Here is a 72,089-nt window from a genome sequence, read left to right as displayed (position 1 = left end):
TTTACGCGCAAGAGGAATAGCCCAGGTAGCTTCATCTCCAGACAGATATGATAACAAGAAAGCTACTTTGGACTGGGCATCGGGAAAAATATGTGGTCTACAGGTAAAGTGTAGTTTCACTTGAACCAGGAAAGATTGCGCTTTCAAGGGGTCACCTGAGAAACGTTCTGGGGGAGCCAGAGGAATGGCTGAAGGAAAATTGAGGGAAATGTTTGTCGGATTACCTCCAGAAGTCTGAGAAGAAGTACCTGGCCAAGACACACCTGTGGGGCTTTGTTCCTTCTTCTCTACCTTCTCCTCTAACTGAATCACTCTCTTAGCTAGGCTAGTTGCCAAATCTTTTGATGATACCACCTCTGCCTGGAGTTGAGTGATAGCCTTGACCAGCTCGTTTAGTGTGGCCATGCTGAGAACATACACAAACCAGGAGGATAATAATTCGTGGGCTCACTATTCTGTCAGAGTCACCAGATCCTTGGGGTCTGTGCATGTTCCCAACACTTCCACCACAAGATAGCTCCAATACTCTGATTAGATTTGTCACAGAGTCTAAGAGAGTCCAAGTGGGGAAAAGGGGATTAGGAGGGGAACAGCTGGGAAGGAGACCTGTAGGAAGCAAAAGGTTAAAACACACAACATCAAAATAACCTCTCATGAAATCAGTACTATGCTATGACTCTAAGCATCGTCATTCTGAAAACATGAACAACCTAAGAATAATCTTATAATGACTAGGATTTTAGATGACTGAATACCTGTGGAAGAAAACAAGAGGGGTTAGATAAAACTTTCAGATTCAAGTACTTTCTTTAGCATGAGAATCAGGAAACAATCTGAGTAATTTCTGAACCATCATATGAATCTTATTTTAAGAATACATATCAGGAACACACAGCATTACATCTAGAACTCTGTTCTTTTTGTGTTCTCTCAAAACATTGAAAAGTGGATTGCGCACATTGCAGGTTTTCATATAAGTATTAAACACCATAGAAGGATTGCGCACCATGAATAACACAACGTAGATTCAAGGAATAAATCACGCGACTTGTCAACTCGAATACTATCAAGTAAATGCCTTAGAATGGTAGTGCACAGTAAATAACATTAATTAAGCACGGAGAAAGAATCGCACGTCTTGCCGATTCGAATGCCACCATGTAACTGCCAAAAAATGGTAGTGCACAATGAATAACATGAATTAAACACGAGGAAGGAATCGCGTTTCATGCCGATTTGAATGCCACCATGTAACTGCCAAGGAATGGTAGCGCACAATTAATATCAAAGGTTAAATCACTGGGAAGCGAATTGCGCGTCTTGCCGATTCGATTGCCACCATGAAACTGCCAAGGAATGGTAGCGTACAATGAATTTCATGAATTAATCACAAGGAAAGAATTGCGCGTCTTGCCGATTCGAATGCCACCATGAAACTGCCAAGGAAATGGTTGTGCACAATGAGTATCATGAATTACGCACAAGGAAAGAATCGTGCGTCTTGCCGATTCGAATGCCACCATGAAACTGTCAAGGAAATGGTAGGGGACAATTAATATCATGAACTAAGCACAAGGAAAGAATCACATGCCTTGCCGATTCGAATGCCAGCATGCAAATGTCATGAAAAGTCCAAACGCACATTCACACACGCAAGAGCAAATTATTTAGCACGAAGAATTAGGTCCAATAATTTGAGTGTCATTGATAACGGAGTCTGGGGCCCAGCCCGACGTCCGTCTTACCGCCCTGATCAAGAATCACCCAGGTGAGTGAAAGGGCGAGGCCTGGAAAATCAAAGTAGGCGACTGGAACAGGAACTCAGGAAGTTGCTGCTGCTCTGCACCGGGACCTCTGAATATTGAGCACGTGGAGCTGGGCTGGCTCCCTTTTATAGAGTCTTGGCCCAGCCCACAACCACACCCAGGCATGCTGCAGGAAAAGCTTCTAGAAGGCCCTGTAAAGGGACCACACCCTGACTCACTCTGAAAGCCTACAGCAATACATCGCAAATGAACAGTATTTATAAGCACCTTAAGAATGAGTCTTCAGGATTGAATTCTGCAATGCAAAAGGTTAAACAATAACATATCAGCACAATGCATAAATTACATTATCTTGAGAGTGTTGGGTTTTTGCATTCTAGTTGCCCGTAGAGCGCACACTGTCCAGGTGCTGACACACAACAACCAATGAGAATACCACAAAAAATACACACCAGTTTATACAACAAGAATCCAATCAGTACAATAAGATGTATTCAATTTTCAAGATATCAGTTGCAGTGCTTTTGATGGGACTCATCTTAGAGCCTTCATGGTAATTTGGGTAAAAGCATTAAATATTGCTGTCTTAAAAGTAGGTCAATTATGGCTCCACCAGGGTGGTATAGCAGATATGAATGAAGTACAGTTTTCCTAGGAGAAGTGCCATGTCACAATGTCAGGACCACTCAGTCCAAGTTAAGCAATTAATTGCACTGCCACAGTCACGGTCTGGGACAAATGACATGCCTGCTTAGAAGTATGCATTGCTGCTGAGAACTGAGTCAAAATTGGACTCGTCTCACAGGGTGGATGAGGTGCAGGCACATACAGCGTGTCACAATTGCCTGGGCAACCAGGTGGGGTACCTCCGGCAACAGCACCTAAGGAGATCAGTGAAGGTATGACAGTCGTGTTGGAGTTGCTCTCAGTGACAGATGATCTTGTTGGGTGCAGATTGTAGTGAAGAACTGCACTCACCAGGAGGATTCCTAAAAAATTAATGGTCTGCTTCTGATGAAGAGGGACAGGATGGATAGGTAAGGGCCGTACTCCAGCTGATCAGTCAAGAATGCTCTCAAAGCAGAGAACAGGTACTCAATGAATGGTGCTGCAAGTTCAGGCTACGCATCTCATAAGATTTTTGATGTCTCTGAGACCTTGGAAAAAAGTTCAGGGGCGAGTCAGCAAGCCCTTAGGACTGGAGAAATCCTTAGTTCCTTTTGGCAGGGCAGAGGTCAGCAGGCCTCAGGGCTGCTCGGCAAAGCAGAGCAGCAGTTCCTGGGAACAGTCAGGCACAGAACAGTAGCAATCCTTTCTGCACAGCATCCTTTGCTCCAGAAAGGTTTCCTTCAGGTCCAGAAGTGTGCTCAGAATGCCCTTGGGAGCACCGCCAGCCTGTTGGCGGTGCTCCTGCGGTCGTTGACCCTGGCGGTCAATGACCGCCAGGGTCAGAATGACCCCCTTAGTTCTGATTCCCTTGGCGTAAGTCTAATAATTCACGATCTGCTGACTGTGTTACAGTTCTACGATCGAAAACTCGCTCAAACTCACGAACAAAGTTTCTCCAGTTGCACAACAGGGGGCTATCTTTACGCGCAAGAGGAATAGCCCAGGTAGCTTCATCTCCAGACAGATATGATAACAAGAAAGCTACTTTGGACTGGGCATCGGGAAAAATATGTGGTCTACAGGTAAAGTGTAGTTTCACTTGAACCAGGAAAGATTGCGCTTTCAAGGGGTCACCTGAGAAACGTTCTGGGGGAGCCAGAGGAATGGCTGAAGGAAAATTGAGGGAAATGTTTGTCGGATTACCTCCAGAAGTCTGAGAAGAAGTACCTGGCCAAGACACACCTGTGGGGCTTTGTTCCTTCTTCTCTACCTTCTCCTCTAACTGAATCACTCTCTTAGCTAGGCTAGTTGCCAAATCTTTTGATGATACCACCTCTGCCTGGAGTTGAGTGATAGCCTTGACCAGCTCGTTTAGTGTGGCCATGCTGAGAACATACACAAACCAGGAGGATAATAATTCGTGGGCTCACTATTCTGTCAGAGTCACCAGATCCTTGGGGTCTGTGCATGTTCCCAACACTTCCACCACAAGATAGCTCCAATACTCTGATTAGATTTGTCACAGAGTCTAAGAGAGTCCAAGTGGGGAAAAGGGGATTAGGAGGGGAACAGCTGGGAAGGAGACCTGTAGGAAGCAAAAGGTTAAAACACACAACATCAAAATAACCTCTCATGAAATCAGTACTATGCTATGACTCTAAGCATCGTCATTCTGAAAACATGAACAACCTAAGAATAATCTTATAATGACTAGGATTTTAGATGACTGAATACCTGTGGAAGAAAACAAGAGGGGTTAGATAAAACTTTCAGATTCAAGTACTTTCTTTAGCATGAGAATCAGGAAACAATCTGAGTAATTTCTGAACCATCATATGAATCTTATTTTAAGAATACATATCAGGAACACACAGCATTACATCTAGAACTCTGTTCTTTTTGTGTTCTCTCAAAACATTGAAAAGTGGATTGCGCACATTGCAGGTTTTCATATAAGTATTAAACACCATAGAAGGATTGCGCACCATGAATAACACAACGTAGATTCAAGGAATAAATCACGCGACTTGTCAACTCGAATACTATCAAGTAAATGCCTTAGAATGGTAGTGCACAGTAAATAACATTAATTAAGCACGGAGAAAGAATCGCACGTCTTGCCGATTCGAATGCCACCATGTAACTGCCAAAAAATGGTAGTGCACAATGAATAACATGAATTAAACACGAGGAAGGAATCGCGTTTCATGCCGATTTGAATGCCACCATGTAACTGCCAAGGAATGGTAGCGCACAATGAATATCAAAGGTTAAATCACTGGGAAGCGAATTGCGCGTCTTGCCGATTCGATTGCCACCATGAAACTGCCAAGGAATGGTAGCGTACAATGAATTTCATGAATTAATCACAAGGAAAGAATTGCGCGTCTTGCCGATTCGAATGCCACCATGAAACTGCCAAGGAAATGGTTGTGCACAATGAGTATCATGAATTACGCACAAGGAAAGAATCGTGCGTCTTGCCGATTCGAATGCCACCATGAAACTGTCAAGGAAATGGTAGCGGACAATTAATATCATGAACTAAGCACAAGGAAAGAATCACATGTCTTGCCGATTCGAATGCCAGCATGCAAATGTCATGAAAAGTCCAAACGCACATTCACACACGCAAGAGCAAATTATTTAGCACGAAGAATTAGGTCCAATAATTTGAGTGTCATTGATAACGGAGTCTGGGGCCCAGCCCGACGTCCGTCTTACCGCCCTGATCAAGAATCACCCAGGTGAGTGAAAGGGCGAGGCCTGGAAAATCAAAGTAGGCGACTGGAACAGGAACTCAGGAAGTTGCTGCTGCTCTGCACCGGGACCTCTGAATATTGAGCACGTGGAGCTGGGCTGGCTCCCTTTTATAGAGTCTTGGCCCAGCCCACAACCACACCCAGGCATGCTGCAGGAAAAGCTTCTAGAAGGCCCTGTAAAGGGACCACACCCTGACTCACTCTGAAAGCCTGCAGCAATACATCGCAAATGAACAGTATTTATAAGCACCTTAAGAATGAGTCTTCAGGATTGAATTCTGCAATGCAAAAGGTTAAACAATAACATATCAGCACAATGCATAAATTACATTATCTTGAGAGTGTTGGGTTTTTGCATTCTAGTTGCCCGTAGAGCGCACACTGTCCAGGTGCTGACACACAACAACCAATGAGAATACCACAAAAAATACACACCAGTTTATACAACAAGAATCCAATCAGTACAATAAGATGTATTCAATTTTCAAGATATCAGTTGCAGTGCTTTTGATGGGACTCATCTTAGAGCCTTCATGGTAATTTGGGTAAAAGCATTAAATATTGCTGTCTTAAAAGTAGGTCAATTATGGCTCCACCAGGGTGGTATAGCAGATATGAATGAAGTACAGTTTTCCTAGGAGAAGTGCCATGTCACAATGTCAGGACCACTCAGTCCAAGTTAAGCAATTAATTGCACTGCCACAGTCACGGTCTGGGACAAATGACATGCCTGCTTAGAAGTATGCATTGCTGCTGAGAACTGAGTCAAAATTGGACTCGTCTCACAGGGTGGATGAGGTGCAGGCACATACAGCGTGTCACAATTGCCTGGGCAACCAGGTGGGGTACCTACGGCAACAGCACCTAAGGAGATCAGTGAAGGTATGACAGTCGTGTTGGAGTTGCTCTCAGTGACAGATGATCTTGTTGGGTGCAGATTGTAGTGAAGAACTGCACTCACCAGGAGGATTCCTAAAAAATTAATGGTCTGCTTCTGATGAAGAGGGACAGGATGGATAGGTAAGGGCCGTACTCCAGCTGATCAGTCAAGAATGCTCTCAAAGCAGAGAACAGGTACTCAATGAATGGTGCTGCAAGTTCAGGCTACGCATCTCATAAGATTTTTGATGTCTCTGAGACCTTGGAAAAAAGTTCAGGGGCGAGTCAGCAAGCCCTTAGGACTGGAGAAATCCTTAGTTCCTTTTGGCAGGGCAGAGGTCAGCAGGCCTCAGGGCTGCTCGGCAAAGCAGAGCAGCAGTTCCTGGGAACAGTCAGGCACAGAACAGTAGCAATCCTTTCTGCACAGCATCCTTTGCTCCAGAAAGGTTTCCTTCAGGTCCAGAAGTGTGCTGATTTTAGGGGGTCAGAGCCCCATTACTTATACTAAAACGTACCTTTTATGTGGGGTATGACTTCAAACGATTCTTCTGAAAGGCACAGGCCCCCCCTTTCAACTTAGCCTTGGCTCCAGACTATCAACAAGGGGTAATCACCTATTGAAGTGTAGGTGTGAGCCCCCCTCCACCTTCCCAGCTCAGGAAACCCATCAGTATGCAGTTGAATGCAGATGTAGTTGAGTGTCCTGTGTTGTGGGTGTCTGTAGGGAATGCACAAATGTAGTTGTCACCCAGACAAGACGTATATTGGCAGGCACACAGGGCAGTGAGAGCAGAGAAATGCCCACTTTCAAAATAGTAATAATAAATCCAACATTACCAGTAACAATGGTTTATTATTACTATTCAAATGGCATGAAAACATGATGCAGCTACTCCTTTCTGATCTGAAATTACAGCTTAAAATTATATTAAGAAATTCCCAATACTGGCCAATGAGAGGAGCAGGCCTCACAGTAATGAAAAATGACTTGGGGAGTTTTTCATTACCAGGACATGCACAACTTAAGAGAACATGTCCTGCCATTTATTTACATGGTAACCTGCCCTCTGGACTACATAGGGCCTATCTTAGGGGTAACTTGTATGCAAGAAAAAGGAAGTTTAAGGCAATAGGTTTTAAATGCCAAGTCGATGTGGAATTGAAACAGCACACATAGGCTCTGCAATGGCAGGCCTGAGACATGGTTTAAGAGATACTGAAGTGGGTGAAACAATCAGTGCTGCAGGTCCGCTAGTATAATTTATTTTAAAGGCACTACATGTAATGTATACCACTTTACAAGGGACCTACAATTACACTAAATATGACAATTGTGGGTACACCAATGATACCTTGTTTAAGGGAGAAACATATGCACTTTATCCCTGGTTAGCAGTGATAAAGTGCTCAGAGCCCTAAGGCCAACAAAAAGATAGATATAAAATAGGAGGTGAAAGGCAAAAAGTCTTGGAAAGGTCCACTCTTGGGATGCTAGGTCTAACAGCCAATTCTTGTAAAAAGTATGAAAATTACATATGCACTGCTTGAAATCACAGATTCAGGCATCTTTCTTGGGCTCCAGCTGAAGGATTTCTGTAATGGTTTTAAGCTTTCTATTAAAGGCTTCACCAGGAAGGTAGAGCTGCAAAAGGCACTGATGCCCCGGATAAAAGCTTGGGATGCAGTTCCTGCGACCCCAGAGGAGGGGGATGGGATACAAGATGATGTGGAGGAGCTGGACCAGAATTCACTGGAAAATCTTGTACTGCCTGTGGGATAGTGGGGCAATATCTTGCCAGGAGCAGTTGTTCCCCTAGGGCAGGGAACAGTGTACCATCCAGGGGCCTGGAGGACAAGAGGGAGGAGAGAAAGCTCAAATTGGAGTTGACAAAATCAAAGATGGAAAAAGAGAAAGCTTTGATAAAAAATAAGAAAGCTTTGATGGAGACAGAGAAAGCCATGGAGGAATGAGGCTGACCATGGAAGCAGAGCAAAGGAAGATGAACTATGAACTAAGCCTCAGACAGCTGGACATCAAGACCATGGAAGTGGAGCCCAGCAGTAATGGTGGTGGCATACCTTCAGTGTCCACTGGTGAAGAATGGATCAGTATTCCAAAATATTTTGTGTCCAGTTATGTGTTCAGGGATGACATAGATAAGCTATTCTCAGTCAATTAGGTGGCTTAAAGGGAGCATAATATTCATGAGGAGTTCTGGAGGGGTAGTTTGTGGAGGAATAGGACTACAGTGGGGAGGGGCACAGTCCTGACACTTGAGGTGGGGGACCAGACACAATGCACTCGCGTGAAGGCCAACCATATTACTAGGTGTGGGTTAACCTGTGAGAAGTACTGACAGAGGTTCAGCAATAGCTACAAACTTCCAACACAGACCTGGGTAGATGTACATGCTTATTCCATGCCAGGTACTGAAATGCTGGGTGAAGATCAGCAAGGTAGATGCTTTTGATAGGCTGTACAACATAATTATAAGGGAGCACATGATTGAAATTTGCTTTCCAGAGCTGTGCCAGCACCTAGTGCAGAGCAAGCTCACTGACACCAGGAAGCTTATTGAAGAGGCAGACCTCTGGGTCAGCATCACAATTTCCAAAAAGGCATCTGTGGGAGACTCCCAAAAGGGGGGTCAGAGTTCCCACAAGAAGAAGGAGGGGGAGATAAAAAGAAGGAGGTCTCACAAGGCCCCCAAAACAGTTAACAGGGGAGAGGTTCACATTCTCACTCTGGTGACCAGAAAAAGAGCTTCCTTGAGCTAGTCAGTGCAAGTCCCCTAAGTGCTATGATGAGTGCTGCAAATTAGGGCACTGCAGGGGGTCACTGCGGGTCCCAAGTAGACACAGCCTCCTACTCGACATAAGACACCTAAAGGTGACAAGTTGAATGCTAAGGGAGGAGTCTGTCCCAGTTAGTGGGGGGAGGGATTCAGTGAGGTTTCCCTATTGTCCCTGGGTGATGTGTAGTTAGTCCCAAAAACCCAGGTGCCCTCCAATACTTCAAAATATGGACAGTGAGTTGGCCCATCAATGGGCAAGGAATTCCGACTCTGAGGGACACAGGTGCCAGCATAACTGTGATAAGGAGTCAGCTGGTGACCCCAGAGCAGATTTCACCCAATATATTCCACCAGGTTATGGTAGCAGAAAACTGTGAGTGTTGTTATTCCTTGGGCCTTGTTCTGTTTGAGTGCAGGGGGTCTCAGGAATTCTGAAGGTAGATGTGAGCCCTGCCATGCCTGTGGATTTTTTCCTAGGTAATGACCTAGAGCACGCTAACTGGAAGGAAGTAGACCTCAGATCACAGCTGGAAATGTTAGGGGTACCTGAGTGGACGTGTAAATCCTTCAGGTCCAAGGCTGTCCAGGAAGATTCAGGAAAGTTTGTAGCCTGGAAGAATAGATCAGACAGCTTCCAAAAGGAGAAAGTGCAAGGGGTGTGAGAAACCAGCCCCTAAAAGCCTGCCAGCTGAGTTGGATGGGGCACCAGAGAAGGTGACCCCTAGATCCCAATGGAGAGACCATAGCCTCCCTTGGTGACCTGCCTAAATGTGCTGGGTAGCAAGTGGAAGGAGGACCCACCAGGTAGAAATTCCACAAGGCACAGAGGTAGTGTCCAGCCTTGAAGAATATGAGGCAACAAGCTGAAGCCCAGGCAGAAGGTGATGCATCTGGTAGTCATCGCATTTATAAGGAGGACAACCTCATGTATTATGAGCCTAAGGCACCTGTGCATGAGTTAGCAAGGGCCCTGGTGGTCCCACAATGCTACAGGACCTTCCTACTCGGGCTGGCTCATGAAATGTCCCTGGCAGGAAACCATGAAACAGACCTTTACCCTAAGTGCCCCTCACTTTTACTGGTCGTAGATGAAGATCTCCTCTGATGCTTACTCTGACTTGCATGACCCACCAGGCCAGTGGCGAGACAGGGCAGAAGCTGAAAGCTCTTCTGTCTTCATTACCTGTCACGGGGAATCCTGTTGAGAGTGTGGGCATCGAAACTGTAGGGCCTTTGCATCCCCTAGACAACATCTGATCTTAGTTTTATCCTGGTTCTGGTGTACCATGCCACTAGGTACTCGGAGGCCATACCTTTACCATCTACTATTGCACCCAAGGAGGCTAGGGCCCTAATAGGGATTTTTACCCGAGTGGGTTTCCCAAAGGGAATTTCTGTCTGACAGGAGCACCAAATGTATACATGCTTTTATGCAGTCAATGCGGAAGAAGTGTGGTATTACTTATAAGTTCTCCACCCTTACCATCCACAGACCATTGGGCGTGTTGAGAACTTCAACAAGCCCCTGATCAGCATGATCAGGAACCTGCCTGAGGCTCTTAGAGATAAGTGAGACATCCTTTTGCCATGTCTAATGTTTGCTTAAAGAGAGTTGCCACCCAAAGGAGTTGAGTTTAGCCCCTTTGAGCTTATGTATGGGTACCCTGTAAGGGGGCGTCTCAGCTTGGTGAGAGAAGAGTGGGAGCAATCTCTCAGGAAACATCCCCAGGATGTAGTTAGCTACATGCCGGCCTTCAGAAGCCAGATGGACAATTTGTGACAGCAATCTTCAGACAACTTAGAGGTCAGCCAGGAAATTATGAAACATTTGTATGATCTGATGGCTGCAGTTGTGGAATTACAACCTGGGGAAAAAGTGTACGTGATGAAGCCTGTAGGGCCAGGGGCCCTCAAAGACTGGTGGACCTCAAGACCCCCAGGCACCATCTAAAGATTCTCTACACCAACCCCCTCAACTCCACTTTGATATGTCTGAGGTTCACATCGTAGTTGGTGACAGATGGAGCAGAAGAGGAGGACAGTGAAACTCTCCCTGGTCTCTTAGCCTCCAAAGAGAAGGATGGGTCAGGGCAAGGTGTGAACTGTTCCCCTATCCTGAATTCTGGACGGCAGCAGGACCATCACCAGTTGCTGGGAAAATTCTCTGTGTTTTCTCTCACTCCTAGGATTACACATTTCTGTACCCATGACACTGATACTGAACAGCCTCTCTGTCAAGAATACAAAATATTGGTTGTCTAACAAAGTGAGGGCTGGTATTAAGGAGCAAGTTTCCAAAATGCTGGAATTAGCAGTGATTTAACCTTTCAGTTGCCCCTGGCCCAGCCCTGTGGCACTGGTACCAGATCCTGCCTCACAGAACACTGCACCTGAACTCAGGTTCTGTGTAGATTACAGGGGGCTAAATTCAGTCCCCAAGACCAATGTTCATCCTATCCCCTGGGTGGATGAGCTGATTAACAGATTAAGGGCTGCTCAGTTCCTGCGTATGTTTGACCTTACTTTAAGATACTGCCAGAATGCCTTAACTGAAGGAGCCAAGGAGAGGTCAGGCTTCTCCACTCCAGAGAGCCATTATCAATTTAGAGTAATGCCCTTTGAGCTCAGACATGCCCCTGCCACCTTCCAGAGACTCATGAACCAGGTTTTGACTAGTATAGAGACCTTCAGTGCTGCTTGCTTTGATGAAATAGCTGTCTCCATTAGCAGCTAGAAGGACTACCTCCTTTACCTCCAGGAAGTGCTTCAGACCCTCCATGATGACTGCATGACTATCAAGGCCAGTATGTGCAAGACAAAGCAGAGATCTGCGGTATACTTGGAACACCTGGTGGGTGTGGTGAGGTGCAGCCCCTCTGGGCCAAGATATAAACCATAATGGCCTGCGAACCCCCAACAACTCAGACAGAGTTTAAAGCCTCACATTATATTACAGGAGGATTGTCAAAGGGTATGGCACTATTATTGCCCCTTGACAGAACTGACATCAAAGAAACAACCCAGGAATATGATTTGGGTAAAGGCATGTCAAACAGCATTTGACTCCATGAAGCCGGTCACATGCACAGCGCCTGTGCTCAAGGCCCCTGACTTTTCCAAATAATTCATAGTGCAAACTGATGTCTCAGAGCATGCTATAAGGGCACTAATATCATATGTAAGACCTGGCAGCTTTACGGTGGTCACCCCTAACGTTTTGCCTGCCTCCCTCCACTTTTTGGACACTGTTTTTGCTGGTTTCAGGACTTTGCGCACTTTACCACTGCTAACTAGTGCTAAAGTGCATATGCTCTCTCGCTTAAAACATTGTGACATTGGCTCATACCCAATTGGCTTAATTAATTTATTTATAAGTCCCAGTAAAGTGCACTACATGTGCCCAGGGCATGTCTTAGGACTGCCATTGCAACGCCTGTGTGTGCAGTCTCACTGCCAATTTGACTTGACATTTAAAAGTACTTGCCAAGCCTTAAATTCTCCTTTTTCTACATATGTCACCTCTAAGGTAGGCCCTAGGTAACCCATAGGGCAGGGTGCTATGTAGGAGAAAGGCATGACATGTACCTGTGTAGTTTATATGTTCTGGTAGTGTAAAAACTCCTAAATTCGTTTTACACAGCTGTGAGGCCTGCTCCTTTTATAGGCTATCATTAGGGCTACCCTCATATACTGTTTGAGTAGTAGATTCTGATCTGAAAAGAGTAACAAGGTCATATTTAGTATGGTCAGAATGGTAATACAAAACCCTGCAGACTGGTGAAGATGGATTTAATATTGCTATTTTAGAAATGCCACTTATAGAAAGTGAGCATTTTTCTGCACTTAAATCATTCTGTGCCTTACAATCCACATCTGGCTGGGTTAGTTGACAGCACCCTTATGCATTTCACTCAGACAACCCCAAACACAGGATGTTCAGTCACACCTGCACACTTCTACATACTGAATGGGTCTTCCTGGGCTGGGAGGGTGGAGGGCCTGACACTTACATGTCAAAGGACAGTGGCCTGCCCTCACACAATGGACTGCCAAACCCCTACTGGGACCCTGGCAGACAGGATGGAACTGAAAGGGGACCTTGTGCACTTCTAAGCCACTCTTTTTAGTCTTCCCCACTTCATGACACATTCGGGTATATAAACTGGGTCTCTGACCCTACCAGCTCAGACACTTCTGGACCTGAACCTGCAACCTGTCAAGAGGAACTGCCTGGCTGCCCAAAGGACTCACCTGCCTGCTTTTCTGCAAAGGACTGCTGCCATGCTGTTGTCCTGTTGCCTTGCTGCCCTCTGACTCTGCTGAGAAGTGCTCTCCAAGGGCTTGGATTGAGCTTGCCTCCTGTTTCTTGAAGTCTCAGGGCCAAAAGGACTTCAACTCTGCAAAGAACTCCTTGTGTGGCAAAAATTGAAACACAGCCTGCCAGAAGCGATGCACAGCCTGCATCGCAGTGAGAAAATCACTGCACACCGAACTGGAATGACGCAGCCCGCCTCCCCGAGAGAAGCTCGACACAGCACCAGCGGTGCGACCAGAACTTCAATGCACGGTCCACTGGATCGACGCATAGCTGAGCCAGAATGACGCAGCATGACTTCCTGAAAAGAAGAATCGATGCTGCACCTGTCGTGTGACAGAAGTTTCCCCGCATCCCCCACTGGATCGATGCAGCCCCTGTGACTTTGTTTTGCACGCCCAGGATTTCTCCGCATCGGCCCTGAGGCGTCCGAATACCCCGCAACCTGAAGAGGATCTAAGCCTGCGTGCCAGAAATTGACGCAAAGCTGTTTCTGCGTGAAAAAACATTGATGCATCGTTGGCATACGCCCAGTGAAATTGACGCACACCTCCCCATTTTTCATGCATCTGCTCTTCTGTGGCCCCCGGCGGATATTTTAGACGCAAACCAGGTACTTTGTGCTTGCAAGAGACACTTAGGGCCGTATTTATACTCTGGTTGCGCCGAATTTGCGTCGTTTTTTTCGACGCAAATTCGACGCTAAACTAACGCCAACTAACGCCATATTTATACTATGGCGTTAGACGCTTCGGGCGCCAAAGTGCCCGGAGTGTGCGTCATTTTTTAGCGTGAACCCCTTCCTTGCGTTAATGATATGCAAGGGAGGCGTTCCCGTCTTAAAAAATGACTCCCAGGCCTTTACGTGGAATTTATACTCCCGGGCAAAAATGACGCCCGGGAGTGGGCGTGGCCAAAAACGGCGCATTTGCGCCGCTTTTTAACGCCTGGGTCAGGGATGGCGTTAAGGGACAAGTGGGCTCAAAATGAGCCCAGAGTGCCCTCCCCTGCCCCCAGGGCCCCCCCCTGCCACCCTTGCCAACCCCAGGAGGACACCCAAGGATGGAGGGACCCATCCCAGAGACATTAAGGTAAGTTCAGGTAAGTATTTTTTTATTTATTTTTTGTGGCATAGGGGGGCCTGATTTGTGCCCCCCTACATGCCACTATGCCCAATGACCATGCCCAGGGGACATAAGTCCCCTGGGCATGGCCATTGGGCAAGGGGGCATGACTCCTATCTTTACAATGATAGGAGTCATGTTGATGGGGGATGGGCGTCTAAAAAAAATGGCGCAAGTCGGGTTACGACGATTTTTTCGACGCAACCTGACTTGCCCCATTTTAAGACGCCCATACGCCATTTTCCCCCTACGCCGGCGCTGTCTGGTGTACGTGGTTTTTTTCCACGCACACCAGGCAGCGCCGGTCTGCTAGCGCCGGCTAACGCCATTCAATAAATACGGCGCCCGCATGGCGCTTCAGAATGGCGTTAGCCGGCGCTAATTTTTTTGACGCAAAACTGCGTTAGCGCAGTTTTGCGTCAAAAAGTATAAATACGGCCCTTAGGGCCGTATTTATACTCTGGTTGCGCCGAATTTGCGTCGTTTTTTTCGACGCAAATTCGACGCTAAACTAACGCCAACTAACGCCATATTTATACTATGGCGTTAGACGCTTCGGGCGCCAAAGTGCCCGGAGTGTGCGTCATTTTTTAGCGTGAACCCCTTCCTTGCGTTAATGATATGCAAGGGAGGCGTTCCCGTCTTAAAAAATGACTCCCAGGCCTTTACGTGGTATTTATACTCCCGGGCAAAAATGACGCCCGGGAGTGGGCGTGGCCAAAAACGGCGCATTTGCGCCGCTTTTTAACGCCTGGGTCAGGCATGGCGTTAAGGGACAAGTGGGCTCAAAATGAGCCCAGAGTGCCCTCCCCTGCCCCCAGGGACCCCCCCTGCCACCCTTGCCCACCCCAGGAGGACACCCAAGGACGGAGGGACCCATCCCATGGACATTAAGGTAAGTTCAGGTAAGTATTTTTTTTTTTTTTTTGTGGCATAGGGGGGCCTGATTTGTACCCCCCTACATGCCACTATGCCCAATGACCATGCCCAGGGGACAGAAGTCCCCTGGGCATGGCCATTGGGCAAGGGGGCATGACTCCTATCTTTACAATGATAGGAGTCATGTTGATGGGGGATGGGCGTCGTTAAAAAATGGCGCAAGTCGGGTTAAGACGATTTTTTCGACGCAACCTGACTTGCCCCATTTTAAGACGCCCATACGCCATTTTCCCCCTACGCCGGCGCTGTCTGGTGTACGTGGTTTTTTTCCACGCACACCAGGCAGCGCCGGTCTGGTAGCGCCGGCTAACGCCATTCAATAAATACGGCGCCCGCATGGCGCTTCAGAATGGCGTTAGACGGCGCTAAATTTTTTGACGCTAAACTGCGTTAGCGCAGTTTTGCGTCAAAAAGTATAAATATGGCCCTTAATGCTTTTTAAGAAGTAAAGATTCTTTTTATCATTTTCTAAAGTGATATTTCAATGTGTACTTATTAAATCTTGATCGTTTTTGACCTGCAATTAATCAGATAAATATTATATATTTTTCTAAACCTCTGTGGTCTATTTTTGTGGTGTTACACTGTGTTATTGCATGATTTATGGCCCAAATACTTTACACATTGCCTTTTAAGTTAAGCCTGACTGCTCAGTGCCAAGCTGCCAGAGGGTGGGCATAGGATAATTTGGATTGTATGTGACTTGCTCTAACCAGAGTGAGAGTCATTGGTTGAACAGGGGGTAACCTGACTGCCAACCAAAGACCCCATTTCCAAAATCGTAGATCAATGAATAGGGTCTACCCGAACCTGTAGTTTACATCTCCAGGAGGTTACTACCCCAGGAACAGGGGTGGAGTGCTATTGAGAGAAAAGCATTTGTCGTGCTCTGGGTACTGAAGAGGTTGAGACCTTATCTGTTGAGGACTCACTTCCGGATTCAGACAGACCACATGCCCTCAGGTGGCTTATGCAAATGAGGGGTCAGAATCCAAAATTGTTGAGGCGGTCCTTCTCCTTACAGGGAATGGACTTTATGGTGGAACACAGACCTGGGTCAGACCACACCAATGCTGATGTTCTCCCTAGGTTCTTCTGCCCTAGTAATGAGATCTCCTTAAAGATTGAGTATATCTCAGTACTTTCAGCTGGGGTGGGGACACGTGTTAGACTGTCAGTCTTAGGGTGGCATGCCCTCAAACATTTAGCCTGTTTTTCCTTACTTTTAATGATTTTTTTTGTTGTCCTTAGGACTTTGAGCACTTTACCACTGCTAACAAGTGCTTACGTGCATGTGCTAACTCCCCTAAAACATGGTAACATAGGTACATCCAAAATTGGCATGTTTACTCTACTTACAGGTCCCTAGTAAAGTGCACTATATGTGCACAGGGTAAGTAAGCTAAATGCTACTAATGGGCTTGCAGCACTGACTGTGCCACGCATTTAAGTAGCCCTTTAAACATGTCTCAGGCCTGCAACTGCAGAGCCTGTGTGCAGTTTGACAGCCATGCTGCCATTCAATATGGCATTTAGGAGCCCTTGTCAAGCCTTATACTCCCCTTTTATTACACATATGTCACCCCAAGGTAGGCCCTAGGTATCCTATAAGGCATTTTGCTATGTAATTAAAAGGCAGAACATATGATTTTACTTTTCACCTGTCCTAGTAGTGAAGAACTCTCAAATTTGGTTTTCATTACCTACCCCTCCTATAGGACAGCATTGTGGGTTTCTAATTATATTAAATAAAGTGTAATTCCTGATTGAGAAGGAGTGGACTTGTCATGTGTAGTAGCTATGGTTTGTAATGGCAAATCCTCTTTACTGGAAAAGTTGGATTTACTAATACAATTTTGAAAATGCCAATTTAAGAAATTTGACATTTTCCTACTCTTAGCCCTCTGTGGCTGCAGGCTGTCTCCAAGACATGTCTGAGTTGTGGTGACAGCTGGTTTTCTACATTCCCTCCCACAAAGGAAGGGTAGGTGTGACTGAGTGTCCATCTTCTTGTTGATGGGTCATCCTGAGCAGGATGGAAGGGAGGAGCTGACACTACACCTACATAGGCAGTGTCCTGCTCCCACACACTGGACTGCTTATCCCCCTGTAGAGGGTCTGGAGCCAAGGCAGGAAGGGAGGACCTCTGTGTGCTTCAAAGTCCTTCTTTGAAGTCACTCGCAATTCAAAGGCAAAACTAGGTATGAGTATTGGACTTCTGGCCCTACCAAATCAGGACACTTTTGGACCTGTGAGAAACTCTGCCAGGAATAAGGACTGCTGTGCTGCTACAAGGCCTACCTCTCTGGACTGCTGCTTCGGAAGAACTGCTTTTCTGCTGTGCTGCCCTGCTGAATGCTGCCCCCTGCCTGGCTGAGGAAGGACTGGACCCATCTCACTTGAACTCAGAGTGACTCCAAGGGCTTGCGGTCTTGCCTCCTGTTCCATAGTCTCAGGGACATCAAAGACTTTACTTCATCCTACAACAGCACCTGGACTTTGATTGCTGCAAGTCTTGCCCTGCCAGGTGGTGCCCATCCAGTCCTGGACCCTGGGAAGTGGGTACAAAGAGATGCAACTAACAAAATCCCCAAACTGCCATCATTGCCAGCTGCATGGCTCGATGATGACCCAACACCAATACCTAAGGGATTAGGCAGTGATGCATCCCCGATTGGGCAGGTCAGAACCGATGCATCATTTACATCACCAGGATTGAAGACGATACATTGACTTAGCTGTGCCTCACATCACTCCTCGCAGCCTCCCTTGATGCCGAAGCAACCCTGGACCAAGGTATTGATTTCAACAATCTGAGGCTGGTCCCTTTCTGTGACTCATGCTCGATTGTTGTCTGCCTGACTTTTCAGATTTGACCTGGTCCAGCATGCCTACATACCCCAAATTTATTTTTCTAAGCATTACAGGTAAATTTATTCTTTAAAAATTTATATTTTGAGTCCTACTTATTGGGTTTTTGTCATTTTGGTCTTGCTTTATTAATTAAATTAAGCTATATTATTCTAATCAGGTGTGGCATCCTTTTGTGTGGTGCTTTCACTGTTTTACTCTTTTCACTGTTGCACAAATACTTTACCCATTACCTCCTAAGCCTGCTTGCTCTGTGCCAAGCTACCAGAGGGTGAGCACAGGTTAATTTATGGTGTCTAATTTACTTACCCTGACTAGGATTGTGGTCCCTACTTGGACAGGGTGCAGAGCTCTGCCAGTTAGAGACCTGGGGGCATATTTACAAGGCCCTAGTCCCAACGGAGCATCCGTTCATTTTAACCCCCCAGTAGTGCAGTGTGCCGACCCATATTTACAAGGCCACACAAAACCCCCTTGCGTGGCTTTTCATGGCCTTGTAGATATGGCCCCTTTAACGCATTACTCTGCGTGAAAGAGGAGTTCAGGGGGTGTTGCTGTAGATGTTCTCACGCAACACCCATAGAATCTGATGCATTCCCAGATTTACAAGGCTAGGAATGCCTCAATTTCCTACATGATCACATGGGTGGTGTAAAAGTGGCACAATGAGGAAAAATAACTTTATTTCTCCTCATTCTTTCCACTTTGATTCTGCAGCACACATAGAAGGAGGAAAATGCCACTAATGATGACATAATGAAATTAATGGCAGCGTTGCATCCCTGCAATGTTGGCACCCTTGCACCATGGTGCCAGTTGTGCTCCAGCACTGCAGGAAGTAAAGGGATGTGTCATATTTCTGTAAATAGGACGCATCCCTGCACATTCCTAATGGTGTAGCTCGGTGCTGCAAGATGGCTTCCAGCGCTGGACTGTGTCATTATGTTGTAAATATGCCCTCCAATTTCTAATAGTCTGCATTTCTCTAAATAACAAGACTCTCACTGATTTATTTAATACCAACTTTTCGCAGCGTTTTCCATTTGACAAGCCTGACAACCTCATTGCCTTGAAAATCACTTTACAGTCAGCACTTATATGCTAATCTTGAAATCCTTCAACTATATCAAATCCTGTTAATATAAGTTACATAGGCAAATATGAAGTTATGCAAAGTATAAATATAGATTATGTTGTACTATCTTAAGTAATTAGTAACTTCAAAACTCAAATGCCTCTGCCACAAAAGATATCCCAATTTTAAAGAAAGGTATTATGCAGACCCTGTTTTTTATGCTTCCTTTCAAATTGTTTGCAATATATTTTTGTTCGGAAATCAGGAACATAAGCAGTTGGTACATTAAATTCCATTTCTCCATCTTCATTATCACGATCCAACACATTCCTTACTCACAGGGAAGTGCAGTGGGACGTCAATTGTCCCGAGTGCCTCATTTTAATAATGGGTCAGGCTGCCAAACTCACAAGGCCATTGAGCTAAATTGACCAAGTTGTCATGGTATAATGCATCAGTCGCCTGGCTTTTTCACAGCATGGGTGATATGTCATGTTGTCATGATTTCTTGCAAGAGTCATGGTCCGGAATACTTCACCTGACGTTGCCTTTGGCGAGGAAGCAGGGAATAATCGTTGGGGCTGTTATATGGAAGCGTATAAACTAGGCATAAAATAGAGATTTGACATTGGTTTTCCTGTTTATCAAATTACTACAATGCTGACACATTTCAGAATACTTCTCCAGTTAAATATTGCTTTGTTTACCACATAATGACATAGCTATAAACCTAAAGTGTTTGTCTTTTGACTAACAATCAACAGAATGAATAATGATTATAGTCTCATCAATTATATCCCGTACCATAGTCAGGATATGGAATAATTTTCTAAAATGAAGCGCAAATAATTATCCTCATAATAGAATTTGTAATTTCTGCTCAGATTTAATACTCAAGTGCGTATGTCAGGAGAGGGGAGCTAAATTTACTCCATGTTTTGAACCAGAGCATGTGCACCAATAGTCTGAATGGCACGTTCACAGCGCCCAGAGAAAAAAAGTGGCAGTAAATCGTGCCTCAAAAATGTGTAGAAAATCTGAGATCACAACTAATAAAGGTGCTTTTCTGTTTTTTTTCAGAGCGTTTATTACTAACAGCCCGTCGATTGCTCACTAAATGCTATTTGGTCTCATGGAAATTAATCTGAAATCAAACAGCTAGTGGGACTGAATTTCCCAGAAAATCTGGGAGTAAGTCCTGAACTTTCTGTACAACCCATGTGTGTAGAGTCATTGCCTTCCTTTTGTAAAGAACAGGACCACTGTACTGCTGATAGAGGAGCAGGTTTTCTCATCTGTGAGCACCCATGCGACTCTAGGGTCCCTCCCTCACCTCCTGATCTCACCTCTGCAGCTCCTTTTATGGTACATGTATACTAATAGCCTTGGTCTCATGAACGCACAAAGCTTTTTCTGCTTTCCTTGAACTTCTGTCTAGAAAATACATTTGTGTTTTCAGAATTGTCAAGCAATGTTCAAAGCCGAGAGGTATAAAATCCTTTCATTGACAAGTGCATGTTGTTTAGGGTTGAACTGCGTACCCTCAAATGTCCCATTGTCGTCACAAACGATTATCCATTGAGAAATCCTTAATGTGCAGGATCCACTTCTAAAAGGCCAACTCATCAAGCTTTCTATCTACAGGTTTCAGTTTGCTTTCAATAGCAAACCTTTGTGGCATTCTGCCAACATGAAATAATGTCTGAGAATTAGTATACTGACGGCTTGCTGGCTCAGACTGCTGCAACACCCTTGATCCACTGACAGCTTTGAGGTCTCATCCTCCTTTGAAAATTCCGTGATCTCTGACAGAAAAACTGAATTCCAAGAGTTTGTCTGGAAAAGACCTGTCTAATTCTTTTATTATTACACCTCATGTCACTTTTCTGTTCGCCTTTTTTTTGCAAGCCCACTTCCCTCCGTTTTCAGTTATGACTTTTTCCATCGGGACAAGGTGCGAACTTCTAGCCCAGATCTGACCCCAGTTGATCCCATGACCAGTGGGCCTCTCAAAGGCAAATAAGTCTGGCTCCCCTAACCCCCAGGGTCAGTTTGGGGAAATACCAGTAGAAAAGCTGGTGCAGAGAGCCAGTGGAACCAGATTACACAAATTTGGAGGTGAGGATACCTGTTAAACCTGCTGCTGGTGGCAGGATTTATTTATTTGAGTTTCTCCAGGGATGAGGTGTGGGTGGAGCCCCATCTCCACTTCCACTTTTTCCCCCTAAGGACCTCCATCTGCCTGTGGCTAACACAATGGAAGGGGAAGTGCTGCCATGCTTCCCCCAACAGTGGTGGACCCTTCCCCTGCTCCTTGTGCCTGTTTCTGAGGAGAGCAGGGTTGCCACTATGAGGAGAATTCAGGAGGAGGCATGGGAGAAGTGCTGCCAGATCCTCTGGAAGCACAGGAGGTTGCTAAAGCATGGGAGCCAACACGGCCAGCCATGAGTTGGCTCCCTGAGCCTCCCCCACCAAATGGAGACATTTCTGGGGTGTCCCAGGTGGGACAGGGTCACTCTGCTTTTAAATAAAAACACAAAATGAAAAAGACCATAGGCTTTGAAGCACAGCAGGAGACCCGCTGTTTAACTATTCACTGCTTCTGGCGGGAGTGCCCCATAATGCTCTGCATGGTTTGCTGGTTTACATGTTTTTCATGTCTTGTGGTGGCCCTAGGAGGACAGGGGAACCACAACCCAATCTAGAAAGTAGTGTAGAGGGTGATCTGGGACTTACATCAACCTCTCAGAATTATTATTTCTAAAACTGACCCTATGTTTGTGGGGTCAAGGAATAAATAAACCTCTCGTATATTCGGATATGTTTTTAAAGCAGTCCCAAAGCTGAAGTTTTTTTTTTCTACAGCTGGGAGTTTAGAGCCAATTAGGTGTTTATTTTATTGCTGTGTTTAGTGTGGCATCAAGGTGTATAGAGAATGTAGGTGAGGGCAGTAATTTCTCTGTCTGAGTTTATGAGTGCACTCGAGTTGAAAGTCGTGCTTTTTAGTGGCTGTCTGTGTGGTTGTAGTTTATGTAACCTGAAAGAATATAAACAAATGCACAGAGACATGTTATGGAATATGGAGCAATTCTTATATGCATTATCATGTTAATAATTGCATTTACACAGGATTTTTATTGATGATTGATTTGTTTTGCAAAATGATGGTCTTTTTAACATGTGGTTTGTTGTTCTTGTCATATGGTGAACCCCTGATGAAGTCAGTTGGACTGTTTTATCCAAAGTGATGCCCCCCTACATTATGAGGTGTTATCTGGTTATCTGGTATAGGTGGAGAGGTACTGCAAATGTGGGGATCATGACCCCTTAGGGGTCAAATATGATCCTGTAATGTCATTTATAGTATTTTCAATTTGCCTAATGTACATTCATGCATAGTATTCAGTAGCGTGTGTAATAAATTACTTTTCCTTTTCCTAAGGACAAAGCACTGACTGGACAATCATTTGTTGAGTGTTATTATTGTGTGCCAGTAAATGGCAATTACTAGCCCACAACTACTCCCCTGAGTAGGTCTAGGACTGCTCTGCTTTGCTACCCTGAGCATGTCAACGGCTATAACGGAGAGCTTGGCTCCCAGTACGGGGAAATTGTGGGACTATTACTTGCACATGCCTCACATACTGCACAATGTGTCACCCAATTTTCTACAGTCAACTTGAGATCTCTGAGAGGTAATTTAGTACTTTCTCTTATGTGATCATAACTGTCTTTCCCCTCAAACTTGACCCATCTCATCTGTCATCTGATGCTGCAATTTTGTGGTCAACAGTACTTCAGGTGCGGGGAAGTGGGACTGAGGTCCACTAATTTGATCAGGGGGTTTTCAAGGTAAGGTTAGGAAGGGAAACACAGTCCATTTTCTGATTAAATGGCTTCAACTTCTTAGAGACTGCAAACAGGAATAAATATTACATGCAATTTATTAAAATAATGGCTTAGATCTTTGCATGAGCATTTAATGAAAATGCTCCTTTTCCATGTCTCTAATGCTGTTTATTCCATGTACACTCCTTTTATTTCTTTGGTCACAAATATGCTTTGCTCATTTTGTCATTTATAGATTGCAAACAGAGTTTAAACAAGTGGTGCCTACAACCTGTACAAGTTGGTCTTAATGTTTGACATATCAGGAATGAAGATATGATGGCTTTTAAGAGGTATAACAAGAGTAAAGACCTCAATTGTGTCCTTAAATGTGCTACCACTTGAACTAGGTGATCAGAAGTTCCCAAGAGTAATGTACTAACCTTTGCAAATGCAGTGACATCACTGTGCTCTAACACTGGTGCGAAACATTCACTTCTCCCTGTAGGTGAACACAAAGGGCCTGAATTAATAAAAGTGGTGCTGCACCCAGAGCAGCACCACTTTTCTTGCGCCCCTTAGCGCCACCTGAATGCCACCATGTGTGAGCCATATCTAAGATACAGTGCACCATGGTGGTAGTTAGGAAACTAGTGTCAACATTTTTGACACTAGTTCAGAGCCTGGTGATTTTGGCCTTGTTTGGCCACATTAGCAAACGAAGAATGATGTTAATGTGGTGCAAGGAGGCACTAGAGGCTCTTAAACCTGCCCCTAAATTTTAAGTGAACATATTACACATTTTACAGTATATCAACCGCTTCAACAGCAGATAATTATGAAAAAGTGTAGGAGGCGGCTGGCCTGGTTTGTAGTGGGTACCTTGGGTACTTACACCTTACACCAGGTCCAGTTATCCCTTGTTAGTGAATGTAGTAGTGTTCTAGCAGTTTAGGCTAATAGAGGTAGCTACAGCAGAGCAGCTTAGGCTTAAGTAGGAGACATGCAAAGCTCATGCAATACCACTTATAGTTACACAATACTTATACACAAGTAAAGACAATACTCAGTGTTCCCAAAAATAAAGGTATTTATTTGGGTGAAACAGTGCCAAAAATATCTTAGAGACAATACTCCTTCTGGAGGTAAGTATTATACACAATATATACACTAGAGACCAAAAGTAGACAAGTAAATAGTCACAGAACAATGCAAACGGTAGGAAATCCTATCGAATGCAATGGGAGAAAATAGGTCTAGGGGCAACACAAACCATGTACTAAAAAAGTGGAGTGTGAATCACGAATTCCCCCCTAGACAAGTGTAGTGTGTGGAGAATCTCTGGGAGATTAAGAATACAGTATAGGTAAGTAAATTACCCCACCCCGGAGCCCAGAAAAGCAGGAGTAAAGTACTGCAAGTTTCCTTAGGACACACTACACACTAGTAGAAGACTGCAGAAATGCACCCTAGGAAGATGCCAGTAGGTTCCTGCATGATGCAAAAGATGTCCCACGGAGTGAAGATTGTTGCAGATGAGATTTCTATGTTGGAAGGCACCAACATGCCTTGGCTACGGCAAGAGTGCATTTTTCATAAAAATGGCGCTGGATGGACTAGGAGGGACCTGGAGGCTTCAACTCTACGTGAGGAGAAAGAGGGGGCTCTCAGCACTTTAGAGAGCACTCAGGATGCCAGCCAGCACCCCCATAAGCTGCAGGATCCAGGTTCAAATTAGGTGCAACATGTAGTCATGGCATCACAACAAAAAAAGGTCCCACGCTGCCGGAGAACAACTCAGTGAGTTGAGCATCACAGTGTGGAGGGCTGAGGACCAGGGCCAGGCTGTGCACAAAGGAATTTTGCAAAGAGTGCACAGAGGCCTCAGGAGGCGAAGAAGACACAATACACAGTGGGGAAGACAAGGTCTTACCTCATCCAAATTGTGTCAGCAGGACCTCAGGACAGTCTATGTTGATGATGCCCACCTTCTGTGTCCTTAGTGGCACGCTTGGTGCCATGAGAGGAGTCCCAGGGTACCGGTCGTCACCTTGGAAGGTGCCTGCTTGGAGCAGGGGAGTGATTCTGTCACTCCATGGGAGATTTCTTTGTTTCTTCTGGTGCAGGATGAAGACAGGGAGTCCCCAGAGCGAGCACCATGGAAACTGTTGCAGTTGCTGACATGGAGCTGAGGTTGCTGAAGAAAAGTCCCTCTTGTAGACACGTTGTTGCAGTTACAGCGTTTTTTGGAACAGGCTGCGGTTGATCTGGGGTCAGAGGATGAAGTAGTAGTTGCAGAGGATTCCTGAAGGAAACTTGCAAGCAGAATCTTAAGAGAACCCACAGGAGAGATCCTAAATAGCCATGAGAAGGGGATTGGCTACCTTATCAGGAGGGGTCTCTGATGTCACCTGCTGGCACTGGCCACTCATAGCCCCAGACAGGGTTGTGTGCTGGCTCCCTTTCTCTTCCTTCTCTATATAAATGGGTTGGAAAAGTTCCTATGTGAAATGGGGGAGGATTTGCCACTTATTAATAACTCCCTGATTCCAGTACTCCTGTACGCGGATGATGCCGTACTTATTTTAAGGACAGCACCTTGCAAAGCAAGGTGGCTGAATGCTGGGACACACTGGAGGAGCTCTGGGCACCACCCATCGTGGGGTGATGGACTGGGGAGTGGTCACTCCCCTTTCCTTTGTCCAGTTTCCCACGAAAGCAGGGGAGAAGGGGTCCCTGAACTGGTGTAGCCTGGTTTATGCAAGGAGGGCACCATCTATGCCCTTCAAAGCATTTCCAGAGGCTGGGGGAGGCTACCCCTCCCCAGCCTGTAACACCTATTTCCAAAGGGAGAGGGTGTAACACCCTGCTCTCAGAGGAAATGCTTTGTTCTGCATTCCTTGGACTGGGCTGCCCAGACCCCAGGAGGGCAGAACCCTTCCTGTGAGGTGGCAGCAGCTGTAGCTGCAGTGCAAGCCTCAGAGAGCTGGTTTGGCAGTACTTGGGGTCCATGGTGGAGCCCCCAGGATGCATGGAATTGGCTCCCCAATACCAGATTTGGAATGGGGGGAGAATTCCATGATCTTAGACATATTACATGGCCATATTTGGAGTTACCATTGTGAAGCTACATATAGGTATTGACCTATATGCAGTGCACACGTGTAATGGAGTCCCCGCACTCACAAAGTCCGGGGAAAAGGCCCTAAACAATGTGGGGGCACCTTTGCTAGTGCAAGGGTGCCCTCACACTTAGTAACTTAACACCTAACCATCAGCAAGTGAAGGTTAGACATATAGGTGACTTATAACTTACTTAAGTGCAGCTAAAATACCCTGGGTACTTAGGTACTAAATACTGGGGACTTATAAGGAGGGTCCAGTGTGCCAATTGAAATTGGTAATTGGAGTCACTGGCCTACAGTGACAAATTTAAAAGTAGAGAGAGCATAAGCACTGAGGTTCTGATTAGCAGAGCCTCAGTGACACAGTTAAGCACTACACAGGCATACATATTAGGCCACATACTGTGAGCACTGGGGTCCTGGCTAGCAGGATCCCAGTGAGACAGGCAAAACACACTGACATATGTGTTTTTATCTATGAGCACTGGGGTCCTGGCTAGCAGGATCCCAGTGACACAGTAAAAACACACTGACACACACACTCACAAACAGGCTCAAAAGAGGGGGTAACCATGCTAGAAAGAGGCTACTTTCCTACAAAAAGTACTTGTCTTTATTGCTAAGCTGCACAAAGTTACATGAACATCAAAAATAGATTTGCAGCTGCATCATCATCATCCAATCCTTTATTCAGTTCATATAGACCATAAAAGACATCCAATATATACATACTTGCAAATTTTTTAAACATTTAATAAATAACATTATACATGCAAGTTTTGAATGCCGGAAGTGGCATATATATAGTTTAGCACAGCCTGTATTGTCCCTACGTCTCCCAAGTTATGTAAATAAGAGAAAGGAAGATGACTAGTTCTAATGCCTTTAGCTAAAAAAAATAGGACGTAAAAACCTTTTTCTTGGAGTATCATAAAGAGTACAAAAGAGAATAAAGTGCAAGGTGCTTTGAGGTGTTTTTCCATCACAACAGCATGGCGGAAGATTCTTAAACCAAGTTCCGCTTGTAGGAAATGCTACAAAATAGTGTAATATATTCAAACGTAGCCTGGTAAGTAAGAACCTTTGCCACTCAAGACTGATAGTGACCAAATATAACATTGGATATGGTTACTGTAACTGCTTCCTCTCCTGATTTCTATCTATAACTGTATTTAACTTTGAATCATGAATTTGATACCAGTATATTTCCTTTACTCTTTTGATATCCCGCCTTGCCAAGAGGTCCGGCGAGAGGAAAAACTCCCCTATCCCAAGCGAGAGAGAAAGAGAATGAACGTATCTGAGCCAAGGTATATCCATTGACCGTGATAATGAAAGACAGTCTTTGATCACCGTTGTACACAAGTGGGCTTCAGGGTTTGACCACATTTTTAACCATAACAATACAGGTTGAAGCTTTATGTAGTCGGATATACCTCTCAAGCCCACTTCTTCGTCACAAAACGTTACTGAGGTTGATTGCGGGACTGCTAATAGCCTCCTTAAAAATGTATTTTTGGCAACTTGGAGGCTCGAGCATTCAGCATAGCCCCAGACCCCTGCTCCAAATGTTGCGATAGAAAGACATTTACTAATAAAAACAATCACCATCTCTTTAACAGGTTTATACCCTAATTTTTTCGAAAATCTAAAAACAGCATCTATGGCTCTTTGAAACTGTGTTAAACATACATTTACTGAACATTTCTAATTAAAATCTACATCAATGGGAACCCCCAAATACGTAAAATATGGGACCTTGAGTATTTCTTCCCCTTCCAAAATATTTTTTTTAGTTTTAGCTAGCTTTGGCCCACTCTTCATCACAAATGACTTTGATCTGTTAATTTTAAGGCCAAGGTTTCCCATGAATGTATTAAAAGCATTCAATAAAATTTGGAGACCATTTGCTGTCCTTAAAATAAGTACGGCATCATCCGCGTACAGGAGTACTGGAATCAGGGAGTTATTAATAAGTGGCAAATCCTCCCCCATTTCACATAGGAACTTTTCCAACCCATTTATATAGAGAAGGAAGAGAAAGGGAGCCAGCACACAACCCTGTCTGACCCCCTTTAATGAGGAGAATTTGTCCATTAAATCACCATCCTGGGAGTAGCGGACTCATGCCGAAGTACAGGCATGAAGTCTACTGAGTAAAACAATTATATCTTTATCCACCCCCATATTTAACATAACCATTCACAATTTCTCTCTGTCAACTGTGTCAAATGCACAGGACAGGTCGATAAATGCTAAATGTACACAGCCCTTTTTTGCTTTTGTGTATTTTTGGACTATCAGAGTCAAGTTAAGTGTTTGTTCGACTGTACTCAACCCTGGGTGAAACCCGAAGTGCACCTCTGACAGACAATTGGTCTCCATTGCCCAGTTTTCCAGCTTATTTAAAATCACTTAACCTAATATCTTGACTGAGCTATCCAAGAGGGAGATTAGGCGATAACATAATGGATCTGCTCTATCCCCCTTCTTAAAAATCGGAACAATAATCACCTCTCTCCAAGTATCTACCAGCGGACCTGTCATGACAGATTTCAAGACATTAGTGAGCAATGGTCCCCAAAAATCTGGAAGTGCTTTGTATAAGTCGGTTGGGATTCTGTCTGGGCCAGGAGCTTTATCAGAGGGGCAATCTCGGATGGCCTGTTTTACATCAGCTACATCTATTGTATTACAAAAAGACACACTTATCGAAGCATTTCTTATTGCCATAAAACAGTTCTTGTCCTCTTGTGAAGCATTATTCTCTATAATAAAAATGTTTGAGAAATGATCCACCCAAACTTGGGCTGGGATAACAGTGTCCATAGTGTTTTAACCTTGTCATTTAATAATGGGCAGTTGGCCACTTGCCAGAAAGCAGTTGTGTCTCTATTTTTACTCACTTCAATCAGCTCCTCCCAGGCAGACTCTCTCAGTTCAGTCTTTCTAGCAGCAAGCACATCCTTGTATCTCTTTCTTGCAACTTTAATGGCATGTCGGTCTTGAGGGAAAAAGTTGGTTATTTTCTTTAAGTTTTTTAGGGAAGAGGTACATGCATGATTAAACCATTGAGATCCTCTTTCTTTGCTGGTACTAGAACGATGCAGTTTTTCAGCCATGTACTTTGTCAGGGAAGAAAAGGCATTGACAATTAAGTCTCTAAAAAAACTAAGGCTATCTATTTTTCCCCATCTAATAGTCAAACCTTTCTGAGCAGAAAGCTTCATAGCTGGGTGTCGTTCCACTGCTCTTAGATCCTTGTTCAAACCCAAACTTGTTTCTGTAGTTAAAGGGTTATGGTCACTAATGCAAGTTAGCGTCACTTTAAACTTCCCAACAAAGGGGGTAAGTTCTCTAGAATAAATAATAAAATCAATTTACAGCTGCATAACACAAACATATAATTAAAAGGAATGAAGGAGAAGCAGTCAAAGACATAAGTCAAATCTCTGTTTGGGTAAGGCTACTTCTTATTTGTGATGCACTAGTAAAATAAAGATGAAAGAGACAGAACATACTACTATAACCTCCATTAACTTCAAAATTAGATTATTCAAATTATTTATTTTGTTTTAGAATGTCAAACCATTCAAAACAGAGTGTGACTTTCAGGAGACTAGTTATATATTTTTGATTTTCCTTTTGAACAACACAGCTTCATTAGACAGTGGACTTCAAAGGCTCACAGAGGTGGTGAGATAAGCAAAAGTCTGCACGGATGATTAAAAGGGTAATGGGTAAAGTAAAACACATAATTATGCAAGTGAAACAGAAGATCAACAGAGGCTTGCCTAGGAGATAATGGAGGGCATGCACATTCAAATTTGTAATCCAGTCAAGGTAGAAAGATGAAAAACAACTAACCTCTAAAAAGGACAATACGTTTCTAGGGCCATCAATCTCACTGCCTGCATCTTGTGAAATATTGTACCATAAAACAAAGAAAAATGTGAATTGAACCAGCCTCCACCTTCACTCCACAGACCAAACTATGTCTGTATCGGCCATGGCCACTAAAAACTAGAAATGTTATAAAATCCCTTCCAAAGTCCTTGAGAAGGCCATCAACTGCCACCTTATGAACACCTGAAGAGCAACAATCTGCTGGATACCTGCCAATACGGTTTTTGCATCAACCACAGCACCAAGACCATCCTGATTGCCACAACCATTGACATCAGAGCTCTTCTTGACCAGGGAGAAACAGTGGCCTTGATCCTCATTGACCTCTTAGCAGCGTTTATTACCGTATTCCACCACACCCTGATCAGGAGACTGCACCTCTTCAGGATCCAGTGGCAGGCCTTCAAATGGATCGCCTTCTTCCTTACAGGAAGAACCCAGAGAATCCGCCTACCACCTTCACTTTGGAAACCAAGAGCATCATCTACAGTGTCCTAAAGGCTCATACTTCAGCCTCACACTGTTCAACATTTACATGATGCCCTTGACCAACATCATCAGAACCCTTGGCCTCAACATCATATCTTATGCAGACCCGCTTTCATCATCTCGCTTTTGGAAGATTTCTCCACTACCAGGACCAAATTTCACAACTGCATGAGGGGCATCACCAACTGGATGAAGACCAACTGCTTGAAACTCAACACAGAAACAATGGAAGTGCTGATCTTTCGGAACAACACCTCTCGTGAAATGAATTCTAGTGGCCCACACCCGCACAAGGTAACCATGCTTGCAACTTTGCCATAATCCGTTACAGTAAACTTACCATGAAAATCAAGATCAGTGCAGTCTCATTCATCCGCTTCCACACACTTCACATGCTCTGAAAAATCTCCCGAACACTCCCTGTCAACATCAGGAAAACCATCACCTAAGCCTTAGTCACCATGTCTCACTCACTTACTCAGGGAAGCTTGTGAACCGGAACCGGAAGAGTCGGAAGATCGGCAAGTAGCAGCGGCAGCACTGAGAGATGCGCGGCGCACACAGCTCAGGAATTCCTTGTATCTTGCTGCTCCTCCCGCGGATCCCTACGGACCACTATGGAAGTGGCCCGTTTGATCGTGCGCGGCTTGTGGGAGGGTGAGGGGGGCGTAGTTGCCACTGCTTCGCTGTCATTTTTGCTGCGGTTTAATAGCCTCAGCAACTCCAGCCAGCAACAAACCTCCTGTATATTGGCACATCAGCACACTGGGAAGAAGAAGTGCCTAGCGCATAGCGCTTACCTAACCTGCATACATCCAAGCAGCATGTCATTTTCCACTTTCCGCTGCGGTCCGGAGACAGTTCTTCGAGCCTCCACCGCTGCCTCTGCCACTAAGCTGTGTTGTGAAGAATGCTGCTGGCTCCTGTGACCGCATCTGTGCTCCCGTACCTGGGGTCTGCCCCCTGCCTCCTGGCATATTCTGTGCCTTATTGTGGACTGGGGGGTGCCGGGCTTTCACTGACGCGCTTATGCCCAGGGGGGTGTAAGGTCAGGTTTGGCATGGAATAAGGGCGCAGCAAACTGTAAGCAGTAGCAGCAGCAGGAGGGGGTGTGGTAGCGCCAGTGCCGTGAGAAGGACACCGTGGAAAAGTGGTAGAGCCGGAGTGCTAGTCGCCACTAAAGCACCATTAAAGCGGGAGTAATGCGAGAAAGTCGTAGCTTGGGTGGAGTTGTTTTTGTGGCAAGGAAGTCGATTCGCAAAGGATAAGAAGAGAAGGAATCCATTCAGAGCCCCATCTGTATACATAAGGAAACTCCTGGATGTTGTGTATTGTGAATTGTGGTGCATTTGGACAACATGGACAGCTGTAGCTGCTCAGTGGGACCCGGCCTGCAGTTCGAGAGGAGCACAGGCCACCTTGATTCCAACTTGGGGGCCCTGGAAACTCTGGGGGAGAAAATAATATATAGAGCTGTAGTGGCTCTTGCTGGCAGTTAGCTCCTGGTGGTGGTGCGGAAATGGCTGGTACTAGACCAGTGCGGTTTGCTACCCCCGGTGCTTAATTAAGAATTAAAAGAACCCCTACAGTGTAGCTCGTGGAGTGTGGAGTACTGTGATCTATCGTGGAATATTACCCAGTGCCTAGAATAGTACTGGTGTACAGCATACAGTATAGAGTACACAGCACACAGTATGCCGGTGAGCAAAGCTCGAGCACATGGCATAACAAAGGGGCCAAAGACAGGTCTTAAATCAAAGGAGACTTTGGGGGTGCTTCAGCTTTCAGAGGTATTACATGGGAATTATAAAGAAGGTGAAGGAGGAAATATACCTCAGTTGTTGGATCAGAAGGATACCCAGAGAGACAATCGAGACAGCGGTGAAAAACCCTCAGGGCCCCCACTGGGAGTATCAATCAGAGAATTTGTTGGGAAATATTTTAAAAAGACTCATTATATATCACAGGCATCAGAGGGAAATAATATCTTTGATCCTAAATAGAGTGAAATTGCTCGACCCAGAAGTAATGACTTTCAGATCTCAGACTCATTGCAGATAGAGGATTTGTTCCTAGAGGAGGGGCTAGAGGAGGCAAATGGGCACAAGGTTTCATTGGAACCTAGGCAGTCTTCACCCCCATGCCTCCCACTGCAAGCCAGGGGTGGTATAAGATTCGAAGATGGTCCCCCGTCCTGCCCTGGCTCTGAGAGAATGGAAGAGAGGGAGGGTCTTGTAGGAGGCTTGGAGGGACTTGGCAGAGAGGAGAGCAAAATAAGTGCACTTATGCTGTCTCCCTCCTGGGCAGACAGTCTGAATTTGCATTAGATAACAATGCCGTACCTGCCGAGTCACTACTAGTGTTCCTAATGCAAAAGACCCTGCAAGCAAATTTTAGAAGTGCTGACGGCAAATAATAGTTTGGGTAAAGTACATAATTATCAATTGCAAGGGATAACAAATGAGCTGAAAAGTATTAATAGTAGTATGCCAGCACTAGTACGACCTGTATTGGAACAAAGGGATCAAGGAATAGACACCCTTGATCCCCCTTAACAAAATAAAGAAGGAGGGTAAACAGCTATAATACAGTCATTAAATAAACAGTCAGTATATGTTTCCAAAAATCCAATGCTGGTGATAAAGAGGAATCGCAGATGGGGGAGAAAGGGATATGGTTCGCATAGTCTCTACAATAAACCTCAATGTAGGAAGCGAAGAAAGCAGGACAACATTGGCAGCAAAACATCTGTAGGGAGAGAGGGATAGATAGTGCAGGAAGTTCAGGCTAACACCTTAAGGACTGACTGTGGCCAAGAGTGGGAAGTAGTAGCCCTAGAGCAAGGAGCCACATCACAATAAATACCTAGTATACCCCACAGAGAACTTAGTCAGTGAGGAAAAAGTAAGAAGGGTAGTCAAGAGGTAGAAGTGGAAATGGAAGTAATGGAAGAATTAGAAGAAAGAGTGGAAAGTAGTGGTTTAGAGGGAGAGAACAATGTTAAGAGACCAATAAGAAGGAGGGGGTGTCGAGATTTAGATAATCCAATTTGCCCTGTGAAGAGCGGGGTCTCGTTTTCACCTAAAGGCCCTGAGAATAAGAGGGAGCAGGAAAGTCTTAGTGGAAGGAAATGTAGGTGGATATATTTGGAGCCTTGGGGAAGAGAGATCGGGAGGAAACGGCGAAGGAAGTTAAAACCCATCAGGGGACCTAATAAACCTAGCCTCAACTAGAATAGCGAATAAGTTCACAGAAATACAAAACAAATGTCGCTGGTTATTGGCTGGCCAGGTAGATCTCTATAATGTAATTGGAGGTGCTAAACAGCTTATGATAATCAATGTCTATATACATCCGGGGAACGTGTATGACTATGATATCCAGCGGGGTCTGTTTGAGGAAGATTTGGAACTACTATGCATTGGTAAAGCAGGTTACTTGACTCTACTGCTGGGAGATTTTAATCATAAACTTGATCCTAATAGCAGTGATAAATTGTACAAGGAGCCATTGGTAGCTGCACAAATCCCTAACAGCATCTTTCCAAATGTAGAATGGTATGCTCTGGATTTGTCCTTAGTACGAACCTTAAGATCCTTCGGTATGTTTTGTCTAAATGGACGTATTAATATGGATCGCCCGGCAAAACAGACTTTTCGCATTGGCAATCAGGCATGCCCTATTGATTATGCTTTGGTAAACACCTGTTTTTTTAAAGATGTGCTGGACTTCCAAGTCGAGCATATAGAGGGCAGTGATCACTGGCCACTCCGCTTAATAATACGATCAGCTGATAAAACCCAAAAAGAAAGAGAAAAGGCATTGATAGTGCTTGGTGAGTACCCTCGTAGGATTACGACTCGGCTTACAGAAAGTAGTCTAGAAGCCCTCAATGAATTGATAGTAAACTATCCAAACCTTAGTATGGAAGAAGATCTAAAAGATATGTTTAAAGGCTTTAATAGGGGTATTTTGTTAATGGTTGACTGCTTAAAACCAAATTAAAAATACAGCAAGAGGGAAAGATGAAGAGAGAACCATATCAGATGAATACTAGCAAAATATGGTTTAATTGGGAATGTAGACATAAAAAGCAAACATTGCGAAAATTAGAAAGGGAATGTAAGATAAGACCCTCTGTTGATACAGAAGAAAAACTCCATCAGGCAAAACAAAGTTACAAAACAATTATAAGAGGAAACAGGAATATGTTAATAAAAATTGGGATACAATGATTGAGGTGATAAGAACACGGAATATAAGGGGCTTTTGGCAGCTGGTAAGGGAGGGGAAAAAGTCAGGAACAATGAGGTGTTTGGTAGGAGAATAGGACTGGCATAAATATTTGTCTACTATATACAAAGGTATTGATGATGAGGAAGGTGATAGGGTTACTAGGAGGCTTGGTGAGAACACAAGATTTGCTTTTGTCCCACAAAAATTAACAGAAACCATTGCAGCTTTGAAACTAACTAAAGCGGCAGGTCCAGACAATCTCCCAGCAATAATAATAAACAAGAACATAAATTGGCAGATAACATTTTTTCACGCCACGTTTTGTAAAGTTTTGATTATGCCCGTTTTCCAGAGAATTGGAAGGGTGCTATATTAAGACCGATTAATAAAAAGGAGGATCCAACACAACCAAAAAATGATCGGCTGATCAGCCTATTAGACGTAGGTGAAAAGGTAAGATATTGCTGGGGTTAATTAAAGAATGGGCAGAGGATAATGCTTTGATTCCAGTAGGACAGGGTGGATTTAAAGAAGGGCACTCGACAATTGACCACTGCTTCAGTCTGTGGACCCTAGCAAAATAATCAATAGAAATGCAAAGAAGCCTGTTTTGTTGTTTCGTTGATTTTCGTGCCGCATTTGATTTGGTACATAGGAAATTATTATGGGATATGCTAAAACAGTTAGGAATTGATTTAGATGTATTATTTCTCCTTCAGGGTCTGCATTCACAAAATTGGGCCGAAGTAATTTTAGACACAAGTGGTTCACTTTCAAAAAGGATCCCCATAAGGAATGGTCTTAGCCGAGGCTGTGTGTTGGACCCAATATTATTCACATTATTTCTGTCAGACCTGCCAGGGCTGTTGCGGGAGGTTAAAGGCCTAAGCCCAAATAGAGATGGCGTGCATGTTTCCTGCTTATTATATGCTGATGATAATGGATATGACGGAGTTAGGACTATAAAGGACACTGGAGGTGTTCTACTCCTATTGTCAAAGGAAAAAATTGGTAGTAAGTAAATAAAGAAGGTAAAAAAATATAAATTTTTAGGTATGTGGTTTGATGCACAATTGAGATGGAAAGATCATATTGAAGCCCTAAAAAATAAAGCTTTATCATCAGTTTGGGAATTGAAACAATTCAGTAGTAAATATGGGGGTCCTTCCCTCCAGCCGGTTATTTCTGCTTTTAATGCCATGGTACGTCCCCTGTTTCAATATGGGGGGGACGTTTTAACATTTTCTGGGAAACTAAATTGGGAGACAGAAGAAAGCATTTGCGTGAAGCGTATGCTCTCATCGCCCCCATCAAGTATGCTACAAGCTATAAGAGCAGAATGTCAACTGACGGCATGGACTTACCAGGGTCTGCAAGCTGCACAGAAGTTTAGGCTGAGTATAAGAGATGAAGGGATTTGTAAGATTGCAAGATTGTGCACAAAAGAAATAACAAGAAGTGAGTTACATTGGGCGTTACAAGTGAGAGGACGGTTAGAAAAGATTTGCATCCTCTTAGGCTTACCCGGCAACCAGTGGTGTGGTGCACAAATCTCGATACAAAATCTACGAATAATGGCAAAGGAAAGGGCAAGAGAATTAGATCTGAAGTATTTAGAGAGCAAAATTTCAACTCAGGCTAGGGTAGGCGGATGGAGGAATCCAGAAAAGTTTCCCTATTTAGAGGCATTAACCAACCCAAGGTTAAGGGACTAGGGGCCAGATGTAGGTACGTTGGGTTTTGCGACTCGCAAATTGTGAGTCAGAGCGACTCTCAATTTGCAAATCGCAAAACCTTATGCACAACAGCGTCCCTGACACTGTGTGCGACTCGCAAGGGGGTCGCAAATGCCCACCTCATGAATATTCCCTTGAGAATCACAGCACTCACAGAGATGGTGGCCTTCTGGAGACAGCAGACCACCATGTTGGTGACTGCTTTTAAATAAAGCTGTTTTTTTTGTAATGCAGCCCATTTTCCTTAAAGGGAAACGAGATGCATTGCAAAACTAAAAAATGAAATGTTTTAGTTTCATTTTTTCAGAGCAGGCAGTGGTCCATAGGACCACTACCTGCTCTGGAAAAATGTTTTTAAGGCCATTCACAAAGGGGAGGGGGGTCCCACAGGGACCCCTTCCCTTTTGCAAATTGGTTAGCCCCCATTTGAAATGGGTGCTAACTACGATTGCTTTGCGACCGCGTTCGCGGTCACAAAGCAATCCTACATTGCACTGCGACTCGCAATTAGGAAGGGGACACCCATTCCTAGTTGCGACTCGCACACCCGTTTTCCGATTCGGTAACCAGGTTACCGAATCGCAAAACGGGTTTTGACCATTGCTATGTTCATTTTGCACATCGCATGCTTTTACATCTAGCCCTTAGTGTTAGAGTTCCGAATTGGGTTGAATCCAGTCTATAGGGATCCTAAAGTAAAAGCATTTCTTAAGGATACCGAGGGCCTATGCGCATGTGGCTTACAACATAAATATAGTATGCAACTCCTACTTTTGCACTGTTATTGGTTTTTAGAAGTGCATAAGAAGTTTTTAAAACCAATATTTAAGGAATATTATATTATTAACTGGGATCAAGCGCTGAGGCTACTTATAGACATGAGATTTTTGAATGTAACCTGTGCACTGGGCCTATTTTTAAATGGTTTAAGAGGATTTTTAAATGGACTTATAGGGTCTGGCATAATGTAGGAAGTTAAGGGGATTGGAGAGTTTTAACCTCTATAATTGATTATTTTAAAATTATATTGGTGGAAGGTATAGCAGATTTACCACGTTATAGCGATGCATGAAGTAAAATGCTGAGCGCTTTATATTGGGAATTGCACTTTATGAAATTGTAAGAACTTGAGTTTTATTAGAATTGTACGTGGGATAATTTGGTCAGCACATTGCACTTTTATGATATTGTAAGAACCTGAGTCCTGTTAGAATTATATGCGGGATTACTTGATTGGCATGGTGCGTCCGGAAGATTCAGTCGGGAAATAAAATTGGTTTAAGGGTTGAAAATAACTTAATGAATTATGTAAGTAGAGTGGGTTAAGAAGAATTAGATTGAATGAAGTATTTGGTATGTGAATGTATTATGTAATAGGAAACCTTTTTTTAAATGAATTTGTACGCTCTACTGTTTTTACACTTTTAAGGTTAATGCCAAATAAAAGGAATTTATGACTTGACTTAGTCACCAGGTGGCTGGGCTATGGAAACACACTCTATGTAGAAACCACAGCATAACTCTTTAAGAGACTCCAGATGAAACACAACTCAGCTGCCAGACTCATTCTCAACCTCCTAAATAGACCCACATCACCCGTCACTTCAAGAACCTCCACTGGCTCTCCATCCAGAAAAGATGCCAATTAATGATGCTGACACCTACAAAGCCCTTCATGACCAACGACCAGCAGACATCAACCACCGCCTGAACTTCCACCAACTCGCCAGACATCTGCACTCTGCTTCCCTCCCTCAAGTTCTATGCATCCACTGAAGCAACAGTGGAGGACGCTCCTTCTCCCACCTCACCACCAAGTCCTGGAATAACCTTCCTCTTCTCCCTTGAAACTCACCCTCTCTCCTGGAATTCAGAAAGAGACTGAAGACCTGGATTTTCAACTAATTCCACCTTCAGCAGGAAGGGCCAAGCACCTAGAAACCCTCTGATTATGGTGATTACCCATACTCTGCAAATCCTGATTGATTGATTGATAAAAACTCTTGCTACACACTCAAAATATTAGAGAATTAAGTGAATAAATCGACTGTGGAAAGAATATTGATATATTTCAATTTTTTTTTAGACTTGCAACCTTTATTGAATATTTTAAGAAACCTAAATGACTATGATTCAGCTTCGAATGGGAAGTTATTAGCACTTGCTTTGCTGGGGATTGGGTCAGTGGAGAGGACTGGAGTTGGTGGTGGGGGCTTGGAGAGGGCCAGCAAGTGGGCTTCTCAGTTATTTTTGTCACCTTCCCCTGCATTGAACATGCAGGGATTAATTAGGTGGTCATTACAACCCTGGCAGTCGGTGTTAAAGCGGCGGTAAGACCGCCAACAGGCCGGCGGTAACGAATTTGCAATTACGACTGTGGCGGAAACCGGCAACAAAGACAGACACTTTAACACTCAGACCGCCACAGCGGTACAAACAAACAGCGCGGTGGTCACCACCAACAGACAGGCGGGAGACAATGTACCGCCCACAGTATCACAACAGGCCAATCCGCCACCTTTTCCGGGGCGGTAGTACCGCAGATAAAAACACGTCGGAAACAGGAATTCCGAAGGGAAAACACTCACCTCTACACACCCCATGAGGAACGAGGACACCATGGAACCGGAACTTCAAATTCTACCTGCGATAGTCTTCCTGCTCCTCTAACAGGAGCACGAACGCCAGCGGCGAAGACCACAGTGAGTACTGCACCTATGACACAAGGGAGGGGGGAGGGAAAAACAGGGACACACACACGCAAACACCCCCACCACCACCCTCACCCACTACAACACACACACTAATGCATATCAATACATCACAGTTACACCTCCAAAGCCCCCCGGAAGAATGCAAAGACAAAAGGAAATGAATGTAAACATTGTAATGTATTAAAATACAGTACTCCAAAATATATATACACCATAAACAAATACATGCACCAATAATACAAGTCCAGGTAATGCATCATCTATAGTCCGTGGACCACTGGGCCCAAAATGCAAGGCCCACAAAAGATACCCGATCAAAACAGAGAGAACACTGCAGGGGCATCAGATAGAAATACAACAGGCACCTCAGGGGGAAGGGAAGAGGGGGCACCTCTGCCGGATGAGTGCACGACGCCAGATCCACGAGGGGGATCAATGCCCACTGTTCAATCCTGGGGAGTGCAAAGCCACAGTCTCTCAAGTCTCTCCAGTGGGTGGGTTGCCCACTGCTTTTTCCTGTGGAGTGCAAAGCCACAGTCTCTCAAGTCTCTCCAGTGGGTGGGTTGCCCACTGCTTTATCCTGGGGAGTGGAAAGCCACAGTCTCTCAAGTCTCTCCAGTGGGTGGTTTGCCCACTGCTGCAAAGCCACACTCTCTCAAGTGGATGCATGTCTCCACTGGTTCCTGAGGGGGACTGGTGCCCAGAGTGCTTCATCCTGCTAAGGACAGAGGTAGTGGATGGATCTCTCCACTGGTTCTGGAGGGGGACTGGTGCCCAGAGTGCTTCATCCTGTGTAGGACAGAGGTAGTGGATGCATGTCTCCACTGGTTCTGGAGGGGGACTGGTGCCCAGAGTGCTCCATACTGCCAAGGACTGAGGTAGTGGATGCATGTCTCCACTGGTTCTGGAGGGGGACTGGTGCCCAGAGTGCATCACTCACCCCGTGATGGACCCAGTTGCGTCAGTGCCCCTGCCGCTCATGGGCTAGCGGTGCTTGATTTGGCGGTGCCCTGTTCAGCGGTGCTTGAGTTGGCGGTGCCCTGTTCAGCGGTGCTTGATTTGGCGGTGCCCTGTTCAGCGGTGCTTGATTTGGCGGTGCCCTGTTCAGCGGTGCTTGAGTTGGCGGTGCCCTGTTCAGCGGTGCTTGATTTGGCGGTCCCTCAAGGCCCAGTGGGGCTTGTGCTGGTGGTTCCTCATGGCCCAGCGGGGCTTGTGCTGGCGGTCCTTCATGGCCCAGCAGGGCTTGTGCTGGCGGGTCCTTCATGGCCCAGTGGGGCTTGTGCTGGCGGTGGCCTCCTGGGCAGCAGGGCTGGGGCTGGCGGGCCCTCCTGGGCAGCTGGGCTGGGGTTTGCATGAAATTCGTTCAACATCTGCATTCCTGCCTACTTAACTTTGCACAAATTCCCCATACTCCATTCTCTCCCACCATCCAACCTAACTACAGATTTAAATATTTTCACTGCCTTCTGCGGCTCACAAAATTTACTTTCTCCCTTCTTTATTTTACCACACCTTTTTACTCTCACCCAATCACCTACCTCAATTCCAATGTCTTTCACTTTTTTTTTCCTCGTATCATAGTTCAACTTGTTACGTTCTTGACAACCCATCACTCTCGCCCTCATTCTTTCACGATCCACCCACACTTGTTTCTTTTCGCGCATCCACCAAGGAGACTCTTTCGACGCCGGTTCTCTCCCTTTAAGGGCAACAAATGGTGGCATCCACATCACTAAATGCGGTGTCACTCTATGTGCCCACATCATTTTATTCAATTCTTCCTTCCATTCCATCCATTTGCTAAAGATGATTGAATAATTTCCATAACAATTCGATTTATCCTTTCTACTAAACCATTAGCTTGCGGACAAAATAAGGCAACCTTCTCATGTTTAATTCCCAATCCGGTGAGGAACTCTGTCATTCTCTCAGACACCAATTGCACCCAATTATCAGTAACTAAGACATTGGGTGCACCTTCCTCCAAAAACGTTTCCCTAAGGAATTCGATAACATTGTTAGTCGTAATGTGTTCCATGCTCTTAACTACAAACCATTTACTATGGTAATCCACCAAGACTGCTAAGAACCGATTTCTTTTTCCAAGTTTATCCACATGACCAATAAAATCCAAAGCTAATTTCTCCCATGGTCTCGCAGGAAATTGTACACACCCCAAACGTGGCTGCCTAACAATCCTAGATTTGTCACTATTTCCACACACTACACACTCACTCACAATTCGCTCTACATCCTTGTCCATCCCAGGCCACCAATAAGATTGTCTCAATCTTCTCTTTGTTAAACTTCTTCCTAAATGGCCCTCATGAACAATTTTTATCAGCCTCATCCTTAGCTTCATAGGTGGTATCACTTTCCCTCGTCTTAATATCTTTTGACCATGCACACTCAATTCATCTTTCACTTCTAAATATTGTTTCAAAATTCTGCAGATCACTTCTTGCCTGACTAGAACCACTTATAAATTTCTTTAACTCATCATACTTCTTATCATTGACCATGGCATCCTCCCACTCTTCTTGTTTTAAGGTAAGTTCATCATCTAACAAAAATGCTTCTACTTCGATCTCACTCAATACTGAAGCTTCCTCAGGATGCTCATTTCTCGGCATGCGTGACAAGTAATCAGCCACAACATTCTTCTTACCTCTCACAAATTCCACATCAAAATTGAAATCAATGATATTAATCAACCACCTAGAAATTCTGGGCGTCATACTTCCTTCCAAACCTCGACCTCTCTTGAAGACCTGAAGCAGAGGTTTATGATCTGTACAAAGCACAAAAGGCAGTCCCCACAAATAGTATCTATAATGATTAATACCCCAACAACAAGCTAACGCTTCTTTCTCAATTGCAGAGTACGACCATTCTGCCCCTTGTAACCTGCGAGACGCAAACCCAATGACTCTATCTTCCTTGTCCACTACTTGTATGAGAACTGCTCCCAACCCTACACCACTGGCATCTGTCATTAAGATTGTTTTCTTGTTCACATCAAAATGTCCTAGGGTGGGCGCACAAGCAATAGAACTCTTAATCTTTTCAAAAGCAGTTTCACACTCTGCTCCCCATTCAAACACACCTCCTTTCTTTAATAACAATCTCATGGGTTCCACAACTCCAGCAAAATCATGCACAAATTTAGAACAATATTCTACCAACCCCAGAAACTATTTGAATTGATCCTTATTAGTTGGTCTTGGGGCTTCACTAATCGCCCTCACAATACTCTTTTTTTGGCTTTATGCCTTCTGCAGACACCACTTGACCTAAATAGTTCACAGTACTCTTTCTCAACTGGCACTTTTCCTTCTTCACAGTCAACCCATGATTCTCAATCCTTTCTAACACCTTCTCAATCAATTCATCATGCTCATCCGTAGACTTTCCAACTACTATAAGATCATCTTGAAAGCACAAGACATTTTTCATGCCCCCAAAAACGTTATGCATAATACGCTGAAACACAGCAGATGCCGATGCTAGCCCGAAAGGCATTCTGCAGTAACGATAGGCACCTAAAGGGGTTACAAAAGAAGTCAATGGACGTGAATCTGGATGTAAATTAACTTGGTGGTAGGCTGCCGACATGTCCAGAACGCTAAATACTTTGCCACCTCCCATCATACTTAACATTTCCGTGACGTTTGGCAAGGGTTGTCTATCTACCCAAATATTCTTATTAAGGTCTCTTAAATCTATGCACAAACAAATTTTGTTCCCATCCTTGGGTGCTATGACGATCGGTGCCAACCACTCCGATGATTCTATTGGCTCGATTATTTTCTCCTGCAATAATCTGTCAATTTCTTGTTGAAGAGGTTCCCTCATCATAAACGGTATTGGTCTTACTTTATGAACAACTGGAACAGCGTTCTTTTTTAAAATTATTCCGTGTGTAAACTTTTTCAATTTACCTAGTTTCTCATTAAAGACCTTCGGAAACTTTTTCATTCGTTTCTCACTCCATTCCATTGCAGTTTCTTGAGTTCCCATATATTCTACATTTGGTTCTTCCACAACTATGACTGGTTCAGTTGCATTGGGGTTCAAGACAATATTGAAATCCTTCTGATGTCTCCATCCTAATAAGTTTGATCCTTCATGAGTCACATATACTTTCCCATGTACTCCGTTCCCTTTGAAGATAATGTCCATCCATTTCATTCCCACAATGTCGATTCTCTTTCCGCCATACCAAACCGCTTTCACATCCGCAATCTGCAAATCTCCAATTTTTTCTTTCAAGGTTCCTTCATATATGTCTCTAGATATTAAGGTATACAAACTTCCGGAATCAACCAGCATCCTTACAATTTTATTTTTCAGGGTTATATCGCAATGAGGCTTCTTTAATTCACATAGGCTTTCTTGCTTCAAATTTGTACAGTTTTCTGATTTAGCACCACGCAGGTTGTCTTCTGACATGCTGTTGATGGTTAGAACAATCTCTTCCTCGTATTCCCCTTGTATACTATCTATTGATTTAACACTTTTATTCCACACCTTTCCTTTTGACCTGCATACTTTGGCCAGATGACCATGTCTTCCACACGTTCTGCATGTCAAAGTACGCGCAGAACATACAGGACTTGAAGCGATATGTCCCGGACACCCACATCTGTAGCACAATATATTGGAATTCTTCCTCTCTCCCGTGTTACTACTAGTACCCTTCTCATGTTTTATTGTCTTAAGTTGTTCTATTTCCACTGTGTTCTCTTTGGCTGATTCTTTCATGTGTGTTTTAGATTCAATCCCTTTCATCCAAGCTTATGTATGCTCCATACTTCTTGCTATTTGTACTGATTCTTCTAACGAAGGATCAATAGATAGTAATCTCTGCTTCACCTTCTTGTTCTTTGTGCAACGCACTATTTGTTCACGGATGAGAGAATCAGTTAAATCATGAAAGTTACATGTTACTGCCAACCCTCTCAGTGCAGCCACATAAGTCATCACATCCTCATCCAAACCTTGAACGTGTGAAAAGAACTTATGACGTTCAAACACAACACAAATTTTTGGCGTAAATGCTTTTCCAACATTTGTAAGGACATATCATATAAATTTATGGGTTGTCCCTCGCCTATACCTAAAGATACTTCTGGCAAGTCATCGTATATCATCCTTCCTTCAGTACCCAAATGATGCAATAAAATTGCTTGTTTTCTAAGAGGACTATATTTGTCTCCTCCAATTGCCAACAAATAAGTAGTAAAAATGTTTTTCCACCTCTTCCACGGAATGGACGGTTCGCCTTGATTTGGTAAGAAACATGGTGGAGCAGAAATACTTTGTTCAGCCATACCTGTAATCAAGATGAAAATAACAAACTACCAAAACTTACTAAAATAACAATTCAAAATAATTAAGTAAAATAACAATCTAAAATAAATATCTGAAATATTAGTTCTTGATAATTTTCTATTGATCTTTTGCTATTGCCCTTTCTGATTGTAGTCCTTCTCTGTAGTCCTTTTTCTTTTTTTTATTGCAGTTAGTTTCTGTAGTCCTTCATCAGTTTCCACTATGTGTTCTAGCCTTTGAACTGTTGAGAGGAGACGTTTCAGTTAGGTAAGGAGCAACTTTTGTTATTTATTTGCCACGTCGTATTATTTTTATGCTGATTTTCGCACACTGCGTGTTTGCTTCGCGAGATAGTTACTGAGTGTACAATCGAAAATTAAAACCATGGAGTGTGTGCGTACCTCATGCGTAGTTGCATGCGATTCACTTCAGAAGTAACTCGCGTCCGTACACATTCTATAGCGCGTGTTGAAATGATCGTTGGCAGCGCTTGTTTATGTTCGAAATCAATCTTGTCCATGTAAACAATACATGAAGATTTAGATGTTTTTTTTAAAAAAGAACACAATTAAAATCGGCATAGTGGCTGCAATGCGAAGGACATTTTGAGAAGAGATTAAGAATTAAAACAGAAACATCGATCTGTACGCAAAGCTCAAACAGCTAAAAGCTTAACAGTTCGGGTAATGAAAACTCACGATTATTAATCTCTATTAATTTTGCTTCCGTCTTCTTGGTATGCTGTTCAAATTTCTTTTCTTCATTGATCTTCCCTTCTTCTAGATGGCGGATCCAGGGGTTGGGGGTTAATGGTTCTTCATGTTCTCTGCCCCCTGCACAGAGTCACTCGTCGCCAAAATATGTAGGAACTCCACTGCACATGGAAAGAGATAATCCTTTATTTGTATAATTCTCTGAATAAAGTAATATTGCGAGAACCCCCAGCAGGAGCTCCTCACCCTCCAGCTTCCAGCTCCTTCTCTCAATCTCACATTCTAGAATCTCACTCTCCTCCTATTCTAATCTCATCCTCTAAGATCATCACTACAGTCCTACAATAGTATGAGATGTGGGAAGCAGTGCCATCCTCTTACCTGTTTCTCACTGGAAGTATTGGATGAAGATGTTGTTACGGTTGTCTACATCTTTTTCTTCTGACTCCTCTTTTTCACTGTCCACAGGCTCCACAGCTGCCACAAGACGACCATCAGGCCCATCCTCCTGCAGAAAAGGCACCTGGCGTCGCAAAGCCAGGTTGTGCAACATACAGCATGCCAAGATTATCTGGCACACGTTCTTCGGTGAATAGTATAGGGATCCACCTGTCAGATGGAGGCACCGGAATCTGGTCTTCAGAAGGCCAAAGATGCGCTCTATTATCCTCCTAGTTCACCCATGTGCCTCATTGTAGCGTGCCTCTGCCCTTGTCCTGGGATTCCTCACTGGGGTCAGTAGCAAATATCAAGGGACAACTGTTAGACATCCTCCAAACATTAGGGAATCTCCCATACCAAGACACCAAATGAAACTGTGTGGGAACTTTAGGCTCACCTATGAGCCACACACGGTGCCTCTGGAGTTGCCCCATCACATAAGGGATGCTGCTATTCCTCAAAATTTAAGCATCATGCACATAGCCTGGATATTTGGCATTCACATGGGAGATGTACTGGTCTGCCAAACACACCATCTGCACATTCATTGAATGGTAGCTTTTCCGGTTTCTGTACACCTGTTCATTCCTGCGGGGGGACAAATGCCACATGTGTACCATCAATGGCATCAGTGATGTTGGGGATATGTTCCAGGGCATAAAAGTCACCTTTCACTGTGGGCAGATCCTCCACCTGAGGGAAAACGATGTAGCTGCGCATGTGTTTCAGCAGGGCAGATAACACTCTGGACAACACATTAGAGAACATTGGCTGTGACATCCCTGATGTAATGGCTACTGTTGTTTGAAAAGACCCACTTGCCAAGAAATGGAGCACTGACAGGACCTGCAGTAGAGGAAGGAATCCTGTGGGATGGCGGATAGCTGACATCAGGTCTGGCTCCAACTGGGCACACAGTTCCTGGATTGTTGCACGATCAAGTCTGTATGTGATAATGATGTGTCTTTCTTCCATTGTCGACAGGTCCACCAGGGGTCTGTACACCAGAGGATGCTGCCATCTCATCACCTGCCCCAGTAGACATGCCCTATGGAGGAGAATGGTGAGCAGAGGTCATACACCACATAGGTTTCACAAGGCTGTTTTGCACAATCGTGAAATTATCTCTATGTGCCTTTGTCCGTATTCCTGGCCTAAATTGGTGTGACACAGTTATTTTGCCTGCCATGTGGCCCCCTGAAATGGCGGATGCCTGACCTGTAAGGAGGGACAAGGGGAAATGAGGTAACTGCGCTGGCGTTGTGCAGCGCTGCGGTAGACGGCAATGACCCCTGCGCAATTCAGCATTTGTTATCATTGGGGCCTATGGGTTCCAGGAGCCAATGACGATGTACGCTGGCGGTGATGGTACGCACCACCGCGGACGTGACCACCATTTTCTATCTGTTCACTCACTTGATACCTGACCTTCAACAGGAGAGGACCTACACTGCAAGTGATGCTGTGACCTGCGTCTGGAAGCGACAATGGCGACAGTGTCTGGGAAAGGGCCTCTGCCTTCAATGCGGAGGAGTTGGAGAAACTGGTGGATGGGGTCCTCCCCCAGTAAACGCTACTCTATGGTCCTCCAGACAAACAAGTGAGAGAACCGTGTGCATGGTGGATGGGACATGATTGTATGGAGTGTCGTAGATGGAAGAGACAGGGGTGGGGGACAGGCCAGCATGTGAGGATGGTGAGTGTATGTTTTTCTGGGACAGGGTGGGAGGTCTGTGGCCAATGTGTGAGAAGAACTGTACGGGAAAGTAACATCCTTTTTAACTTCACTATTCCTCTAGGTCAGCGCCCACCAGAAGAAGGGTATTTGGCATGCCATCGCCAAGGTATTGCAGACTCTGGGGGTCTACCATAGACGGAGCAACCACTGCCAGAAAAGATGGGAGGACCTGCGCCGCTGGAGCAAGAAGACGGCGGAGGCCCAGCTGGGGATGGCCTCCCAATGTGGAAGGGGTGCCCATCACACCATCACCCCCCTAATGTAACAGATCCTGGCGGTGGTATATCCGGAGTTGGATGGGCGCTTGAGGGCATCACAGCAGCCACAATGGGGTGAGTACACTCTCATTCAGCTGACTCTGTGCACTTGACGAGGTGTCTGGGTGGGGGAGGTGGGCTGTGGGTTTCCTTCAGCCAGGGCAGACGCGCAAAGTTAGATCCATTGATTTGCAGGCTCATTCCCACTCAACCCCAAAGGTGGTATTTGCCCTCTACACCTAGTCAGGCTCCCATGGGTTCCAGCTGTGCATGAAATGGGTCTAGACAGAGTCCCCCTTGGGCATGTGCTTTTCCCCTGCACTGTTAGTGCATGGCTTAGGGCATAGGGCTGCTCCCTGTGTGTTGTGTCCGCCAATGGTAGTGGTGTTGCAGGCATTGACCATGTGTCTCCTCTGTCTTTCCCCCCTTTTTGTTTTGTCACCCTGTCCTTATGTGCATTAGCATCATCTGGCAGAGGAGCATTGGCACCGGAGCAGGACGGAGCTGCAACCCACATGGCCCTGGAGGGTGAAGTAACAGAGTCAGAAGGCACCAGTGGGACAGAGGGCGAGGGGAGCTCCATGACGAGGACAGGAGCAGACACCAGCGCTAGCGACTCCTCCTCTGATGGGAGCTCCCTTGAGGTGGCGGGCACCTCTGGGCCCACCGCATCAACAGGTACAGCCGCCACCCCCCCTACCAGCACCGCCCTCCCAGCAGCCCCTCATTGAGTTTCCCGTCCCCGCTGACACAGGAGGGTGGGCATTTCCTTTGCCCCAGGCACCTTAGGCCCTGCCCCAGTCAGCCCTGCTGCCCTCAGTGTGGAGGCTATTGACCTCTTGAGAACCCTCACTGTTGGGCAATCAACCATTTTGAATGCCATCCAGGGTGTTGAGAGGCATTTGCAGCAAACAAATGCATACCTGGAGGGTATTCATTCTGGCGTGACGGCCCAACAGAGAGCATTTTAGGCTCTGGCCTCAACACTGATGGCAGCCATTGTCCCTGTGTCCAGCCTCTCCCCTCCAACTTCTTCCACCCAGACCCAATCCCATGTAGCTCAGCCTATCCCAAGCACACCATCAGACCAGCATGCACACACATCAACACACAAGAGTGGACATGGCAAACATAAGCACCACACTTCCCAAAGGCACTAACACAAGCACCATCCCCATGCAGACACACCAACATCCACTGCCTCCACTGTGCCTCCCTCCTCCACGTCCTCCTCCTCCCTCCCTGTCTTGTCTCCACTCACACCTGCATGCACTGCATCTTCATCCATTACCTCCATCACCACCATGCCCATCACCACACACCGCTCATGTGCAATCACCACCCCACTACCATTCACACATCCCCTGTGTCCTCTCCAAGTGTGTCTTTGAGCCCTTCTCACAAACTACACAAACGCAGGCACACACCTACCCAACATCCATCCACCTCACAACAGCCTCTGGCCCATGCATCTTCACCCAAGTTCAGCAGACATACACCTCCTACAACCACTACCTCATCCTCCACTCCCAAACCTCCTCCATCTTCCCGTCCAAGTGTGTCTAAGAAACTCTTCCTGGCTGACACTGGCCTCTTCCCTACACCTCCCCCCCGTCCTTCACCTAGGGCCAGGCTGTCCAGGTCCCAGCCCAGCACCTCGGCCACCAAATCCTCCAGCACTGTGGTCTCAGCAAGTCAGGTCACATCGCAGGCGGCACCCATCAGGGCTGCCAGTGTGCCACCTAGCGAGGCCAAGGATCAGCCCACTCCACCACCTGTCAAGGTGAAGAAGGTGCCCACATGTCGGAGGGAGAAGCCACACCAACCACCAAGCAAGGGATCCTCCAAGCCAAAAGGGGACAGTGCCAAGGGACCAGCAGCAACATCAAAGGTGGGGAAGGGACACAAGGCAGAGGGCAAGTCAAGACAGGGCACGGAGGCTCCGGCTGAGGGACCAGAGTCACCCCTTCTGTCAACCAGAACATCAACCTGTACGGCAGTGGACTCCGCCACCTGCACCGCCACCTGCATGTCTGCTGCCTCAGCAACAGCCCCCAGCATCATCCCCAGTGGGCAGCCATCCAAGGCTGCAGGAGACATCCTGATGTGTCCCTCCACAGGTGCTGACACATGCACCACCGCCAGAATCTCCGCCACAGACACCACCACAACCACAGCCACCAGCCCCGCGACGTGCTCAGACAATGCCACCACAGCTGACATGGCTATCATCCCAAGTGGGCAGCCATCCGAGGCTGCAGGAACAGCACAGTGTACATGAGGCACGACACCCAGCACTGTTTGTACCTGCAGGTGGCAGGCGAAGTAGCAGCAGGATGGAGTGTGTCTCTGCCTCCATGGAGTATCATGCTACCTGTTCCCAGGCAATCTTGTGGCACACACAGCCAGGTGAGGGAATGGGGCCTGCCACACTGCATGTGAAGCACTCTGGGCACAATGCCCCCTCCAGAACCAGTGGAGATATGCATCCACTCCCCCAGTCCTTGGCAGGATGAAGCACTCTGGGCACTAAGCCTCCTCCAGAACCAGTGGAGAATGACATCCACTTGAGAGACTGTGGCTTTGCACTCCCCAGGATAAAGCAGTGGGCAACACACCCACTGGAGAGACTTTAGAGACTGTGGCTTTGCACTCTCCAAGATAAAGCAGTGGGCAAACCACCCACTGGAGAGACTTGAGATACTGTGGCTTTGCACTCCCCAGGACCAATCAGTGGGCATGGAGCCCCCTCGTGGAGCAGTGGCGTCGTCCTTTCATTCGGCTTAGGTGCCCCCCCTCCCCCTGAGTTGCCTGTTTATTTTCCATCGGATGTCCCAGCAGTGTTCTCTCTGTTTAGAGTCAGGTATCATGTGTGGGCTTCGCCCATGCATTTAGGGACCACTGGTCCACGGACAATGATTTCATTACTATCCGGACTTGTGTAGTTGGTGTACATATTTGTATATACTGATATTTTGATTTGGCCTATCTGATTTTTCAATGATTACACTTGTTACAATTATTTCATTTTGTCCTTGTGTTCTTCCAGGGGGTGACGGGGTGTATACGTAATGTTGCTGCACGTATTTGTGTGTATGGTGTTGTGGGTGAGGGTGGGGGTGGGGGTGTTGCGTGTTGCATGTGTGTGTCACTCTCTTTTCCCTCCTCCCCTCCCCGGTGTGCTAGGTGCAGTACTCACCGTGGTCGTCACCGGCATCTTTTCTGATCCTGATACAAGAGGAGGTAAACCAACATGGGCAGGACCTGTAACTCGGGCTGCATGGTATCCTGGTTCCTCATTGGGTGTTGAAAGGCGAGTGGTTTCCGTTCCACAGACTGTTTCCGCCATGCGTTTGATGGCATTGGTACCGCCCTGGAAAAGGTAGCGGATAGGCCTCTTGTAATACAGTGTGCGTGACCTTGTCTTCCGCCTGTCTGTTGCCGGTTACCGCCACAGTGTTTGTTTCTACCGCCGTGGCGGTCGGAGTGTTAATGTCGCTGTCTATGTTGGCGGTTTCCACCATGGTCGTGATCAAATTTTTTCTACCGCCGGCCTGTTGGCGGTATTACCGCCGCTTTAACACCAACTGCCAGGGTTGTAATGAGGGCCTAGATGTGCAGGACAAGTTCATGACAAACTATCTCACTTGGTTCAAAAATATGATAGACCTAATTAAGACAGAAGCTTTGCACAGTAGTTATTGTGTATGCTTTATGAAGAATACATAGGCTGTTTGAGAACTTCGGGGATGAAAAACAAATTAAAGAGCTAATTCAGAACATTCGGACATGGAATGAGTTAGGTAAATGGTAAAGTCAATGTGCAAGAAATAAAGAACCAAAGAAACGGACAGGGGAACCACCTCCTCTTGTAGAAAGGTAGATGAGCACATCAAATTACCCATTGAGAGAAGTGCCAGTTTGAGATTATGGGGGTCATTTCGACCATGGCGGCCGGCAGTAAGGTGGCGGTAACACCGCCAACAGGCTGGCGGTGTTCCGCCAGCAATTATGACCGTGGCGGAATTGCCACGGCCATACCGCCGGCCCCTCCAATATCCCGCCAGGATTCTGCCTGGCGGTCATAATCCCCAGGGCAGCGGTGCAAGCACCGCTGCCCTGGGGATTATGAGTCCCAGACCGCCAGCCTGTCTGTGGCGGAAAACACCGCCATTGAAAGGCTGGCAGTAAGGGGACTTGGGGTGCCCCTGGGGGCCCCTGCACTGCCCATGCACTTGGCATGGGCAGTGCAGGGGCCCCCAGGCATAGCCCCGTCGTGCATTTCACTGCCCGAATTTCGGGCAGTGAAATGCGCGACGGGTGCTACTGCACCCGCTGCACATCAGCATTGCCGCCGGCTCTATTACGAGCCGGCAGCAATGTTGATGTGACATGTCCGCTGGCCCAGCGGAAATGTCATAATAGGGAGCAAGGAATACCGCCAGCAATGGCGGTATTCTGTCTCCTGCGGCCTCGGCGGTCTTTCTGCAAGACCGCTGAGGTCGTAATGACCCCCTATGTTCATGTGCTTGGAGTAGAAGTGATCTTCAATCATTCACTAATGACTTTTTCAATCTGAGAGATAAACCAGTAGAGTGGTACAAACAGGTTGGGTGATTTGTGAAGATTTCACAAGTATTGTGGGCCTATTTGAATGATTTACTTGTCATTGTGGTTCTGAGTCACTTGTGGGCAGAATGTAAGATAGCTGTTGAATGGCTTGAGTGCGAACCCCCAAGGAGCCTAATGACAAAACGCCGTTTGCCGTTGTGATGAAAAAGTATCAGCAGGTGATGACATTTTTAAAGTCAAAGGTATCCCCCTAAAATACTGATTGGATCAAAATTGACAGAATGACTCAACAATGGAAAGAGTTGATTAATGCTTACTATGAGAGATTGTTGCAGGTGTCCAGGTAGAATAGTGGAATGTAGATGCTGAATCAAAGGATATGGGACATTTTGTGTCGAGGTTTGTGACAGGATTGAGATCTGAAATTAGCATGATGATTCAGCTGCATTTGAACTGTTGGCAGAATAAATTAGTTGATGAAATTTTGAATTATGCGAAAACTGCAGTGCTGAAATAGAGATGAAACAGAAGAAACTAAAGAAGAAGTTATTGGTTACACAGATGAAGGCTGCTCAGAGAAGAAGTCAAATCCAGCCTTTCATAGGGAATATTGGTGCTACGCAAGGAGTGTATCATAAGGGAACTACTGCGATTCAGGGTAGAGGTCAAGGTGTCCCAATTGATCACAGTGCATGGATGGATGAGGGTAGTCTGAAGAAGACAACTTGGGGCATTGCAAGAAAAAATGTTGTTTTAATCCAGCTAATCAATCCAAGAATTTGGGGTTTGTATTGCCCCAGAGTAACAACTCAATACAGATGCAAAATGTGCAAAGATAGAGAATGCAGAATTTTGATGTACCAAACGCTCCAGTGATGTAAGTTCCACAACCCCTGATGCCACAGTGAAATGCAAATGGCTCGAGATTGAATTCTAATCAAGTTGTTAATGTGAATTTGAATGCATTCCAAGATAATAATCCCTTCCAACACTACCCCATGTTTAAGACATCCTAGAGCTGTGGTTTGGATCAGTCAGCCTGACTGTGCCTGAGAGGGTAGGAAGATTGGGGGCTTGGTGCAGTCCTGGAGGTACACCAGAGTCGTTCATTTATAGATGTTGAGATGAATGGCCACCCGTGTCATTTCAGCACTGGTGCTACACGCTCCACTCTGAGATCAGTAGAAATTCCCAATTAACCACCTCTTCAGAAAAAATTATCCAAGTTTTAGGAGTTGCGAATAAACAAATGACAATCCAATAAGCAACAGACATAATTTGACTTGTAACATGCCAGAAGTAAAGAAGAAGTTTTTTAATCTAGTGGAAGGAAGATGGGGTCTAGAGTTTGAAACAAATAAAGACCTTGAGAGACAGCACAGGTGGAATACTGAAGAAATAGAACAGCAAGTGAAGGAAAACCAACCAGCATTAGCTTCAGATTGGCAGCATAAGGGCAAGTTGTGCATACGAATTGACCAAAGTTATTTGGATCCATCATTTATCGAGCAGAGTGAATGGGATCACAGTTTTGAGATTAGAGGAAAACGTGAATTATCTTTAGATGGAAAGGTGCTGTGATTCCTGGACTATACTTTATTTGTGGAGGAATGCTTATTTTAAATTGCCCAAGGGAAGGTATGGTACATGTTATTTAGGTATAATATTTCCAAAGATTTGTCATGTGGAACATTTTATTGATCCTGAATGAAAAACAAAACCTAGGACTAGGAGAGGTGTTAGGATTTTGAAGGGTTGGAAGCAAGAGGTGCGTGGAAACTACTGGAGATTGATTTACTGCAGCAGATAGATAGTTTGGAAAATTAGGAAGGGGAATTATGGGTTTTGTTCGGAAACACCAGCACAGTACACCAACCTGGTCTCCATTGCAGGGGTGCTGGCAGACATGGCCAAAACCATGAGGGAGGCAGTGGCACACCAGCGGGCCCCTGACACTAGCCAAACCAATAAACAGCCTTCCACCTCCGCTGCCTCTAGTGAACAGGAGGCCCCGCCACAGGATCAAATAGGCCACCAGCACCCCGCTTCCTGCAGAAGGAGAACCACTCCGCAAATGGTCCCAGCGATCCAGGCAGAAGCCAGAGAACATTGACAAGACCCCCGCCAGGAAATAAGACTCTCCTAAATGTCACTCTTGTGTCCCACTCTGTCACTCTGTCCACCTTGAACTGCCATTGTTCCCCTTCCTATGCCCCCTTGGAAAATGCACCTGTGATACAAATAGACTGGACTCTAGCCTGGACATTCCTCCATCATCACCCCAGCCCATTGCACAAGCCCCTCTAATCATTAGCACTTAAATAAACACCATTTGAAGAAATACAAGTATAGAGTCTTTCAAATCATTTAACCTTGTATTTGTTTAACAGACTTTAAACACTGCAATATATCTGTACAGTAATGTATGCATGGGAATGACCTGTAGTTGGCTGCAGTCAACACAACAGGAGCGATAGTGGGGCACAAATATGTGCAAATAGAAATGCCAAAGGGTACAGTAAGTGGCCATAGAAGTGGGAAAGCAGCCTACCAGTGACAATGTCAAATACAAAACTGTCAATCTAAAGTGTAATTACAGTGTCTTACCTGTGTGTCATTGGAAGTACTGTTGTATTATAGCACTTCTGTTGTCCTCATCCTCATCCTCTGCCTCCTCATTATCACTGTCCACAGGGTCCACTGCTGCCACACGCCCATCTACAGCCTTATCCTCCAGCAGAAAATGCACCTGGTGACGTAAGCAAGGTTGTGCCACATACAGCATGGCACGATGATCTGGCACACCTTCTTAGGTGAGTAGTACAGGCATCCACCGGTGAGATGGAGGCAACGAAACCTGGCCTTCAGAGGTCGAATGTCCTTTCTATTATTCTTCTTGTTCGCCCATGTGCCTCATTGTAACGTTCCTCTGCCCTTGTTCTGGGATTCCTCACAGGGGTCAGTAGCCATGAGAGGTTGGGGTAACCAGAGTCACCTGAAAATATTGAGGGCCAGCTGTTAGACACACATTAACCCTTAGGGCCAACACCATACCCATACACCAACAACCCCTGGGTGGGAACCAGGTCTCACCTATTAGCCACACCCTGTGCCTCTGGAGTTGAGCCATCACATATGGGATGCTGCTATTCCTCAGGATAAAGGCTTCATGCGCAGACCCAGGATACTTTGCATTGACACAGGAGATGTACTGGTCCGCCAGGCATACTATCTGCACATTCATGGAGTGAAAGCTCTTTCGATTTCTGAACACCTGTTCATGGGGAGGGCAAATGCAATATGGAGCCCCCACACCCAACCATGGTGGGTCAGCTGTCTGAGACTGCAGGAGATGGGCTGGAGCCTCCCCTCACCATTGCCAGCACTGCCGCCAGCACTACTGACAGCAGCAGCAGCCCTAATGTGCAGCCATCCGAGCTGCGGGGGATGGGCTGGAGCCTCCCCCTACCACTGCCAGCACCACAACCAGCACCACTGCCAGCAACAGCAGCCCCAGTGGGCAGCCATCTGAGGCTGCAGGGGATGGGCTGGAGCCTCCCCTCACCACTGCCAGCACTGCCACCAGCACCGTCACCAGCACCGCCAGCATCACCACTGCCAGCAGCAGCGGCCCCAGTGGGCAGCCGTCCGAGGCTGCAGGGGATGGGCTGGAGCCTCCCCCCACCACTGCCAGCACCAACACCAGCACCGCCACTGCCACCACTGAGCAGCTGTCACCGCCAGCGGAGAGTGTGTAGTCCTGCCTCCATGGACTGTTGTGCATCCTGTCCCCTGCAAATCCAGTGGGTCTGACACCCAGGTGAGAGACTGTGACCTTGCACTCCCCAAGATCTGCATCACAGGGCACAATGCCCCCTCCAGAACCAGTGAAAGAAGCCATCCACTCACCGCATCCTACTGAGGATGAAGCACACTGTGCACAATGCCCCCTTCAGAACCAGTGGAGAAGCCATCCACTCACCACATCCTTCCCAGAATGAAGCACACTGGGCACAATGCCCCCTCCAGAACTAGTGGAAGAAGCCATCCACTCACCCCATCCTTCCCAGGATGAAGCACAATGGGCACTATGCCCCCTCCAGAAACAGTGGAGAAGCCATCCAGTAGAGATACTGAGGCTTTGCACTCGCCAGGACCAAGCTGTGGTCAAACCACCCACTTGAGAGACTGTGGCTTTGCACTCTCCAAGACCAAGCAGTGGGAAAACCAACCACTTGAGACACTGTGGCCTTGCACTCCCCAGGACCAAGCAGTGGGCAAACCACCCACTAGAGAGACTGTGGCCCTGCACTCCCCAGAACCAAGCAGTGGGCAAACCACCCTCTTGAGAGACTGTGGCTTTGCTCTCCCCAGGACCAAGCAGTGGGCAAATCACCCACTAGAGAGACTGTGGCCTTGCACTCCCCAAGACCAAGCAGTGGGCAAACCACCCACTTGAGAGACTGTGGCCTTGCACTCCCCAGGACCAAACAGTGGGCAACCACCCACTTGAGAGACTGTGGCTTTGCACTCCCCAGGACATTGCACAGGGCATGTAGCCCTCTCCAGGACCAGTGGTGTTGTACCATCTTCTGGCTGAGGTGCCCCCCCATTCCCGGTCCCCCTGAGGTGCCTGTGTATTTTTGACCTGATGGCCCTGCAGTGTTCTCTCCATGTTGTTGCAGGAGTGAGGTGAGGCCTTGGTCTATGTGTTGTGGCCCTGCGGCCCACGGACATTGAGGACTGGGCAGTGTCCCTCCATTTGTAAATATGTATATACGTTTGTAGTTTAATGCACTTATTCATGCTCTTTAATGGTATTACACTTTCTTCCAATCATATTGTCCTTGCATTATTCCTGAGGGGTATGGGGTGGATATGTAATGTTACTGCATCTGATTATGTGTATCGTGTTGGGGGTGGGGGTGTTGCGTGTTGCGTGTGTGTGTGTCACTCTCTTTTTCCTCCCCCCTCCGTTGTGTGCTAGGCAGCAGTACTCACCGTGGACGTCTTCGCCTGCGTTGGTGTTCGTAATGCAGGAAAATGTAGACGAGCATGGAAAATATGTGCAACTCAGGCTCCATGGCATTGTGGTTGTTCCCTGTGTCTCCAGAGGTGAGTCCTTTGACTTCTGTGTTCTGTTTCTGCCATGCTTTTGATGTCATTGGTACCGCCCCGCAAAAAGCTCGTGGATAGGCTGGTCATAATGCAGTGGGCGGTAAATTGTCTTCCCCCTGGCTGTTGGACGTTACCGCCGTGGTGCTTGTTGCTACCGTCATGGCGGTCGGTGTCTTAAAGTGGCTGTCTGTCTAAGCGGTTTCTGCTAAGGTCATAATTCCATTTTTGCACCGCCGGCCTGTTGGAGGTATTACTGCTGCTTTATAACCGACCGCCAGGGTTGTAATGAGGGCCTTGGTTTCTTGTGCTTAACCTTCAATGTGGAGTTTTGTGGATGTTGCAATATTCTTTATTTGCAGGCATATCCTTGCAAGTCTACAGTCAATGAAAGGCATATTGTGTGTTGAAGATAGTGTAGTACGGAAGGATACTTGGCAAGGACAAAGGAGCACTAACCAACTGAGAAGAAAAGACTCCTGTTTGTGTACCAGACAGTGAGAAGCCTTTAACTTTGTCCTAAGGTATGGTTAGTGGGATGAGATACCTGGCTGAAGCTGCTCATTTCAAGGATGTGCAAGGAAGGCAGAGAACTGCTGATGTGGATGACGTAGCTTTCTCGAAGGTCCTGTAGGTTTAATTGCTACTCACTTGGTTAGACGAGAGCAGATTCTCTTGAGACACAGCGGGGTACAGACCTCTCCAATCTTAATTCCTTTGGGCGGCTTTATGCTATGTATTGTCGGGTAGGTTCTCATTATCCTAATGAGACTACTGGGTTTGGGTGGCAGAATCACCTGATTTGTGGGGTACTGAATACAATCCCACACCATGTGACACCTGTCAGCCCAATCTGGGTATTCCGGCCAGCTAGCATTGCCTCATCTCCACTCAAGAGCAGGGATGATTGTGGCAACCATGTGCATGACAGGGAGGACTCCTCAAGGAAGTCATGGTCGATCAGATCTCATCCCTTTCTGTCAGTTACATTAATCTCATGCAGGCAAAGACAAACAGAAGCAGAGTATATTTCAATAAGGTTTATGGAAGTAACTGCATCCTACCTAAACTATGTTAGAGCACAGCGGGAAAAGCCCTGATCCGCCTTTCAGGTTTCCCCTCCCTGGGAAGACATCATCTCCAATACCTGAGCAAGAAAGCCAGTTCTCTAAAAAGACACCGTCCCCATATAGGCCAGGGATCTGACAGTCGTAGCAAGCAGCTGTAGAAAAGACGTTCAGCATTCAGCATGCAGTCATGGCCATCTGGCTGGAATCTCCCTTTAACGTGTATGGGACAGAGAAGTATTTTTATAATAAAACAACTGATGTTCTAAGAAAAGGTCCCCATGTAAGGATATGTATGGTTCTGTGGAAGTTGGAGACACAGCCTACCACTTTTGCCGGCAAACTCGTCTGACCGCAGCTTTGAGGAAAGCACAAAGTGAAATGAAGGTTGTGCTAAGAACATAATGTTTTCCTAGGTGAATGAACAACCAGATAGAAAACACTGCAAATGTGGCTAATTCTAGAAAAAACAAAGTCATGCTGAATAAAATGTAACTAAGCTTAAGTGCACAACTGCAGGCCTAGTTTGCTAAAATATTGTGTCTAAAACATGGCTAAAATAGCTATACAACAGTATCACCTCCTGGTTACAACTTATACTGAGGTTTCTGGTATGTTGACACTTTCCTATAATTCCTGAGACCTAATTAGGATTTCCCTTTAGTCTAGTTTAGGGTGCTTGGATTAATTTATATTTTCCAATGACTAAGCAAGAAGACCAGGACTTAGATACAATTAATCAAATTTTGTTTTTCATCTTTTGTATTGCTTCAACTAAAATTCTCGTATGACTTATGCTTATATGATTTAACTCATTCAACGCTTTACTTCACCTTTGGTGATTTTGTACTTATATAGCATGTCCTTCTGATTCATATACATTAGTTTAGCTCTTAATTTGTAATAGACTTTTGAACTTTATCCTCTGCTCTACTGTGTCAATAGATTTGAAAATTTGATTTTAACTCTCCTTTACTTCTCTAGTATCCTAAAAAGGAGCATCTGAAAAAGGTCGGTTGGAAGAAGAGAAATAAAATTATGGTCCCCAGCTGTTATCATTGTGCTGCATTGTGTCACATTTTAATAAATTTCCTCCAAACTACACAGGTTTAAAACTTCCCCTTACTTTCGGTGTCTACAGCATTGCAAAGAATTCAGGCCAAATACTTCTAACATGTTGTCTTAACAGCTGAAACGATTTTCTGTTCCCTGCCTATCTGGATGGGGGTGGGGCTGCTCAGAGATAGTCTCAAATGAATAAAGGCCCTCGCATGACATGTTTAAGAGACAATGTGATTGCTTCCTCTTCGTGCTCCGAGAAACAGCTCGGGGCATTAATCGTTGAAGTGCCTTCTGTCAGGAGGTACTAGAAAATAAGTGATGACCCGTGAAATCAATCTTCCATATCTGACAAAGTGTGGAGTTGTGGTGGTAATGACCTGTAAGTAGCACAGAACAGTGTCCTCACTTTCAATTACACTTCAGGTGCCAAGGGGAAGCAAGCGCAGTGCACTTGATGTCGCTTTCACGGGTGAGTTTGGTTGATTCATTCGTATGTCTTTTACTCCTTTGATGTGTGAAGGAGAATTTACCACCATCCTTCAAAGTAGTTCTTAAAACCCTTCATACATGTTTTTTATGGAACTGGTGAAGTTTAACTGAACATGTTATTTCCCGTGCATGCAAAAAGAGTCTGACTGGTTTTTAGCTCATTATTGTGACAAAGCAGTTCATTTTCATCACAAATCTATAGCGGGGTACGGTACAATTTTATGGTCCACTGAGTGTAGAACATGGTAATATGATTTTCACTGGCTGCACATTACATTTAAAACGAGTAATTAACATAGTAATAGACCTTGTCGTCTTAGATTCAGCTTCAAATCATTGTTTAAAGAAAGAGGCGAATGCACTTTTTCTATGTTACATATTCACACATACACAGAAAGATATGTTTTTAATGAATCTCAAACTCTCTTGAAGTAGTGTTTGCTGGCATTAGGAACCCAGGGCCCTGTTATTGCATGTCACAGCATGTGCATTCAATTAAAAACAGTGTTAATTACGTAATGCCCATTTGGCTTTTTCAACTTTTCTTTTAACTTATACCTATCCAGTAATCAAATGCACCAGTGGTGTGGAAGTTAGACGTCACACGTGAGTTGAATTTTATATTTACACGTGTGACTCAAAATGTATGTCTCAAGGGTTGCCATTGTGTCTTGAATGCCTGGGTTGATGAGCTATTTTAGAATGACACCTCTGTGAAGGTTGTAGTGAAGTAAAAAATAAATGCAGAAAAAGAGGGTTGAGTTGTTATGGAGGGTAGAGTTTTTATCTGCCATTAGCACAATGACATATCTTTGTGACAATGCTGTTTGTTGATACTAAATCGAACAAATGCAGACACAAAATATGACAATGTTTTCAATGCTGAGAAATAGTTTAGGCTAATTATGTCGTTGTTTAGAACTGACTGTTGGTGATGACATTTGCTAGTTATTGATGGGTGGGTGAGTAAGGGTGGAGAGATGATGGATATGAAATTATAATCTGCTTTGTCCTCATAAATAAACTAAAAGATGAGGAATTCAAAGCTAAACTGTGGCATTAAGATATCACATGTAGGACGAGGCCATTTTAAGGACACTGGTATGCCCTCGCCTGACATAGAATTTAATGCCACTATCACTAGAAAAATCGGTAGACAGTGTAAAGTGTAAAGTATTGCAAACTGGGTAGCGTCTAAAGCTTTGAAAGCATTACCGGAGCCAGAGGACAGTAGTCACATACAGCAAGCAGGATAAATCAACAAGGAACATATAAGAAGAACAATTCACAACAACTATATAATTCCTTTAACCGATTATATAACCAGTTAATCCATGGGCAATGAACCAGTAGTAATACTTCAGAGAGCACCAAACGTTAGGAACTTGGGACCCGATATAATAAATACTAGCAAAAACTAGTCACAATTTGCAACCAGTATTTTTGTGACTAGTACAGAATTTTATGATTCGAACTATGTACTAATAGGTTGTTCCATAAAATTCAAGTTTGAAGGGGTCACTTTCTGACCTATTTTATGAATTTTAATGCAATAGATTGCAAATTGGACTTACTACGATTTGCACCCATAACAGGGATGATGACCTGCTAGTGATAGCAGACCATCATAACTGTGATCGTCTTTAAATAACATAGGCCCTCATTACAACCCTGGCGGTTGGTGTCAAAGCGGCGGTAAAGCCGCCAACAGGCCGGCGGAAAAAAAAAATGCCATCACGACCATGGCGGAAACTGCCAACATAGACAGCCACTTTAACACTCCAACCGCCACGGCAGTACAAACAAACACCGCAGCGGTAACCGCCAACAGACAGGTGGAAGACAATGTACCGCCCACAGTATTACAACAGGCTAATCCGCCACCTTTTCCGGGGCGGATTCACCGCGAACAAAAACATGGCAGAAACAGGACTTGGAAGGGAAAACGCTCACCTCTACACACCCCACGAGGAACCAGGACGCCATGGAGCCAGAACTCCATATTCTACCTGCCTTTGTCTTCCTGCTCCTCTACCAGGAGCACGAACGCCGGCGGCGAAGAACATGGTGAGTACTGCACCTATGACACAGGGGGGGGAGGGAAAAGAGAGTGACACACACACGCAACACAAAACACCCCCACCCCCACCCTCACCCACTACAACACACACACTAATACATGTTGATACAGTACAGTTCCAACCCCCAAACCCTCCAGAAGAATGCAAAGACAAAAGGAAATTATTGTAACGATTGTAATCAATTAAAATCCAGTACTCAAAAATATATATACACTATAAACAAATATATACACCAATAATATAGGTCCAGGTATTGCACCATTTATAGTCCGTGGACCACTGGGCCCAAAATGCATGGGCGAAGCCCACTCAAGATACCCGATCAAAACGGAGAGAACACTGCAGGGGCATCAGATAGAAATACAACAGGCACCTCAGAGGGAAGTGAAGGGGGGCACCTCAGCCGGATGAGTGCACAACGCCAAATCCACAAGGAGGCTCCATTCCCACTGCTGTATCCTGGGGAGAGCAAAGCCACTGTCTCTCTAGTCTTGTAGTGAATCCTAGTTTGTTTTAACGGGATAACAGGAGTTAGCTTAGCCGTCGGCTTGTAAACTCGTGCCCCCGTCACCCAGTGACTTTTAACCTACTTAGCTTGCTCTGTCTTAGTCCATTTAATTATTTATTTCCTTTAAAATGGCGGCCTTGTTTATAGTTAGGCCACTTGTTATGGGTTCTATTATCAGTGTCACTGCGCCAAGGTGTCAAGATCAAGCACGAAAGACAAACATACAGTAGGCATTCACACTTAGGGATTTTCCCTCTCTATACTTTCGAGGGATTGTTGATATTAATTGCCGTCCCAAGCATGCCTGTTATCTATTGTTATGAATAACACTTATGTCAGGGGACCTTGTAGATCTGTATAAATACAACACACTTTTAGACAGATAAGGAGAGGGATTCCGACCAGAGGGCATCGCCACCATCGCTGATACCGATGCTGCAGTCATCTTGACATTGATACAGTCTTCGTGTCCCTGCGGAGTCAGAAATAGAGACCTCATTCCAAGGTAACGAGGGTTGGGGGCTCCTCTCATGGACACAGCTTTGGCAGATTAGGTTTAACGAACCCAGCTCTCCTTTTTTAGGTCGGAGGTTAGACCTACTCTCCTTGAGGTATTAGGGCTTGTTCCATCTTTTACATATACATATATTTCTTTCATATATTGCATAATGGTGGGGGTCTTTATAACAATGACTCTCCTCTTCACAATACTGTTGCTTGGTATATTCATTATCCTAATCATTGCAGTTCATGCAACTTATCACAAATTGCAGTTATGTTGAATAAAAACTATTATAACTTTACTGCATCTGTGTTATTGCCTTTGTTTCTATGAGACATAATAAATCTGTGAGAATAGGGTAATTTCTGTTTAACCACGACAAACCCTGAGATATTGTACTTTGAGTCCATGCGTAAGCGACTGCTACAAATCACCTTTGACTATTGTGTTTAAGGTGAGGTACTGCTAGTAAGCCAGTAAGGTTTGGACAACAGTTACAACTAGTTGTAGGAAGAGACTTAGGGGGTCATTCCGACCCTGGCGGTCATGGACCGCGGAAGCACCGCCAACAGGCTGGCGGTGCTTCCTGGGCAATTCTGACCGCAGCGGTAAAGCCGCGGTCAGAAAAGGGCAACCGGCGTTTTCCCGCCGGTTTACCCCTGGCCCAGGCCATGGGGATTCCGACCCCCTTCCTGCCATCCTGTTCCTGGCGGTTGTTACCGCCAGGAACAGGATGGCGGGAACGGGTGTCGTGGGGCCCCCTAACAGGGCCCCATAAAGATTTTCAGTGTCTGCTTTGCAGACACTGAAAATCGCGACGGGTGCCACTGCACCCGTCGCACCCCTACAACTCCGCCGGCTCCATTCGGAGCCGGCTTCATTGTTGAGGGGGGTTTCCCGCTGGGCCGGCGGGCGGCCTTCTGGCATGTGCAGTGCAGGGGCCCCCTAACAGGGCCCCATAAAGATTTTCAGTGTCTGCTTTGCAGACACTGAAAATCGCGACGGGTGCCACTGCACCCGTCGCACCCCTACAACTCCTCCGGCTCCATTCGGAGCCGGCTTCATTGTTGAGGGGGGTTTCCCGCTGGGCCGGCGGGCGGCCTTCTGGCGGTCGCCCGCCGGCCCAGCGGGAAAGCCAGAATGGCCGCCGCAGTCTTTTGACCGCGGTTCGATCATTCGGCGGTTCCCTCCAGGCGGGCGGCTCCCGCCGCCCGCTGGGTTCAGAATGACCCCCTTAGTCACCTACAAACGAAAGTACTGTCATCCTGAGACCAGCAGTCTTGCTCAGAGCAAGAGTCCAAACTACGACATGGCGCCACCAACGATGGTGTTTAGGCACTAATTTACGGTTACCCTGACTATCACTGTCTCACAGACAACAGGTACCCTCAGTACCATTATACGGAGACGTCCGTGGTCTTTGGGAAAATCCTCCTCAGCCAAAAAAGTAATACCTGATTAGGCTGTAGGTTGTTCGAGCTCGAACTCACAAAAGGAAAAAAACTTCCCCTATTTTGGTGTTCCGTTTCTCTAACAACAAATATGGCCAATACCATCGACATTCCTGCAAATGCTAGAAATGAACTTACACAACATTTAATAGCGCATGGCCTTACGGAAGAGGGCGGGGAAGTTACTCTGATTGTAGAAGCAAGTGAAGCCTACCAAACAGAAACATTTTACTGTTGGGTTGCCTTTCCTGAGGCTGACCAACGGACACACACATTTCACACATATGACATTGCGGACGTACCCGTAAGATACGAAGCATACCAGTATCATGAAATATCGCTCACATATCAAGAACACCAGAACTGGTTTGAAGGCGCCCTACCACATGTACTAAGATGGGTGAGGCTAGGTCCTTTGAGTAATGAGGGACCTACATGGCCTATGTTTGCCACATATACACCTCACCCAGGCATACTAAATCTGCCACTCGCAGATTTACAAATATTATATAATGAATTAGTGGCATTTTATAGGCGATTGGTTCAGTTCGTGATGCGAACATTGAATACTACCCCAGCGCGTCCAGCACCGACAGTGGCTGGTGGATATCAATTGGCTACCGGGATTAATCCACAAACAGTGCATACCATTATGGGTAAAGTGCCCACGGAACGGGAGAAAATACCGTTCTGGATTGTCCAAAAAATAAATCAGCTGGAAGCTGTGTTCCCCCATACGGGGCCACAGGACAAACATAGATTGCTCACTATGTGCTTGCCGTTTGGGATGGTTCCCTTGGTGGATGAATGTGCCACTTGGGGTACAGTCTTCGCTGCCGTTTATACTACCACACATGGTACCCCTACACTTGCCAATTTACCGGAAGTGTTAAAACAAATACAAAATGAACATGGGGCCGCACCGGCCCTGGATCTGGGGATGAAATTGATGCGTAACTTTGATGCCTTCTCCTCGATAATACTAAGTAATATTAAAGGGGAAGCAGTGGCACTGGCAATACGCCAGCGTCTCCGGGAAACTCCAAATGTGGAACAAGAGAGACAGCTACCGAGAATAATATCTGATACCTATACTAGTATAGGATGGGATGGGCTGGGAGCCAAACCTAAAAAATTGGACATACCGAGTAACACCCACAAGGAAGGTACAAAGCAAGCACAAGAGGGCTCTAAAAAGCGCTGGGACAAACAAAAAGATTTCGAAGATAGGAGAAATAAAAGAGCTGATTCTCCACATCCGGAGTACTCCGAAAGGAGGTATAATCTCAGAAATAGGGATAACATTAGAACTCCAGACAGATATACTGATTCACGTCCTTCTCGTTCCTTTCAGGACGCACCGGATAGACGTAGCGAGAGAGGGGGCCGTCAAGATCGACGTCCGGAATACGTGAAAGAAAAGAAAGACTCATTAAAAAAGAAGAAAAGACTCCTCAGCAAAAGCCACAATTTAAAAAGAAGAAGGTGGCGGCACTGACCGTTAAAAATGCCAATAGTATTGAGAACACTGTTGAGAAACAAGAGGTGGGCAGTGACCCTGTTGGACAGCGCGGCAGAAGTCACGATATGTCGCCAGAGTCTGAAAGATCATCTGGATGCGACAGCAACTAGCGATTACATCGCAGTTGAGACGGCGGATGGCCGCGTTCTCCCACCCAATGAGGTTTATGATTTAACACTTCAGATAGAGGGAGGCGTGGAGCGCATTATTAGTGTAATATTCTGGGATGAACTTACTAGTGATATCCTGTTTTCCGAGAGAGACTGGCCACCTGAACATGTCCGCAAGCTCCCACATGGGGAAGATGTCATTTTGCCTTCTTTCTCTGATCTTGTTCCGGAGGCAGACAAACAAGCCTATGCTGCTGAATGGGCTTTAGCGCAGGCACCTGCATTATACCGTAATCATGTAGGATGGGACAAGGACTCTCCTTCTCATGTTATTCCCGTTCGGTCTACACCACACCCGCAGCCACAATACCCTGTTAAACATGAAGCAAAAGCTCCAGTGACGGAGATACTGTCACAACTTGAATATCAGGGAGTAATTGAGCCCTGTACATCGGCAATGAATAATCCGCTATTTCCCGTTGCGAAACCTGATCATTCATATAGAATAGTTGTTGATTATAGGCACTTGAATAGTCATGCACGCACTTTTGCTATACATAATTCACACAGCACAGCTCTGATTAATAATATAGTGCGTAAAAAATACAAAACTACATTGGATATCTCTAAAGGATTTTTCTGCCAGAATTTAGCACATGAAAGTAGAGACCTAAGTGCATTTTCCTTTGGTTCTCACAAACGCTTTTGTCGTTTACCCCAAGGTTATAAAAACAGCCCAGGACTGTTTTCGGCCCGTGTCACATCAATCTTGCACGAACTTGATTCCGAGGCATTATCCTATGTGGATGATATCTATCTCACTGATGACACCCTTGACATTCATCTTGCAAGGGTCGATCGGATAATTCTGGGATTTGCTGCCTACGGATATAAATTTAATAAAAAAAAAAGCAGAATTGCCTTTCTTAGTGTATTGTTCCTGGGATATGAGCTATCAAACGAGGGGAAGAGCCTGGCCCGCACTTCCTAGAGAAGTGTGCTCAGCTACAACCTCCGAACACGCTAAAGAAATTGCAGTCATTACTGGGTTTCTTTAATTTTGGCAGAACATACATTCCTGATTATGCTGAATGCGTCAAGCCACTATATAACTTAATTCAGCCCAATTATTCTAGCAGGCGATGGACAATTGAACACACACACATCCTAAGGGACATACAACGAGACATGCTGGAAGCTAGACACTTATACACACGGGACAATAAAACGAATTTGGTCATCAGAATAATAGCTGGTGCCCTAGGATTTACCTATGTCACCTTTAATGAGGATGACACAGTGCCAATAGCATACAAATCACATTTGTACTCCAATGCAGAGAAACGTTTTGCTCCTACTGAAAAAACTCTGACGGCAGTTCAGATGGCCGTCATAAAGGAGAGACCGCTTGCCTAGGGGAAACTAATTGTTGTTGTCTCCCCAGTTCCAGCCTTAGAGGCTGTCACTAAAGCAAGCATTCCAAACGCTAAGGCATTGCATCCACGCTGGATTCAGTGGGCAACGTCTCTGACCGCCACTGATGTTGAATATGTGTTTGACCCAAGACTTCAGACACAGGAATTTCTCCAGTATGAACAGGAGTACCCCGCTCGCTTACACATATTGCCAATAGACAGTTATGATACAATCATTTATACTGACGGATCGGCACAACCGGCTGTGGGTACTAAACATCAATACTCGGCAGCTTGCGCAGCCATGTGTGGGGTAATAGAAGACGGAGTTTTCCATCCTCATAATACCTACACTCAGACCTTAGGGGACTGCACAGCCCAGTTGGCTGAGCTTAAGGCTCTTCTTCTAGCGCTCGAACATTCAGAGCCAGGAACACAGACTTTGATTGTCTGTGATTCGTATTACTGCATCCAGTCATACAATGAATACCTTAATCATTGGAAACTGAACGGGTTTAGAGATTCTAAAGGGAACACCATTAAACACAAAATATTGTGGGGAAGGGTGGCTGATCTTAAGGATAAGCTGCTATGTGTCCATGTAGCTCATACATTAGGGCACCAACGTGTAGGAATACATGTTGCCGGTAATACATTGGCTGATGAAGCAGCCAAAGCATCAGTAGCTACGGCCTCTGTGGCTGCAGTGACTCGTTCTCGGACGAGGTTGGATAATGAAATACTGATTGCCGTTAAAGCCTCGGCTGCAGGCAGGACACTTCCGAAAGGATACCCTATGAACTATACCTATCATATCAGTGCACACAATGTTGCTTTTGCAACAATTCCTGATGTTGGTGATCGAGTGATCCCAAATGAAGACCAAAGATTGGAACTAATTACAGCTGCGCATGAGGGTGTCGCTTCTGCACATGCTGGTATACAGGCCACTATCACCATTCTACAACAACGGTACTGGTGGCCTGGTCTATGCAGACGGACTAAACAGTATGTCCTTTGCTGTGACATTTGTCAGCAGATTAAGGGCTCGAATATCAGACGCCCTCCGCAGACATCTCTCTTACTGTCAGACAAACCACTCCATTGTGTGTACCTGGACCATTGTGGTCCTTTGCAACCTGATGGTGCATACAAATACATTTTAGTGGCTGTAGATTCCTGTTCTAGATTCCTGTGGGTATGGCCACAGCGGTCGGCTGACGCCCAGTCTGTTATAAAAGATTTGCTGATCTTTATCGGTTGCAGCATTCCATTCGGACCAGGGCCCTGCATTTGCCTCTAAGGCTTTCAGGGACACCATGAGGACGATGGGTGTTGAACTCCATTACTCCTCACCATACCATCCCGAGGGAAATTCGGTAGTGGAGAGGCGGAATCGTGATCTAAAGCAGTCCTTAACAGCTCGAGTATTAGGTTCAGGCCGCAGTTGGTTACATCACCTATATGGGGTCCAGAGAGCACTGAATAATCTGCCAAGATGGTCCTTGGGGGGAAAGTCTCCATATGAGGTTCTCTTTGGGACAACTATGTATGTTTCCGATCTTGATGCCCCTGGTATGGTGGCAGTAGAAACACCGTTTGACATAAAAGAACGTCTCGCTGTTTTACAGGAGCTTCAACAATTCTGTGATGATAAATCTTCTGCAAGTGCTGCCACCTTGGGAATAAGGGACTTGGCGAAAACTTCGACTGGCTGGATTCCTAACGTTGGGGATCTGGTTCGTGAGAAGATCGCTGTGAAAAAAGAGTTTGGTCCAGCATACAGAGCACCTGTACCGGTCTTGGGGATAAAAGGCACCAGGACTGTCATCCTTCCACCGTTGTCTGGTTCCAAATCAAACAGATTCATCTCCATTGATGACATCAAATTACACAATGTGGCCGATTCTTCACAGTAGACCAGGAGGTCCCTTGGGTAGTTCCCGATCCCCTCTCACTACCCAACAGGACATCCCTCTACATAGTAGGATGACCATCGCTACTACTGACTATGCAACTATGTCAGCTGCTGTTCCAGAGACTTCCTCGACCATGGGGAGGGCGGAAAATGAACTTTTGTTGGTTCCAGTAACAATTTCGGAGAACACACCGCTACATGATTTGGCTGTGTTTTACACAAATACTTCCACGACAGGTAACGTCATCTATCATGAACCTCCACGAACAGTGGATGTGAATTCGATGAGTCCTGTGTTTGCGGAGACTTCCTCTGGCTATTTTGTGGGCATTGATGATTTTTCTTCCGATTCATCCTCAACTGAGACTGACAAACTTTCCAGAGGTAGCAAGTTCTATCGATGGCTTAAAAAGAACTATTTGATATATCCATGGAACCATCTCTGGTTCTGTTTGACATTTGTTGCATTGTTTTTATGGATTGGTTTTGTGACTGTTTTCTTTTGACTAATTAATGGTCACTATATTGCTGATCGCTCCTCAGTGGAGCCTGTTGATGTACTTTTAACACCACATCATTCCTCACATAAGGTCCGACGTGATTTGTCCCCTGTCAATATTACAGCTATTCCAATTTCTGATGGTATTGTTTGGGACAAAGTTCCGTCCGATATATACGGGCCTACAAAGGTAATTCAAATACCATACATGTTCAAAATTTCTATGTCTGATGTTATTACACCTAATGTTGTCTCTGATTATTGGGATGTCCAAACAGTTGATTCCATGCTAACTGAAATGAAGGACTACTCCGCTTTTGGAAGTGATGATGTATATGATTTTACAATGAATTATGGTGAAATGTTCTGCTATAATAATTGGGGACATCACTACCTGCACCATGCAACTAGATATAGGCCTCTCTTTAACTACACACAATGGGAACATTGTTCAACACCACGGGTGGGGAGTCCAAAGTATTACAGTGACAAATTCACATACTTTTCTGGGCATGATACAAAGAAAGCTGAATCTTATTATTTTAAATTACCCACGACACACATTAGAAAACTATTGCTAACAGATACGAAACTGATTTATTCAGATCCCTTTGTTTCCCGACTTTCGATTGAGGGTTATGACTATTGGAAGAACACTATCGATTTGAAGAGTGTATGGGGGACGCAGGATTGGCAGATACAGGGTAAAGAGGCTTTGTTTCGAGCTTGCTTAATTCCTGTGCAAATTATTTTTTTGAATGACACTGTTGAGCAGACATCATGTCTAGGATTAGCAAAAATTAAGGATCTAAACACGCCCAGTATTCCTACACCGACAAAATTTATGGATTGGCAACACTTTTTAAATGTTTCTGAGGAAAGGCTAGATGCATTGGTTAAGGCTGGTGCCTATAATTATTCACTTTCCCGTCCCGGGGGATGGTTGGTATGGCCCACCGACACTGATGAGTGTCAAAGGCGTTTTTTGAACTCTTCAGGGGGTTTTTCCATTCATAGGCCAGACCCTCGCTTTTTGTCAGGTCAGCATACTGGCCAGCAATGGGTACAAACGAACACCTTAACAGCGGTGAAACACCACCTAAATACTCTTTCTGACAGTATAGACCTACAAGATTTCCTATTAGGTCCTAGAAAACAATGCTCGAAACGTTTTTTATATGCCATGTATAATGAAAGTTGGAAACTTTCTCAAATTGAGGCTGCTGCACGTTTACGGCAACTTGATAGAGAGAATTTGGAAAAAACATTGGCTGTTGTCGACAATGGCATGAACACGCTATCCAACAGGATTTATTCCCTGTCGAATATAGTGTCATCTGCTATTGATATCACTCAGACTGATTTGTCTCGGTTATATCATGGGCAAACACAGCTGCGTTCCATCATGCAGCTGAGTTGGGCATTGCAGACGCTGAGAAGTGGCCGCATTCCATGGAAATACATTAATGGGAGTGAACTATTCGCTGCTTTTAATTTTTCCAGGGAACAAGAGACAATGGCTAAAAGGGAGGCTCGTTTCACCTTGCTTCAAGTTGAAAAATTCGATAAGTTGCCCTTCACGGTAGCAGAGAGTCCTTCAACTATCTGGCTCTTACACGGCATTATTAATTTACCGTTTTCAACGTTTCGTTTCTCAAGCTGCCTGAAACATCTTGCAGTGGGACAATATGAACGGCTAGGAGATAGCTTTATTAAGGAAGAGTGGGAGTTGCCCTTTGAGTATCGATGTCTGCACGGCGAACAGGAGGTCTTTCTTAGCGGAAGTGAATGTGAGACTACTGTTTGTCATTCCATGATATGCAAACAGGTGTTTCTTCACGGTCTTTGCAATGCGGGGGTCGCAAATTTGGCATGTTTTCTGAAGGGTACTTCCGTCCCCTTGATTCGTTCAGTGTTTCACGTACTTTCTAATGGGAGTTATGTTCTTCTGAGCGATGACTGCTGTTACGGCTTGCGACCTGGAATTGCCTACGCAATCTCAGTCACGAAGGTCGTTACGTGTTGTGGCCATGTTTTATTTCCCCCCACACGAGAGATACAAGTATCTGAAATGTGGCCCCACATTGATACTATTAATGTGAACTATGACAAGTTGAGTAGACTGA

The sequence above is a fragment of the Pleurodeles waltl genome, chromosome 8 (genome assembly GCF_031143425.1).
Source record: "Pleurodeles waltl isolate 20211129_DDA chromosome 8, aPleWal1.hap1.20221129, whole genome shotgun sequence".
NCBI classification, from domain to species: Eukaryota; Metazoa; Chordata; class Amphibia; order Caudata; family Salamandridae; genus Pleurodeles; species Pleurodeles waltl.
This window is presented reverse-complemented; position numbering follows the sequence as displayed.